This window comes from Pleurodeles waltl, chromosome 1_2 (genome assembly GCF_031143425.1).
Source record: "Pleurodeles waltl isolate 20211129_DDA chromosome 1_2, aPleWal1.hap1.20221129, whole genome shotgun sequence".
Classification (NCBI taxonomy): domain Eukaryota; kingdom Metazoa; phylum Chordata; class Amphibia; order Caudata; family Salamandridae; genus Pleurodeles; species Pleurodeles waltl.
The window spans coordinates 818,466,295-818,538,383 of record NC_090437.1 but is presented as its reverse complement, the minus strand read 5'-3'; positions in this window follow the sequence as shown (position 1 = coordinate 818,538,383).

The window sequence follows — 72,089 nt, the reverse complement described above, 5'->3', positions numbered from 1 at the left end:
CCCTGGGATGTTCTTGTAGCCTTGGGGCAAATGGAAAAAGCATTTCAGTCAGCCAAATGAGAATGCACTCAGGTCCAGACTTTTTGTTTTGCTAAGTTTTGGCAGAAGAACCCTTTGGAAATATCCAATGTTGTTTTGTATTTGTTGTGCACTATGTTGCTAATTAGTGCTGTGCTCTGTGAATTTTGTATAGCATATGTACGTGTATAACTGATTAAGTGTCTGTAATCTAAGCCTATTCGATAAGAATTGTCCGGTTTTTGTAACCGTGAATAACGGGTTCATTGCAGAGACGCATTGCTCGATTACTCCCTGGTACTCGAGCTGAGTGAGGATCTCCCTCACTGGAGCTTTTGCTTCGTGTTTAACAGGATATTGTGGCTGAGGTTAGGGTGTAGACCTGATAGGTATTACATGACAAGGAGAATCCTTGTCCCAACCCATATGTTTACGGTATAACGCAGGTGCCTGCACTAAAGCCCAATTGACAGCGTAGGCTTGTTTTACCGCTTCTGGAAAAAAATCAGAGAAAAAAGGCAAAATGAAATCTTCCCCATGTGGGAGCTCACGGACGTGCTCAGGTGGCCAGTCCCTTTCGGCCAGAAGGATATCACAACTAAGTCCATCCCAAAATATCACACCAAAGCTGCGCTCTACGTCACCCTCAATTCAGATATTTAAATCAGAAACCCGCCGTTCCGCAGTCTTAACTACAATGAAATCGCTAGCTGCTGTTGCATCCACATGATCTTTCAGACTCTGGTGGGATATAGTGACCTCTGCTGCGCTGTCTAACAGTGTCACTGCCCACGTCTTGTTCTTCAGCAATGTTCTCAAGTGTACTGGCATTTTTAATTGACAGTGCTGCCACCTTTTTCTCTTTAAACTGTGGCTTTTGTTGTGAGGACTTGTCTTCTCAAGACTGTGGTGAGTCTTTCTTCTGTTTCACATACGTTGATCAGGATGGACCCCTCTCTTGCTACATCTCTCCAGTGCATCCTGAAAGGAACAAGAGGGACATGAATCAGTACATCTGTCAGGAGCTTTTATATTTTCTCTATTTCTGAGAGTATATCTCCTTTCGGAGTTCTCTGATGTTGAGAATCAGCTCCCTGGTTTTGTCTATCCTTAAATTGTTTTTGCTTATCCCAGCACTTCTTAGAGCCCTCCTGTACTTGTTCAGTACCTTCCTTAGAGGTGGTACTCTGTATTTCACACTTCTTCGGCTTGGCTCCCAAACTATTGCGTTCTATACTGGTATAGGTGTCAGAAATAATTTCTGTAACTCTTTCTCCCGGTCCAAATGTGGAATCTCTAGGAGGCTCTGGCATATAACCAGTGCTTCTGCTTCCCCTTTGATATAACTGAGTATTATTGAGGAGACTGCGTCAAACTTCCGCATTAATTTCATCCCCAAATCTAGGGCTGGTGCAGCCCCATGCTTATTCGGTATTTTTTTTAACACTTCCAGTAAATTGGCAAGTGTCGGTGTTCCATGTGTGGTAGTATAAATTGCAGTGAAGACTGTACCCCATGTGGCGCAGTCACCCACCAAGAGAACCATCCCAAAGGGCAAGCACATTGTGAGAATTCTATGTTTTTTCCTGTGGTCCCGTATGGGGAAACACAGCTTCCAGCTGATTTGTTTTCTCGGCTATCCAGAACGTCATTTTCTCTCTTTCTGGGGGTACCTTACCCATGATAGGATGTATTGTTTGTGGATTCATCCCAGTAGCTAATTGATACCCAGCAGGTGCTGGACTCACTGGTGTAGTGTTTAAGGTTTGCATTATTAACCGAACAAGTCATCTGTAAAGTGTTATTATGGAGACGTTTTGCTGGTCTGCTGCCTACATGTTTTGCATACCTGGGTGAGGTGTGTATGAGGCAAACATAGGCCATGTTGGTCCATCATTACCTAAAGGACCTAATCTCGTGGGTTTTATTACATATGGTACAGCACCATTAAACCAGTTCTGATGTTCTTGATAAGTAATCGGTGTTTCAAGATACTGGTATGCTTGGTACCGTTGAGATACGTTTGCAAATCTGTATGTGTGGAATGTAAATGATCTTTGGTCTTCCTCAGGAAAGGTGACTCAAGAGTAGAATGCTTCTGTTTGGTAAGCTTCACTAGCTTCCACTATGAATGAGACATTTCCGTCCTCATCTGTTAAGTCATGTGCTACTAGGTGTAGTGTCAATGCTTCTCTAGCATTCTCAGCAATGTCTATGGCCTTAGCCATATTGTGAAATGGGTAAAGAGATGGAATACCAAATGGGGAGCAAAGTCCTTTTATGAGTTTGAGCTTGAACAACATACAGTCTACTTTGGTGCTCTCTGTTCAGCTGAGGCGGATCTTCCCCAAGACCACAGTGGTCTCCTTGTAATGGTAATTAGGGTAACTGTTGTATGTGAAACAGTGATAGTCAGGGTATGCGTAAATTAGTGCCTAAATACCTTCGTTGGTGGTGCCATGTCGCATTTAGACTCTTGCTCTAGGCAAGACCGCTGGTTCAAGGACGACAGTACTTATGTTTGTAGGTGACTATGCCAGTCCTACAACAAGTCGCAACTGTCGTCCCAACCCTCCTGGCTCACAAGCAGCACCTCACCAAAAACCCAAACAGTAAAAGGTTATTGGTGGCAGCCTTTACGCAAGGACTCGAGAGTGTGACATCTCAGGGAGTGTTGTGGTTAAACAGAGATGACCCCTTTCTCATAGCAAAACTGCAATCTGCGATAAGTTGCATGAGCTGCAATGATTCTGATAACGAACAGTGCAAGAAAGAGAATGGTAAAGACAAGAGTCATTAATTCAAAGGCCCGCCATTTTGCAATATCATGAAATGACATGAGATGTGAAATATGTCCTAATACCCTAATGTTGTGTACCTAATCTCTAACCTAAAAGAGAGCTATGTGTGATAAACCTAATCTTCCAATGCCATGTCCATGAGAAGAGCCCCACTAACCCTCGTTACCTTAGATTAAGGTCTCTAGCTCTAACTCCGTAGGGACACGAAGACTAGGTCAGCGTCAAGGCGACGTGCAGCATCGATATCAGCGATGGCATCTGGTAAGAATCCCTCTGACTATCTGTTTACGTAAGGAGTATTTATACGGATATGCTTGGACCCCTGATGCAGGTCTATTCCAAAACAATAGATAACAAGACATGCTTGGGACGGTAATTTATATAAACAATTCCCTCAAAAGCATGAAGAGGGAAAGTACCTAATGTGAACACCTTTTGTTTATCTTTGTTGCTTGATATTGACGCCTTAGTGCGTTGGCACTGATAACGCAAAGCCTACCTAAAAACAAGGCAACCATCCTAAAGGATTTAATTAAATAAATGTGCTAAAACAGACCAAGCTAAATAGGGTAAAAATCACTAGGTGACGGAGGCATGAGTTTGCAAGCCAAAGGATAAGCTAACTCCTGTATCCCATTAAAACAAACTAGGATTCACTACACCACCCTATGCAACTAAGCAAACAACGGTAATATGCACACCATTCTAGTTTCTCAAGGGATACTCTTCACATATGACATTCTATGGCCAGAGTATGACAGTGATATGCAAACCATTTTATGTACATTGACCTGCTTGTGGATTTACTTGATATTTCTCTTACGTCCCAAGTTTGCTAATTTATTACCCACTAAGGTTTGAATTTTTAAATAGGGGAACATTGAATATCATTCTAGGATGGAATGTGGCCCCTTCATGAGGGTGGAGGAGAGACCAGAATGTGGCTCTACTGGCTGTAATTTAATGGTTGCGTTCTTAGAGGGCATGGCTGCCATTTCCTGAATTCCAGCATTTTAGGTTTTTTTTACCTCGTGGCATTCCCTACCTTGCAAATAGTGCACCAATATCCTGAACTGCAAGGAAGATGCCTTGTTCACCACGCTCTCTCTAGGTCATCCCTCATCATTTCACACTTTGCTCTTGAATACTTAGAGTAGATTTTAGGATTTTCATCATGTTTTTCATTACGTGCATTCTGGTGCTCAAAAAGATTGCAAATGTTCTTGAACTGCTGACTGTGATCCACTCCAGGAGACATGCACTTTTGTTGTGAAGACAGTATATCAGCAATGTTGTTGGTCATCAATCAATCAGAGTTTATAGAGCGCAGCTACTCACCCGTTAGGGTCTCAAGGTGCTGGGGGGGAGGTGTAGCGTTTACCGGAGGTAGATTAGAAAAGCCATGTCTTCAGTTACTTCGTGAAGCTGGGGAGCTAGGTCATTTGTCTGATGTGGATTGGTAGGGTGTTCCAGGTGGTGGCGGTGAGGTAAGAGAAGGAGCATCCTCCTGTTCTGGTTTTCCTGATGCGGGGTACTTCTGCGAGGGAGAGCTGGGCTGAGCATAGGGTACTGTGGGGTACGTGGAAGTTGAGTCGATGGTTAACATAGGCAGGTCTGTTGTGGAAAGCTTTGTGTGCGTAGGTGAGTATTTTGAAAGTGATTATTTTTCGATGGGGAGCCAGTGCAGTGTGAGTAGGTATTTGTGAGATTCGTAGTGTTGTGGTAGGTCGAGAATCAACCTGTCGGCGGCTTTCTGGATGCTTTGCAAATTTCAGGTGAGTTTTTTGTGGATTCCGACGTAGAGTAGGTTACTGTAGTCCAGTCTGCTGGTGATGAGGCATGTGTCACGGTCTTTCTATGCTCGAGGGGGATCCATTTGAAGGTCTTGTGTAGGAGGCTGAGGGTGCGGAATCAGGTGGAGGTGACTGCATTGATCTGCTGGTTCATGCTGAGGTTGGATCCAGGATGATTCTGAGGTTGCGGACGTGGCTGGTGGGGGTGGGTGGGTTTCCCAGGGAGGGTTGCCAGCAAGAGTCGCTCAATGTGATGGGTTGGGGTCCCAGAATGAGTACCTTGGTCTTGTTTGTGTTGAGTTGAAGGCAGCTATCTCTCATCTAGTTAGCGACTACTTTCATGCACTCGTGGAAGTTGTGTCTGGCTTTGTCTGGTTCGTTGGAGAGGGGGAGGATGAGTTGGGTGTAATCGGCGTAGGAGATGATGCTTATTCCGTCGCTTCTGATGATGAAGGCTAGCCGGGCCATGTAGACACTGAACAGCGTGGGGCTGAGTGAGGATCCTTGGGGCACTTTGTAGGTTGTGGGTGTGGGTACTGTGAGGTATGGGGCGAGTCTTACTCAGTGCATTCTGCGGAGAGTAAGGATTGGATCCAGTTGAGGGCCTTATCTCTAATGCCAGCTTCGTGGAGTCTTCCTATCAGGGTGTGATGGGAGACTGTGTCGAACACTGCCGAGAGGTCAGGTCGGATGAGTGCCGCCATCTCTCCCTTGTCCAGTAGGGAGTGGATGTCATCTGTTGCGGACAGGAGGGCTGTTCAGGTTCTGTGGTTTTTCCCTGAATCCGGATTGGGAGCTGTCAAGGATGTTGTGGCTTTCTAGGAATGTGGTGAGTTGGCTGATGACTGCTTTTTCCATGACTTTCACAGGAAATGGAAGTAGGGAGATGGGCCTGAAGTTATTGAGGTTGGTGGGGTCAGCCGATGGTTTCTTGAAGAGGGGGTTGATCTTGGCGTGTTTCCAGTTGTCAGGGAAGGTGGCAGCAGCTAGTGAGCAGTCGATGGTGAGGCAGAGCTTGGGGGCAATGGTGTCTGCAGCTGTGTTGAAGATGTAATGGGGCATGGATCCGTGAGGGCCTCGGAGTGGATGGACTTCATGGTTTTCAATGTATCTTTGGTGGAGAGGGGTGACCAGGTGGAGATAGTGGGTTTGTTGGTGCCAGTAGTTGGACGGGGGTTTGGCGCCTGTTGTCCTTGTTGAAACTGTTGTAGATGGCCTTGATTTTGTGGTCGAAGTAGGTATTGAGTTTGTTGCATAGGTCCTGTGAGGGTGGGTTGTCCATTGTCTTGCTGTTAGGTTGGGCAAACTCCTTGATGATGTTGAAGCATTCCTTGCTGTTGTGTGATTGTGGGGAAATCCTGTTTTGGATGGCCTTCTTTTTGGTGTTTCTGATGAGTTGGTGGTGTGCGGTGGTGGCGGCTTTGAAGTTGCAGTGGGCTTTTGGGGATTTAGGTCCTCATTACAACCCTGGCGGTTGGTGATAAAGCGGCTGAAATACCGCCAACAGGCCGGCGGTAAAAACTTTGGAATCGTGACCATGGTGGAACCCGCCAACACAAACAGCCACTTTAACACACCGACCGCAACAGCGGTAGCAACAAACACCGCCGTGGTAACCGCCAACAGCCAGGCAGAAGACAATGTACCGCCCACTGCATTACAACATGCCTATCCGCCAGCTTTTCTGGGTCAGTACCAACACCATCAAAAGCACGGCGGAAACACTAGTTTGAAGGGAAACGACTCACCTCTCGACACTCAAGGAAGAACCACAACGCCATGGAGCCCGAACGGCAGGTGTTCCCCATGCTGGTCTACCTTCTCATACACCAGGAACACGAACCCTGGCGAAGACGACCACGGTGAGTACTGCACCTAGCACATAAGGGAGTGGGTGAGGAAAAAGAGAGTGACAAACACATGCAACACGAGCACCCTCACCCACACCTTCACCCCCAACACCATACACACAAACACATGCAACAACATTACATATACACCCTGTAACCCTCAGGAATAATGCAAGGACAAAAGGTATGGAGTAAAATGACTGTAATATTAGAAATTTTGACAAATATGTTCTTCAAGCAATGAACAGTATGTACAATATATACAATATATACACAAAAGGAGGGACAATGCCCACTCCATAATGTCCGTGGCCCACTGGGCCAAAACACATAGGCCAAGGCCACACTTGACTCCTGCCTCAACAGGAGAAAACACTGCAGGGGCATCAGGTCAAAAACACACAGGCACTTCAAGAGGACAGGGAGGGGGGGGGCACCTCAGCCGGAAGATGGTACAATACCACTTGCCTGAAGGGGGTCCATGCCCACTGCTTGGTCCTGGGGAGTGCAAGGCCACAGTCTCTCAAGTGGGTGGTTTTCCCACTCCTTGGTCCTGGGGAGAGCAAGGCCACAGTGTCTCAAGTGGGTGGTTTGTCCACTGCTTAGTCAGTCTCTCAAGTGGGTGGTTTGCCCACTGCTTGGTCCTGGGGAGTGCAAAGCCACAGTCTCTCAAGTGGGTGGTTTACCCACTGCTTGGTCCTGGGGATTGCAAGGCCACAGTCTCTCGAGTGGATGCCCTCTTCCACTGGTTCTGTAGGGGGCCTTGTGCCCAGTGTGCTTCATTGTGGCAAGGAGAGAGTGAGTGGATGCCTTCTTCCACTGGTTCTGGAGGCAGTATTGTGCCCAGTGTACTTCATCCTGGCAAGGATTCAGTGAGTGGATGGCTTCTTCCACTGGTTCTGGAGGGGGGCTTGTGCCCAGCGTGCTTCATCCTGGCAAGGATGTGGTGACTGGATGGCTTCTTCCACTGGATCTGGAGGGGGCATAGTGCCCAGTGTGCTTCATCCTGGCAAGGATGCTGTGAGTGGATAGCTTCTTCCACTGGTTCTGGAGGGGGGCCTTGTGCCCAGTGTGCTTCATCCTGGCAAGGATGCAGTGAGTGGATGGCTTCTTCCACTGGTTCTGGAGGGGGCCTTGTTTCCCAGTGTGGTTAATCCGGGATGGGGCAAGGTCACAGTCTCTCACCTGTCTGTCACACCAACAGGTGTTGCAGGGGCAAGGACACACTGCAGCCCCTATAGTCACCACTACACACTGTACGGCAGCGGTTACGGCTGCTCAGGGGATGCCATTTGCACTGCTGGTGGCCACAGTGCAGGTAGCGGTGCTGGCTGCGGTGCAGGTGGTGGTGCTGGCAGTGGTGGTGGTAGCCTCCAGGCCTTCACTTGCAGCCTCGGACAGCTGAAGTGCCATGGCTGGTGTTGAGTGCCCCTTCCTGCCGTTGGCAGATGGTGGTGCCTCCTTGCTTCTGCCAGCTGGTGTCTTTTTCTTGCCCTTGCTGGCTGGTTGTGCCTCCTTCCCCTTGCTGGCTGGTGTCCCCTTCTTGCCCTTGCTAGGTGGTGGACCCTTCTTGGCCTTCGCAGGTGGTGCTGGCTCATTGGCTGGGCTGATGGGTGCCTCCTTGGAGCGTCTCACACCTGCAGTAGCTGCAGAAACCACAGTGGCCGTGGACTGGGTGGGTGAGGTGCTGGGCTGGGTTCTGGCCACCCTGGCCTGAGGTGAAGGATGGGGGGGAGGGGCAATGAATAGGTCAATTTTGGTGAGGAAAATCTTCATAGGGGCACTGGGGCAGAAGAGGGTGAAGGTTTGGGAGTGGAGGAAGAAGGAGTGGTTGTAGGAGGTGTCAGTCTGCTGTGTTTGGGTGCAGGTGCATGGGCTGAATGCTGTTGTGAGGTGGATGGCTGTTCGGTGTCTGTGTGCTTGCGTTTGTGTACTTTGGGAGGAGGGGTCACAGACACAGTGGGAGAGGATACAGGGGACGTGTGCATGGATGTGGGGGTGGTGACTGCCAGTGAGGGGCGTGTAGTGATAGGCATGATGGTGATGGAGGTAGTGGATGAGGATGTAGTGCATGCAGGTGTGAGTGGAGACACTACTGGGCGGGAGATGGACGATGAGGAGGAGGGGGACACAGTGGAGGCAGTGAATGTTGGTGTGTCTGCATGTGGATGGTGCTTGTGTGAGTGCTTGTGACATGGAGTGTGGTGCTTGTGTTTGCCTGAGCCACTTCTGTGTGTTGATTTGGGTGATTGCTGGTCTGAAGGTGTACTTGGGATAGGCTGTGGTTGAGGGGATTGAGACTCAGTAGAGGAAGTTGGAGAGGGGAGGCTGGACACAGGGACAATAGCTGCCATCATTGAGTTGGCCAGAGCCTGGAATGCTCTCTGTTGGGCCACCATGCCAGAGTGAATGCCCTCCAGGTATGCATTTGTGTGTTGCAAATACCCTGCTACACCCTGGATGGCACTCAGTATGGTTGACTGCCCAACAGAGAGGGAACTCAGGATGTCAATAGACTCCTCACTGAGGGCAGCAGGGCTGACTGGGGCAGGGCCTGACATGCCTGGGGTGAAGGAGATGCCCACCCTCCTGGATGAGCGGGCACAGGAAACACACTGAGGGGCTGCTGGAAGGGCAGTGCTGGTATGGGGGTGGAGGCTGTACCTGTAGTTGGGGTGGGTACAGAGGTGTGCGCCACTGCCAGGGAGCTTCTATCGGAGGAGGAGTCGCTGTCGGTAGTGTCCTCTCCTGTCTCCGTCGTGGTGCTCCCCATGCCCTCCGTCCCACTGGTGCCCTCACCGTTGGTGGAATTGGCCTCCAGGCTCTTGTGGGATGCAGCTACCTCTGTCGATGGTGCTTCTGCTCCTCCGTGAGATGATGCTAATGCACACAAGGACAGGGTGACAAAACAAAAAGTGGGGGAGAGACAGGATACACTTGGTCAATGCCAGTAACAACACTACCGTTGGCGTACACATCACACAGGGAACAGCCCTATGCACTAGGGCATGCATTACCAGTTACACTGCTAGGCACCAGCCCATAGGGTACAATGCCCAACGCCATTAGCTACGCACCTGAAACCCACAGGACCCTGACCAATAGTAGATGCCCACTAACACTATTGGGGTTGGAGTGCATCTGATCTTGCCCATCATTGAACATACCCTGCCATGTTCGCCCTGGCGTAGGGGCACCCACAGCCAACATCTCCCACCCAACTAAAACCTTAACACGCGCAAAGTCATGATTCTGAATCTGTACTCACCCCCTTGTGGCTGCTGTGATGCCTTCAAGTGCCCATCCAACTTCGGATAGGCCACCGACAGGATGCGGAACATCATGGGGGTCAGGGTACGAAGGGCACCCCTTCTTCGTTGGGAGGCCATCCCCAGCTGGGCCTCCGCCGTCTTCCTTGCCCAGCGGCACAGGTCCTCCAACCGTTTGCAGCATTGGGTGCTCTGCCTGTCAAGAGACTTCCAGGGTCTGCACCTCCTTGGTGATGGCATGCCAAATACCCTTTTTCTAATGGGTGCTGACCTGCAGAAAAAATACAGCAGAAAAGGTATTATTCATACCCTCCAGACTGTTATACTCATGGCCCACCATATTGCCCCCATACACTTACGTACATACATTGCCCACATATATGCAGCACTCTGCCCAGGACACCTCAGAATCCCCCCTACACGGGGCTTACACACACATAGCAATCCATACATTTATGGCCCATGCATCATGCTCACAGTGTACTCACCTGTTTGTCTGGAGGACCATAGAGTAAAGTGTACTGGGGTAGGACCCCATCCACTAGTCTCTCCAACTCCTCGGAAGTGAAGGCAGGGGCCCTTTCCCCAGACACCCGAGCCATTATCGCTTCCAAACACAGGTCACAGCAGCACTTGCAGTGTAGGTCCTCTTCTGCTGAAGTTCAGGTAGCAAGTGAGTGCACAGATAGAAAATGATGGTCACGTCCGCGGCTGTGCGTACCGTCACCGCCAGCATCATCGCCATTGGCTCCTGGAACCCATAGGGCCCAATGATAACAAATGCGATGTTGCGCAGCGGTCATCGACCTCCGACCGCAACAGCGAACAACGCCAGCGGAATGACCTCATTTATACTTGTCTCTCCTCACAGGTCAGGCAGCCGCCATATCAGGGGGGCACAGGCCATGGAACCGAATTGCGTCACAGCATACATTGGCACATCAACTGACTTACGAGTTCACATACTGTTTCTGTAAAGGAAGAATTGCATAATAATTATGACATATGTGAGAATATGACCTTCTGCTCACCGTTTTCACCATAGAGTTCAACCGCTAAGGATCAATAGGAGATGTAGACATCCCCCTGTGTACAGACCCCTGGTTGACCTGGCGACAATGGAGGACAGGCACATTATTCTGACCCACAGACTTCATAGGGCAACAATCCAAGAACTGTGTGCCCAATTAGAGCCAGACCTGATTTCAGCTATCCACCACCCCACAGGTATCACCCCTCTAGTGCGGGTCCTGTCAGTGCTCCATTTCCTGGCAAGTGGCTCCTTCCAAGCAACAGTGGCCATGGCATCAGGGCTGTCACAGCCTATGTTCTCAAACGTGCTGACCAGAGTGTTGTCTGCCCTGCTGAAACACATGCGCAGCTTCATCGTAATCCCCCAGGTGGAGGACTTGGCCACAGTGAAGGCTGACTTCTATGCACTGGGACATATCCCCAACATCATTAGTGCCATTGATGGTACACATATTGCATTTGTCCCCCCCTGGAGAAATGAATAAGTGTTCAGAAATAGGAAAAGCTTTCACTCTCTGAATGTGCAGATGGTGTGTTTGGTGGACCAGTACATCTCCCATGTCAATGCCAAGTATCCTGGCTCTGTGCATGATGCCTTTAGCTTGAGGAATAGCAGCATCCCATATGTGATATCTCAACTCCAGAGGTACCGGGTATGGCTAATAGGTGAGCCCAGGGTCCCCACCCAGTTGATGTGGGTATATGGGTGTGGGTTTGGCCCTAAGGGTGAGTGTGTGGCTAACAGGTATCCCTCGTATATTTGCAGGTGACTCTGGTTACCCCGACCTCTCATGGCTACTGACCCCTGTGAGAAATGCCAGGACAAGGGCAGAGGAACATTACAATGAGGCACATGGGCGAACAAGGAGGATCATTGAGAGAACCTTTGGCCTCTTGAAGGCCAGATTCCGGTGCCTCCATCTGACAGATAGATCCCTGTACTGCTCACCCAAGAAGGCGTGCCAGATCATCGTTGCATGTTGCACAACCTGACCTTGAGATGCCAGGTGCCTTTTCTGCAGGAGGATGAGTCTGGGGTTGGTCGTGTGGTGGAGCCTGTGGACAGTGAGGAAGAGGAGGCAGAGGAAGAATATGTGGACAACAGAAGTACACTTATTTTAACAGTACTTCCAGTGACACATAGGTAAGACAATGTAACTTCACCTTCCATGCAGTTTTGTATTTGACATTGAACATGGCAGCCTGATTTCCCTATTTCTTTGGCCACTTACTGTACCCTATGGCATCTCTATTTTCAGATCTCTGTGCCCCACTCTGGCTCCTGGTGTGTTTACTGCTGCCCACTACAGGTTATACCTATGTTAATATTAAGTAGATTAGAAATGCAATCTTTACAGTTTGTGAAACTAATACATTTGTCCAAGAATTGACAGACTCCATATTTAATTTTGTTCCAAGGGTGTTTATTTCTGTGATAATAAGTGTAGGGGGTATTGAAATGGGCTGGATTGCTGATGGATGAAAGTCCAGGGTAGAGTCCAGTCTATTTGTATCACAGATGCATTGTCCAAGGGGGCATAGGAAGGGGAGCAATGGCAGTTCAAGGTGGACAGGGTGATAGAGTGGGACAGAAGGGTGACAATCAGGAGAATCTTATTTCCTGGCAGGGGTCTTGGCAATGTTCTGTGGCTTCTGCCTGGATCGCAGGGACTGTTTGTGTGGTGGTTCTCCTGTAGGGGGTGGGGTGCTGGTAGCCTGTTGTTCCTGTGGCAGGGCTTCCTGTCCACCAGCGCCGGCGGAGGTGGAGGCCTGTTCTTTGGTTTAGCTAGTGTCAGGGGCCTGTTGGTGTGCTACTGCCTCCCTCAGGGTGTTGGCCATGTCTGCCAGCACCCCTGCAATGGTGACCAGGGTGGTCTGGATGTCCCTCAGTTCCTCCCTGATCCCCAGGTACTGTCCCTCCTGCAGTCGCTGGTTCTCCTGCAACTTGGCCAGTATCTGGCCCATGATCTCCTGGGAATGGTCTCCCTTGTTCTTGGGTGCTCTCCCACGGCCTTGACCCTGTCATCAACTCTCTGCCATTGCTCCATCTTCCTTGCAATAGATGTCTGCTGCACCTGTGATCCAAATAGCTGTGGCTCTACCCAGATGATTTCAACCACCATGACCCTTAGCTCCTCCTCTGAGAACCTGGAGTGTCTTTGTGGTGCCAGGGGTGTAGTGTGGGTGGTATGTGTGAGGGTGTGTGGGGTGATGTGTTGGAGTGTGTCCTGTGAGGTGCGTGGATGGTGTATGGGTAATGGTGTTTTGTGGCTCAGAATCAGTGGGTGCTCCTGGCTTGTCTCTCTCTCACTTGCCAAAATCTTTGGGTTGTAAAGGGTTGTTGGTATTGTGGGGGTGTGTTTTATAGTGTTGGGGGTGTGGTGTGTGTATGTGTGTCAGGTGTGTGTATTTTGAATTGTCCCATGTTGTGTTGTTTTGTATGTGTGTGTGTATTTTGAGCACAGTGGTCTGTACCGCCATTGGTTTACCACCGTTAAATGTCCGCTGCGGTGATTCGTGGGTCATTATGCTGGGGGCGTAGTTCTGTTGGCGTAACCGTGTGGGTTGTGGTACTGCCGTTTTATCACTGACCTTTGGGCTGGCGGACTTGTGTGGGTGTCTGTATATTGGCGGATTTCTATGTGTGGGTCATAATACCCATAGCGGTATACCGCCGTGGTCATGGTATGTTGGCGGCAGTCAGCATGGCGGTAAGCGTCACTTAACGTCAATGTTGTAATGAAGGCCTTAGTGTTTCTCCAGATTTTCTCAAGGCGGTGACAGGTTCATCTTGATTCCCGGAGTTTAGGGGTGGACCAGCTGGCTCTCTTTGCATGGGTGTTGTTCTTCTTGAGGTGGGCCATGGTGTTGGTGCAGTGATCCACTTGTGGAAGGTGCGTGCTGCGGTGTCTGGGTCCCAGTTGCGTGCAATGGTGAGTGAGGCGATGGAGAGGGCGGCGGTGAGCTGATTGTAGGTTATCGTTGTCCAGTTTCTATGCGATTGCTGGGGTTGGGGGTCTGGTGATGGTAGGTGAGTTGAAGGTGAAGTGGATACATCGGTGATCTGTCCATGGGAGTTCTGTGGTTTGGCTGAAGGTAGCAGCGGTTCCTGTGGTGAAGACGGGATCAAGGGTGTGTCCTGATGAGTGTGTTGGCTCTGTCACAACGTGTCGATGTCCTATGTTGTGGAGGTTGACTAGGAGGGAAGCGGTGTTGGGGTCTCCCTGAGATATATAAATTAGTGCAGACTGAGGCCCTTACTCTGAGTTTGGCGGTCCCGTGACCGCCAGACTCACGGTGGTGGTCAGTCTGCCTCCAAAGCAGTGGTCATGCCTCCACATTATGACCGTGGCAGAGCCACTATGGTCTAACTACTGGCCCCACTGGCACCCCCGGCTGTCTGAATGTGTCAGGGCAGCAGTGCAAGCAGTGCTGCCCTGGGGATTATGAGTCCCCTTTCCACCGGCTTTTGCTTGGCGGTTCCACCCCCTTTCAAATGCTAGTGGAGGCAGGGCGCCCGGGGCCCCATGGAGACCCCTACACTGCCCATGCACTTGGAATGGGTAGTGCAGGGGCCCCATGGACAGCTCCGTTACACTTTTCACTGCCTGAATTACAGACCGTGAAAAGCGTGATGGGTGCTGTCACACCTAGTGCACCGCAACATTGCCACTGGCTCAATTACGAGCCGGCGTCAATGTTATGGTCTGGTACCCGCTGAGCCAGCGGGTGGAAATGCTGTGTCTGCCCGCTGGCCCAGCGGGAAACTTGTAATAGGGCCAGCTGGCGGAAAACCAGAGTGGTGGTTTTCTGGCCCAATATGTATGGCGGGTGGCCTCCGATGCCCACCAAACTCATAATGAGGGCCTGAGTTTTATCCCCATTTCTGCAAACTGGAGATGTTTTTGCCTTGTCTCCTGAAGACTCTGCCAGGAGAGCTCTTTTCTGCAGGCCTTCATGAGCTCCACATGACCTAGCACTGGTTCAAGAGCGTGTCTGGAGATTTCCCATATTAAATACAGATAATCTCTCTATATTACAGGATCTGCTTCACCCACCCACTTTCTAGCTTCCCCCTTTTGAACCCCCCCATGGTCTGCACCGGGTTACTTCATAACCTAAAGCAGCACCCAAAATAGACTTGTGCGTGATCCAGTTCCATCCTACCCCTGCAATATGTACGGCATGGCTGCACATCTTAATCTATGTACACTGCAAGGATTGCATGGATTATGATCCGTGCACCATGGCAACTATGGTGAAGACATTATGATATCTGACAGTTCAGATGACTTGCTGCACTTCTAGAGTGGATGACTTTGCTGAAGCGCAGACGTTCCAAGAAGAATTTACTCCCAGATTCCAGTTCAACAACTACCACTGCATGGGTGAGACACCATCACCAATCTTACCTTATGAGGTCGGCTGAATATCTGAACATGGCAAACAGTGTAGTAGTCAGAAGCATTCAATCACAAATCAATGACATTATACCATGAACAATTATAAATCCCATAAACAATTTAACAATAAATCAAACTCCAAACTGAGTAAGGATTCAAAGCCTTAATGCAATCCCAAAAACGACTGTAGTGCAAACGGTCCAGTAAGAATTTACTCCCTGATTCCTGTTCAACAAACACTGCTACACGGGGGAGACAACATCACCAATCTCACCTTCTGAGGTCGACTGAATCTTTGGACTTGGAGAAGAGCGTAGTAGTCCGAAACATTCAATCACAAATCAATGACATTAAACCATGAACAATTCTAGATGACATAAACAATTTAATACTAAATCAAGGTCCAAACTGAGTAAAGATTCAAAGCCTTATTAAAATCCTAAAATCAATGTCAGGTAAATGGGTTGCAAAACTAAGTTATAAACATACATGAAAACCATAGGCTGACCAAAAGGTCTGAAAAGATTCAACCTGCTAAATATCAATACTGTTGTAAAGTCAAAAAAGAATAATATAGACTAGCAACAATACAAAATGCACATGATTATTAAGATTCAAAGTAGATCATGGTGATATCAGTTAACCATCAAAATACAATTTGATAATCAATTTCAGATTTCAGGTTTCAGTGATGAGCCATTCCTAACACTAACCAGAATTGGAACTTGAATAACTGGGAATGGGCTAACATCTTGGGCAACTTAATAAAAAAAAAATATGCTGGTGTATTTATTAACTTACGAAAACAAGAAACCACATTAAGTTATACCTTTCCTCATGGGACAGCATTCAGAAACAGTCCATCAGGAAAGACAACCACTTTCTCCTGGCGTCAGTTGACATCAGCATCTGGACAGTGCAGAAACATGGGCAGCACAGAGGACTGAATTAGCAGTTCAGAATTAGTTGGCCTTAGTAGTAGTGAACCACATAACGGCACAGGGCAATTAAGACTATGATGAGAAATTTCACCAGGGGACTTAGAGAAGAGAATGGGAGTGTAAGAGCATACTGATGACAGGTGTGGACAGAGATCTGGACAGCTTTGAGACAAGCATAGGACTGACTGTCAATTTCCAAGTTCTTCACTAATTAAAGTATGCACCATCCCTTCAATTCCTCCTTTAGGTGGTTGCATGTCAACCGTCAGATTCTGCATTCTATCACTGCGGATGTCACTACCAGATTCTGCTACATTTAAGGATCTTCTCAGCAAAAGTGTGTTGTCATTGTGTAACTTCATGCACGACTAACAAAATATTACATTCTCTAATTATTTGTTACTTGCAGTTCCTTTCTCACGGCACACAATAGGCAAAACCAATTTATTTTGCATGAGAACTGCAGATTTCCTGTCTCGTTCAACAGCTAGAACAAATAGTGTTAAAGTAGTGCATCTAAAACATGTCTCTTGCTTAAAAAAGAATAGGACAGTGAACATCCACATTAACAGCCTTGGGAAAGAATTTAGGTCAGAGGGGACAGAATAAACAAGTGATTTTCCATTACTGCAAAATGAATCTCCCTCAGGCCTAGTCAAGTTACTGCAAAATGAATCTCCTTCAGGTCTATTCAAGTTAAGGAAGCCTTAATACACATTAATATATTTAATACATTAATAGACCTTTTGGGCACCTTACAATTCATGTATGCAAAGCAAATTATTAATTCTCAAGCATCATTTATGACATATTAAAGCTATGTTTTAAACGTGCATTTATTTTCCTGCGCAAACACCTAACTGATACTAAGAAGTTCATTTATTTCAAATATAAGTACAATTAATTCATATTTATTTTTAACACTTCATGTATTCATCTTCATTTTAATACAACATTCTTAATGTTAGTTCATTTTAATACTGTCATTTAATAAAATACAAAACTCTCATGTTAAAAGTGGTGCACACTACGAATAGTGGCCACATGGCTCATCAAAATTCAAATGTGAACATTTTACCATTCGTTATTTTCTGTAGCAGGCCTTTAAATGCAGGTTAATTCGTCATCATATGCTAGCTTCTATGCCACTAATTTATTAATAAATTAATTCCATCCAGACATTCTGAGAACAACCACCAGGTGCCTCTGCAAGATGTCTTAGTTTGATGTTAAGTGACTAGACTATCTCTGTGTGCAAGGGGCTGTTAATCTCAAATAACTGAATTGGGACTGCACACATTCAAAGCAGCAAATCACAAGTGCAGCTCTAGATTTAAATAGCCGTCTCTGTTTCTAGTCTTGTTTTGGATTGCTCAGTAGCCCCACCCAGTGTGTTATGGTTAGTTCAGTAGTGTATTGAGTGCAATTGCTATTCCTATTTTGTTCTTTTTGCAAGTTATTATAGACATGTGGAAGAAATGGTCACATAGAAGACTGAACACCTGCTCAAAAGCATCCTCTCCCTGCGGGATCCTCTTTACCTGGTACAGTGCTGAAGGGGAAATTAAACAATTGAATGGGGTATACACATGATCAAACCAACATACCACAGATGCAGTTCATAGCTTAAAAAGCACTTTCTCTGTTTTGCATTCTGATAGAATTAAGAACCATCTAGTTATGTGTTGTGTCAAGTTATCTGTCTCAACTTCACTATATTCAGTCTTTTGACTCAGTAGTTCATGCCATTGCATTTTGTTCATTGCTATGATAAGGCACTTCAGGATGAGGTCCAAAGGAAGAGAGACAGAAAAATAGAAAGGACATGAGAAAAAGCATTCCAGAAACATTCAGCATTAAAAACAAATGTATTAAATGGTTTTGTGCCATGGAAAATATCTTATAAATCCATTAACCTACTAGTGAATAATAGGGACTCCCTATTTTGTATCTTTAGTTAGCCATTGCTGCAAGGAACTGTGTGAATTTCTCAAGAAGATAGCATTCTTATGAACAGTTACATCCCAAATAACCACAATTTTGTTAAGAGGCGAGTGCAATGCAAAATTATAAATTATCGGAAAATAAATTAATTCATTTATATATTTAGGAACAAATGTGAGTCTTTGTAGATTACATTTCAGGACCTTTTTTTTAAAAGGGGAATTTGGGATCTTTTCGTTATGCATACCTCGGAGGTTTGCAAATATGAATGTGGAATTTGAGGGGACTGAGAGCTAACCTTCTCAGGGATATTTATTCAAATTACATTTTGTTTTTGCCCAGCAATATTTTTTTAAATACATTATTTCCCACAAAATTGTTCACAAAGTACTTAATGATATACAAATTAAGACTTAAAATTTTACATAAGGGAAACGTGCAGAATTATTTCTGTGCTTAAAGATGAAGTGGGCATAGGTGAACAGCATAAGGGAATGCATTATGTCCCTACCATTTCGCGATTTGCCCTTCATTTTATAAAGCTCACAATGCAAACCATGTTCTATGGTGATCAAAGCTTGAAAGCCTGTAGTAGGTAAAAGTGTGATTCATGTTAGATTAGTGATAAAAGAAAGAGCAACATATGTATGTATGTATGTTAAGAGTATTTGTAAAGGGCATTCCGGCCTGGGGGCATTGAAGCGCTAACTAGGGTGAGGCAACAATGTCTGTAGGGAGAAAAATAAGGCTATCAAGGGAACAGCCAAGTCTTAACCCGTTTCCTGAAGATAAGGTAATTGTGTTCTTTTCTGAGATCCAACGGGAGAGAATTCCAAATCCTAGCGGCAGCGATAGTGAAAGCTTTATCCCCCCATTTCACCTTCTTGGTGCGGGGAACTTGAATTTGAAAGGTGCTGGCAGAACGCAGCAGTAGATTAGATCGGTGCCACTGTAGTTTGGTAGTCAGATACTTGGGACCAATCCAGTGCGTGGCTTTTCGAGAGATGCAGAGAGCCTAAAAAGAAATCCGTTGGGCTATTGGAAGCCAATGTAGATTCCTAAGGCTCTCCTTAGCGAAGGCTGATCGTGGCAAATTCAATATTAATCTAGCAGCTGTGTTCTGCATCAGCTGCAGTTTTTTAAGTGATCCTTTGTCCAAACTAAGCAAGAGGGCGTTGCCATAATCCAATCTGGACAGGACCAGGGCCAGGGTAGCAGTAATTCTCCATTCTTTTAAAATATAGGGGAACATTTTCTTCAATTTCCTCAGAATCCACATGCAGGATGTAATGGTCTGGTTGACCTGAGGTTGAAAAGATAAGCGATTGTCAAAAAGAAATCCTAGATTCCTTGAAGTGGAACCAGGTAAAGGCAGAGTGCCACACTCTTTAGGCCACCAGTTAGGGGACCACTGTGCCCTACTTATCCCAAAGCAGAGAACCTTGGTCTTATCACAGTTCAATTTTAGCCAGTTGGCCTTCATCCAGCTGCTTACCGCCAACATGCAAGCATTAAAACGGGCTGCATAGTCATTGACATAGTCAATTTGTAGCCAATCCAAGCTTGAAGCCCCTTTGATGCAAGTGGGTAAGTTTGTCCTGTTGATGGCATAGGGATGTTGCAGCCAGTGACAACTGATGGACCTTGGATACCAGGCCCTGATTAGGGCCTCAGCCTCATTCTTCTCCCAGAGTACAGACCTATAGTATTAACAACCATAATTTGGTCAAGAAGGAACCCCCTGCCCTCACTTGCTATACACAAAATCTATATGCTTTATGCTGTATAACTATGTAGGAGACCTACAGGCTTTATGCTGTATGCACCCATATTCTAAATTCATCTGGGATCCCTGAATTCCATCTTAAAAGAGACTCGGGGATTGGCACCTTTCCGCTGCATGATGTCCCTGTTCCCGATTGCAACTCACCGATATACTGTGTAGACACTGGTTCCATAATGCTATAAGCACTAGAGCCTGGATGGGGGCTAAAACGGCTCCAAAACACTTGTTGCTGAACTCAGACTAAAACGAAATTAGAAACGCCGTTAATCAAAATGCTAATGTTGCTCAAATCATCTATATTAGGATATCCTTTATTAAAACATTCATGCTCTAAAAACCACTCTTCTTCCACTGCAAAGCTAGATAGCTGTAAATCTTCTAAATCTGAATCGAGAAAAATACTATATATTCTGAATAGGTGAATGCATGAATCAACATTAATTCGATGATTGGCTAGATGAATTTCCCACTGAAAAGTTGACCATGACTGCTCACATTGATCACGTGGAAACAAAAGCTACAGCAGCTCTCAAGATATTTGAATCCCCTGAATTTCTGCCATGTTAAGTCCAACGGCATCTCCCAAATTGTCTACGGCACTTCTATACTGGTAGACTTTTGTATCTGCTCTAAAACTCACCAAAACAGTTATCTCTTTAGCCACAAGATTTTCTTTGTGGCTCTAAGAAATACATCACCATTATTCTGATGCTCTGAAATCTTCAAAGCCTCCCTCTTGAATTCAGAATAAAGTTCAAATTGACTTCATTATTTTTAAACCTTTAAGCTTGCATTGAGTACAAGTGTTATTTGCACTCTGTCATAAAACTTGCCAATGCCAAAAAAAAGTAAGAGGAATATGTAATCTTGCACCGAAAACAAAGAAAGCAACATGTTAAGCCTTTTCGGCTGTTAACTTCATTTCTATTTTATCATATTTGTCTAAGGATGGTTAAACTTGGGCTTCAATAAAAGTCCTTGGCTTGAGCAATACCTGACCTACCTCAACCAATTTAAAACAGTATTTCGTTGGAGACAGATAACACAAGCAGCTCATTTTGGCTTAAAAACTCTGCGAAAGCATTTGAAGGATATTAACAATTACATCTTTCAGTGAGTGCATGCAACTACGATGAGAGACTGTCTTCGCCGAATCGGGTTCCAACTATTGACGCTGAAGTGCCTATGCAGATTGTGAACTTATGTAAACCGTTATCTGTAGCTGAAAAAGGTTGATGAACAAGAAATAGTTTATGTATCTATTCTGTTAAAGTAATCGAAGGTCAAGCTATTCCATCTTCATGTTTGCTAAAAGTAGAACGCGTTTTTTTGTTCAAGGTTAATTAAACTGCTCCTATCGGTCCAATGGAATATTAGCCATTACTAGATTTGTTAACAGCAGGCTGTTTTAAGGCTCTCCAAGTTGCTCGTCTGCATAATATTCTCACAAAGAGAAAAATATTTTCAATGCTTAGTGAACAACATCTTCAGTGATGTTTTTGACACTATGAGAAAGTGGATTATTATTTTAGGTGGACAAATGCCCACCTTAATGAATAATAACCCTTCTTGCCAGGGTGCACCTTGAAAGTCACTAAATTAAACTGAGCTCCACCCCCTGGTATCTATAGCACAGAGCATGCAGCAGGGTTATCATACAATGCTATGTAAAGTATTTTTCTAGTACTGAAACAGTAATGAGGTCAAAACAGTAAATAATAAAACCCCAAACCTGTTCAGAAAAAATAGAGTAGCATTTTGTAAGGAAATGCCTCCTTGGCATGGTTACCCCCTGACTTTTTGCCTTTGCTGATGCTAAGTTATGATTTGAAAGTGTGTTGGGACCCTGCTAACCAGGCCCCAGCACCAGTCTTCTTTCCTTAAACTGTACCTTTGTCTCCACAATTGGCACAACCCTGGCACTCAGGTAAGTCCCTTGTAACTGGTTCCCCTGGTACCAAGGGCCCTGATGCCAGGGAAGGTCTCTAGGGGCTGCAGCATGTCTTATGCCACCCTGGGGATCCCTCACTCAACACAAACACACTGCTTGCTAGCTTGTGTGTGCTGGTGGGGAGAAAATGACTAAGTCGACATGGCACTCCCCTCAAAGTGACATGCCAACCTCATGCCTGTGGCATAGGTAAGTCACCCCTCTAGCAGGCCTTACAGCCGTAAGGCAGGGTGCACTATAACCCAGGTGAGGGCATATGTGCATGAGCACTATGCCCCTACAGTGTCTAAGCAAAACCTTAGCCATTGTAAGTGCAGGGTAGCCATAAAAGTATATGGTTTGGGAGTCTGTCAAACACGAGCTACACAGCACCATAATGGCTACACTGAAAACTGCAAAGTTTGGTATCAAACTTCTCAGCACAATAAATGCACTTTATTGTAAAATACACCCAGAGGGCATCTTAGAGCTGCCCCCTGAAAACATACCCGACTTCCAGTGTGGGCTGACTAGTTTCTGCCAGCCTGCCACACACCAGACATGTTACTGGCCACATGGGGAGAGTGCCTTTGACACTCTGTGGCCAGGAACAAAGCCTGTCCTGGGTGGAAGTGCTTCTCGCTTTCCCATGCAGGAACTGTAACACTTGGCGGTGAGCCTCAAAGGCTCACCCCCTTTGTTACAGCACCACAGGGCATCCCAGCTAGTGGAGATGCCCGCCCCTAGCGGCCACTGCCCCCATTTTTGGTGGCAAGGCTGGAGGAGATAATGAGAAAAACAAGGAGGAGTCACCCCCAATCAGGACAGCCCCTAAAGTGTCCTGAGCTAAGGTGACTCTTACTTTTAGAAATCCTCCATGTTGTTGAAAGGAGGATTCCCCCAATAGGATTAGGGATGTGCCCCCTCTCCACACCAGGAGGAGGCACAAAGAGGGTGTAGCCACCCTTAGGGCCAGTAGCCATTAGCTACTGCCCTCCCAGACCTAAACACACCCCTAAATTCAGTATTAACTACTGAATTTAGGGGCTTCCAGAACCGAGGAAGATAGATTCCTGCAACCTAAAGAAGAAGAAGGACTACTGACTTGAAGCCCTGCAGTGAAGACGGAGACGACAACTGATTTGGCCCCAGCACCACCGGCCTGTCTCCCTACTTCGAAGAAAACTGCAACAGCGACCCATCCAACAGGGTCCAGTGACCTCTGAAGACTCAGAGGACTACCCTGCATCTAAAGGACCAAGAAACTCCTGAGAACAGTGGCCCTGTTCTAGAAACTGCAACTCTTTGCAACAAAGAAGCAACTTTTAAAGACCACACGTTTTCCGCCGGAAGCGTGAGACTTCCTACTCTGCACCCGACGCCCCCGGCTCGACCAGCGGAAAACTAACACTACAGGGAGGACTCCCCGGTGACTACGAGCCCATGAGTAGCCAGAGTTGACCCCCCTGAGCCCCCACAGCGATGCCTGCAGAGGAAATCCAGAGGCTCCCCCTGACTGCGACTGCCTGCTTCAAGGAACCCGACGCCTGGAACCAGCACTGCACCCGCAACCCCCAGGACCTGAAGGAACCGAACTCCAGTGCAGGAGCGACCCCCAGGTGACCCTCTGCCTAGCCCAGGTGGTGGCTACCCCGAAGAGCCCGCCGTGCCTACCTGCATCGTTGAAGAGACCCCCTGTCTCCCCATTGATTCCTATCAGAAACCCGACGCCTGTTTGCACTCTGCACCCGGCCGCCCCTGTGCCGCTGAGAATGTACTTTCTGCACCTGCTTGTGTCGCCCCCGATGCCCTACAAAACCCCCCTGGTCTGCCCTCCGAGGACACGGGTACTTACCTGCTGGCAGACTGGAACCGGGACACCCCTGTTTCCATTGAAGCCTATGTGTTTTGGGCACCTCTTTGACCTCTGCACCTGACCGGCCCTGAGCTACTGGTGTGGTAACTTTGGGGGGTTGCCTTGAACTCCCAACGGTGGGCTACCTTGGACCCAACTTTGAACCGTGTAAGTGTTTTACTTACCTGTGAACTTAACATTTACTTACCTCCCCCAGGAACTGTTGATTTTTGCACTGTGTCCACTTTTAAAATAGCTTATTGCCATTATTGTCAAAACTGTACATGATATTGTGATTAGTCAAAGTTCCTAGAGTACCTGAGTGAAATACCTTTCATTTGAAGTATTACTTGTAAATCGTGAACCTGTGGTTCTTAAAATAAACTAAGAAAATATATTTTTCTATTTAAAAACCTATTGGCCTGGAGTAAGTCTTTGAGTGTGTGTTCCTCATTTATTGCCTGTGTGTGTACAACAAATGCTTAACACTACCCTCTGATAAGCCTACTGCTCAACCACACTACCACAAAATAGAACATTAGAATGATCTCTTTTTGACACTATCTTACCTCTAAGGGGAACCCTTGGACTCTGTGCACACTATTTCTTACTTTGAAATAGTATATACAGAGCCAACTTCCTACACATTTAATGAACAAAATTACCTAAAATGCTAAAAATCAGCTAAGGGCAACTGGTGTAATGACATTTTAAATTTTTAGGTGAAAATAGTGTCAAAAAGAGCAAAGCGTCAATGGTAATCAATGATCACAGTAGACCAGACTTGTGCATGATTTGGAGCTCAAGTTAGATATGCCAAGTGGATTTATCCCAGGAGTAGTCCAGAAATGTAAAAGTTTGAAAACGTTTCCATTACTACTCTAGAAAAAAGACTTTGACACTTTCATAAAGAAAAATGTTGTCATTCCTTCTTAGTCTCAACTAGGATTTTTAATTTCCCTGAATGGGATGCTGCTGAAACTGAACCAAGTTGGTCCCACTGGCACTCCTGAAGTTGAAATCCAATCTGACACTGTCAACTTGTCAGTCTGATACGTTTCCCGGTGGGTACTGCTGAAGCTCTGTAGGAAAGGTTTTCAAAGGTTTTCAAACTTTCTCATGTTGCCCATTCAACCACAAGAGCAAAGTTCTAAAGTCTCCAGGGAAAGGCACTTAGAGACTCTCAGGGTGTCAGGTCAAGGGCAACAGCAAAGCCCAGTCCAGTCCAAGTCTGGTTGGCACTGCTCAGCTGGGCACATCAGGAAAAAGACCTTTTGCAATTTGTTGTATCCTTGTAGCCACAAACGAGCGCAGCCAGATGACCATAGGAGTCCACCTCTTTGTCCTGGATTTAAGAGGGAGCAGGCCAAGTCTATCAGGCCCAATCCTCTTCTGATGTTCTGCAGGTCCAGAAACTATTCTGAGAATGGTTGCTTGGGGTGGCACATTTATGATTAATACCAGCTCATGGGTGTGAGTGACTTTCTAACCAATCAAGCAAATGTTCCTAGGCCCTTGCCTACCTACATTTCAATGTTTCCTGTTAGCATTTCTGCAAACAGGCACAAAATGCAATGTGTTGTGGCAGTTCCAAGATGGTGAAAATTGCCAGCCACTCTAAACTTTGACTTTGAGAGATAGTGTGTGTAAGGTAGTGTACGATCAAATTACTAGTGTCCTCCCGCATCTGATTCTAAAGTCCAGTTTGAAGCAGGGTTTGGACCACAACAAAAAATGACTGAAATCTGGTAAGACAAATTAAGGTCCTTCGGCAAACTGAGAGGCGATACATAAGAACTGTTATCTTGTCCTGTTTGATTCCTTTCAAGGATGTAAAAGTTTTACTTTTGCCTCAGACAGGCCTTTCAGACAGGAGTTGAGACTGCAGTAGCAACAAACACATCGGCTGTAACCACCAACAGACAGGTGGAAGACAATGTACAGCCACACTATTACAAGGCACCAATCCGCCAAGTTTTCTGGGGCGGCACACAAAGCACAGCGGAAACAGTATACAGAAGGGAAACCACTCACCTTTCAACACTCAAGGAAGGACTAGGATGCATGGCCTGAATGTATCTATTAATTCACCACGAAGTGGAAAGAAGGTGGCGACGACGATGGTGAGTACTGCACCTAGCACGCAGGGGAGGGGAGGAGGAAAAAGAGGGTGAAACACACACGCGGCACGCAAAACCCCCACCCCCCACCCACAACAAAACACACAAACACACATATCCAATAACATCACAGATACACCTCGTCACCCCCTGGAAGAACGCAAGGACCAAACAAAATGAGTTTAATTAGTGTAATATTGGAACAATCAGATAGATCAAGAGAACAGCAAATAATCAGTAGACACAAATATTTACAGCAAGTACACAAGTCCGTACACTGTCCCATGACATGTCCGTTGACAAGTGGTCCCATAAAGCATGGGCGAAGCCCACACATGACACCTTCCCCAAAATGGAGAGAACACTGCAGGGGCATCAGGTAAAAAAAAAACACAGGCACCTTAGGGGGAAGGGGAGGGGGGCACCTCAGCCGGATGATGGTACGACGCCACTGCTCTTCGAAGGGGCTCCATGCCCACTGCTTGGTCCTGGGGAGTGCAAAGCCACAGTCTCTCAAGTCTCTCAAGTGGATGGTTTGCCCACTGCTTGGTCCTGGGGAGTGCAAAGCCACAGTCTTTCAAATTTCTCAAGTGGGTTCACTGCCCACTGCTTGGTCCTGGGGAGTGCAAAGCTACAGTTTCTCAAGTCTCTCAAGTGGTTTGTTTGCCCACATGCTCTGGAGGGGGCTTTATGCCCAGAGTGCTTCATCCTGCCAAGTACTAGGTGAGTGGATGTGTTTCTCCACTGGTTCTGGAGGGGGCCTTGTGCCCAGAGTGCTTTATCCTGCCAAGGACTGGGTGAGTGGATGCATTTCTCCACTGGTTCTGGAGGGGGCTTTGTGCCCAGTCTGCTTCATCTTGCCAAGGACTGGGTGAGTGGATGCATTTCTCCACTGGTTCTGGAGGGGGCTTTGTGCCCAGTGATGCTGCACCTGGGGTGTGGCAGTTGACATCCTCTCACCTGGGTGTCTTAGCCACGCGATGTACCTGGAACAGGTAATGATACTCCATGGAGGCAGAGCCACACGCCATCCTGCAGCGACTTAGGCTGCCAATTGCTGGTTTGTGTCAGTGCTGGAGGTGGTGTCTCAAGTGCAGTGTCCAGGGTCCAGGACGTCACCTGCAGGCTCTGAAAGCTGCACACTGGGGATGGGGCTGACGTTCAACAGAGTGGCATTGGCTGTGCTGATGGTGGTGCACGTGGCGGTGTCTGCGGTGGAGATGCTGCCAGTGCTGGCCGTGGTACAAGTGACTGTTGTGGTGGATGGAGACACCATCCCGTCTCCGGCAGCCTTGGATGGCTGATCCCTGGGAGGATGCTGCAGACTGACTTTTGCCAGCGGCGGTGCAGGTGGCGGTGCAGGTGGCGGTCGGAGTGGTGGTGGTGACTGTGGTGCATGTGGCTGCCAGCCCTGATGAAATCGTCGTCACCAGCACCTCACCACTAGACATCGTGCCCTGAGATGACATGCCCTTTGGCTTGTGGCCCATCCCCATCTTGACAGTCGCTGCAGGGACTTTGGCACTGTCCACTCGGTGTTTGGGTGAGGCCTTGCTGGGTGGGTAGTGTGACTGTCCCCTGCTGGAAGCCGGCCCCTTTTTGACCTTTGCAGGTGGTGGAATTGGGTGCTCCTTCTTTTCTGTCGGTGGCACACTGGCAGCTCTGACGGGTGCCCCCTTAGATCGTACTGGACTAACAGGGACCACAGCGGATGCAGATTTGGTAGCTGAGGTGCTGGGCTGGGACCTAGGTATCCTGGCACTAGGGGAAGGACAGGGTAGAGGTGTGGGGAAGAGGTTAAACTTAGCTTGGAAAAGTTTTTTCAACACACTGGGACGAGAAGATGGAGGGGGTGTGGGAGTGGAGGAAGAGGTAGTGGTTGTAGGAGGTGTACGTCTGCTGAGTTTGTGTGAAGGTGCATGGGCTGGAGGCTGTTGTGAGGTGGATGGCTGTTGAGTGGGTGTGTGTCTGCGTTTGTGTACTTTGGGAGAAGGGCTCACAGACACACTGGGAGAGGACACAGGGGACATGTGAATGGTAGTGGGTGGTGGTGATTGCATGTGAGCGGTGTGTAGTGATGGGCATGCTGGTGATGGAGGCTGTGGCTGAAGATGTAGTGCATGCAGGTGTGAGTGGAGACGAGACTGGGAGGGAGCTGGAGGACGTGGAGGAGGGGGACACAGTGGAGGAAGTGGATGTTGGTATGTGTGCATGGGTATGGTGCTTGTGTGAGTGCCTGTGGGATGTGTGGTGCTTGTTTTACTGAGCCATTTTTGTGTGTTCATGTGTGTGCATGCTGGTCTGAGAGGCTGAGGTAGAGGGGAATGGGTCTGGGTAGTGGAAGTTGGAGGGGGGAGGCTGGACACAGTGACAATGGCTGCCATCAGTGCTGAGGCCAGAGCCTGAAATGCTCTCTGTTGGGCCGCCATATCAGAATTAATGCCCTCCAGGTATGCATTTGTTTGCTGCAAATGCCTCTCGACACCTTGGATGGCATTCAGAATGGTTGACTGCCCAACAGTGAGGGATCTCAGGAGGTCAATAGTCTCCTCACTGAGAGCAGAAGGGCTGACTGTGGCAGGGCCTGAGGTTCCTGGGGCAAAGGAGATGCCCACCCTCCTGGTTGAGCTGGCACGGGAAACACGCTGATGGGCTGCTGGGAGGGCAGTGCTGGTTGTGAGAGGGGCGGCCGTACCTGTTGTGGTGAGCACAGAGGTGTCCGCCACTGCCAGGGATCCTCCATTGGAGGAGGAGTCGCTGTCGCTGGTATCCCCTCCTGTCCCCGCAGTGGAGCTCCCCTCACCCTCCGTCCCACTGGTGCCTTCACCCCCCGTGGATTCACCCTCCAGGGCCATATGGGATGCAGCTCCCTCCGTCACTGGTGCCTATGCTCCTCCGCCAGATGATGCTAATGCACACAAGGACAGGGTGACAAAACAAGAAGGGGTGGAAAGACAGAGAACACACATGGTCAATGCCACCTACACCACTACCGTTGGCGGACATGACACACAGGGAGCAGCCCTATGCACTAGGCCATGCACGAGCAGTTAGTAGGAAAATCACCAGGCCATGGGGTACAATGCCTAACACCATTTGCTGCACACCTGGAACCCACAGGAGCCTGCCCAGTTGTAGATGCCCACTAAAAATAATGGGGTTGTAGTGCCTCAGAGCCTGCCCAACAAGGGACCTACCCTGCCATGTTCGCCCTGGCCTAGGGGAACCCACAGCCCACATCCCCCACCCAGACACTTCGTAAAGCATGCAGAGTCAGCTTTATGACACTGTACTCTGTGATGGCCTCAAGCGCCCATCCAACTCTGGATATGCCACCGCTAGGATCCGGAACATCAGGAGGGTCATGGTGCGACAAGCACCCCTTCCACGTTGGGAGGCCATCCCTAGCTGGGCTTCCACCATCTTCTTGCTCCAGTGGCACAGGTCCTCCCATCTCTTGCAGCAGTGGGTGCTCCGTCTATGATAGACCCCCAGGGTCCGCACTTCCTTGGCGATGGCACGCCAAATACCTTTCTTCTGGTGGGCGCTGACCTAGAGGAAAGGTACAGGAGGAAAGGACATTACTCACCCATCCGGACTGTCATACTCATAGCCCACCAGTTCCCACCCATGCCCTGACGCACATACACTCACCATCCTCACATGCAGCCCTCAGCCCCCCGAACATGTATCTTCCATCCACACCACTCCAAACAGGCATTGCCCATGCATCATGCTCACAGTGTACTCACCTGTTTGTCTGGAGGACCGTAGAGTAGCGTGTACTGGGGGAGGACCCCATCTACCATTTTGTCCAACTCCTCTTGCAGTGTAGGTCCTCTCCTGTTGAAGGTCAAGTATCAAGTGAGTGAACAGATAGAAAATGGCGGTCACGTCGGCAGCGGTGCGTACCGTCACCGCCGGCGTACATCACCATTGGCACCTGCAACCCATAGGGCCCAATGATAACCAATGCTGAATTGTGCTGCAGTCTTCGACAGCCTACTGTGACACTGCACAACGCCAGCGCAGTTACCTCATTTCCGCTTGTCCCTCCTTACAAGTCAGGCTGCCGCAATTTCAGGGGGGCACATGGCATGGCACCTAACTGCATCACACCACAACTTGCCACAAATACGGACTAAACTACGCCACACACAGATTTACTCACATTACTGCAAACACAGTTGTGCAACCTATGTGGTACATGACCCTCTGCTCACCGTTCTCCTCCAGAGGCCACGTCTGCTGAGACAGATGATGAGATGGCATCATCCTCCGGTGTACAGACCCCTGGTGGACCTGTTGACTATGCAAGACAGACACATCATTATCAACTACAGTCTTGATCGTGCCACAATCCAGGACCTGTGTGCCCATTTGGAGCCAGTCCTGATGTCAGCTATCCGCCATCCCACAGGAATCCCCCCCTCTAGTGCAGGTCCTGTCAGTGCTCCATTTCCTGGCAATTGGCTCCTTTCAAACTACAGAGGCCTTGGGATCAGGGATGTCTCAGCCAATGTTTTCTAACACGTTGACCAGTGTTGTCTACCCTGCTGAAACACATGCACAGCTACATCGTGTTTCTCCAGGTGGAGGATTTGCCCACAGTGAAGGCTGATTTTTATGCCCTGGGACATATCCCCAACATCATTGGTGCCAATGATGGTACACATGTGGCATTTGTCCCCCCTGCAGAAATGAACAAGTGTACAGAAATAGAAAAAGCTACCATTCACTGAATGTGCAGATGGTGTGTTTGGTGGACCAGTAGATCTCCCATGTGAATGGCAAGTATCCTGGCTCTGTGCATGACGCCTACATTTTGAGGAATAGCAGTATCCATTATGTGATGGGCCAACTCCAGAGGCACTGTGTGTGGCTAATAGGTGATCCCACGTTCCCCATACAGTATGAGTATGTATCTGGGTATGGGGTAGTTCCTAAGGGTTAGTGTATGTCTAACAGTTATCCCTCGACATTTGCAGGTGACTCTGGTTACCCCAACCTCTCCTGGCTACGGACCCCAGTGAGGAATGCCAGGACAAGGGCAGAGGACCCCTACAATGAGGCACATGGGCGAACTAGGCGTATTATTGAGAGAACATTCGACCTCCTGAAGGCCAGATTCCGGTGCCTCTATCTAACAGGTGGCTCCCTATACTACTCACCGAAGAAGGTGTGCCAGATAATCGTGGCATGCTGCATGTTGCACAACCTGACATTGTGATGCCAGGTGCCTTTTCTGCAGGAGGATGAGCCTGGTGATGGTCTTGTGGCAGTGGTTGACCCTGTGGACAGTGAGGAAGAGGAGGCAGAGGAAGAAGATATTGACAACCAAAAAATCATAATCATGCAGTGCTTTAAGTGACACACAGGTAAGAGTCTGTAACTGCTCCTCATATTTCTGAATACTAGAGCATTGTATAAGTCTGCCTCTTAACCTCTGTCTATGGACACTGACAGTTCACTTTGTATTTACATTTTTCAGATCTGGGTACCTCATTCTGCCTTCTGATATATACATACTGCTTCCCAACAAGTGTCATACATTGGTATGAGCATGTGAACATTTACATTGCTATTTGTTGCTGTTGCTGTAATAATACATTTGTGAAAGATCAGACTGACTCCAGATTGGTTTGTGATTAAAGGATGTTTATTTAGGGGCTAATGAGTATAGGGGTATGTGGAAGGGGCTGGGGTGATGGTGGAGGGAGGTCCATAGTAGAGTCCAGTATCTTGGTATCACAGGTGCATTGTCCAGTGGGGCATAGGAAGGGGAGTAACGGCAGTTCAAGGTGGACAGGGTAACTGAGTGGGACAGAAGGGTGACAATCAGGAGGGTCCTATTTCCTGGCGGGGGTCTTCCCAATGTTCTCTGTCTTCTGCCTGGATCACAGGGACTGTTTGCGGGATGGTTCTCCTTTTGCAGGGGGTGTGGTGCTGGTGGCCTGTTGTTCCTGTGGCGGGGCTTCCTGTCCACTAGCGCCGGCAGAGGTGGTGGGCTATTCCTCGATTTGGCTAGTGTCAGGGGCCCTTTGTTGTACCACTGTCTCCCTCATGGTCTTGCCTATGTCAGCCAGCACCCCTGCTATGATCACCAGGATGGTGTAGATGTTGGTGAGGTCCTCCCTGATCCACATGTATTGTCCCTTCTGTAGCCGCTGGGTCTCCTGAAACTTGGCCAGTACCGTGCCCATGGTCTCCTGGGAATGGTGGTATGCTCCCTTGATGTTTGATAGTGCCTCGTGGAGGGCCGGTTCCCTGGGCATGTTCTCCCCCTGTCACACAGCAGTTCTCCCAGCTTCCCTGTTGTCCTGTACTTCTGTCCCCGAACCGTGTTCCCACTGCCACTGACCCCAGGTCCCTGATTGTCCTGGGTTAGTGGGTGTACCTGGGGTCCCTGCAGTGGTGGACACACTGCTGATTGACATGTCCTGGGGACAGTGGCATGGGCCCGCTGGGTGGGTGCTGTGGTGGTGTTTCCTGAGGGGGGAGGTTCTCTGGTGGCTTGGGACTGTGGCAGGGGAACCGACTGTCCAGAGGTCCCTGATGGGCCAGGCTGGTCATCTTGATCCAGGCGTGCAGAGATGCTGTTGTCACTGTGGGCCTCTTCTGTGGGGGGACTAGAAATGGCTGGCACCTCTTGTCCGGTGACGTTGGGTAGGGGTCCTGTTGGGGTGTAAATGCATTGTTATTTTATATGTGTGTGCCATCTTGTGCAATGTGTGTGTTTCCCTCTATTACTGTGCTTGCACTATCACCTTGGCCCTTGTGTGAGTGGTGATCGTGTGCCCTGGGTGAGTCTCTCTATTTGACATGCTTTGGTGATGAGTGTCCATGCATTGTTGTTGCATGCAGGGCTTGGTTTTGTGAGTGTTGGGTCGTGATGGTGCGGTGTGTGGGAGATGGTGGAGTCATGCGAGTGTTGGTGAGGGTGAGAGTGGAGTATGTGATGGCATGCAGGTAGGGTGGGGGGTATATAGTAGAAATGACTTACCAGAGTCCAGTCTTCCTGCTACTCCTACGAGGCCCTCAGGATGCATGATCGCCAAGACTTGCTCCTCCAATGTTGTTAGTTGTGGGGGAGGAGGCGGGGGTCCACCGCCAGTCCTCTGTATGGCTACCTGGTGTTTGGATACCACAGAACACGCCTTACCCCATAGGTCGTTCCCCCTCTTCCTGATGTTATCCCTTGTTCTTGGATGCTGTTCCACTGCGTTGACCCTGACGACAATTCTCTGCCATAGCACCATCTTCCTTGCAATGGAGATCTGATGCACCTGTCATCCGATTAGCTGTGGCTCTACCCGGATGATTTCCTCCACCATGACCCTGAGCTCCTCCTCAGAAAACCTGGGGTGTCTTTGAGGTGCCATGATGTGGTGTGAGTGATGTGTGAAGTGATGGTTGATGTGATGTGTGGGGTGATGTGTTGGGGTGTGTAGTGTGATGTGTGTGGATGGTGTATGAGTGATGGTGTTGTGTGCATCTGGATGCTGGTGTGGTCTTTGCTTTACTCTCTCTGCTTCTTCTAAATTTTTCAGTGTAAGGGGTTGTGGGTAATGTGGGTGTGAGTTTTATATTGGATTGGGTGTGTGGATTGGGTGTGTGGGCTATTATGACACACATCTCGGAATCCACCGAAATTCAGACACCCACACAACACCGCCACACCAAAGGTCAGTGATAAACTGGCAAAAACAAATCCTCCACCTCCACGCCAACAGAAACACGCCCATGCTATTACGACCCACGAATCCACGCGGCGGTCTTTCAACCGCGGTATTCCATTGGCGGTACACACCGCCGAACTCAAAATACACACACATCTCCAAAACACCGCCACATTGGACATTTCGGAATACGCACACCTGATACACATACACACACCACTCCCACACACCCAATACAATATAAAACACACACCCACATCACACACAAACCACTACGACCACAATGGAGAGAAGGCCAGAGAGAGACAGCACAGAATAGAGAACCCCATCACACAGAGGCACACTACACCATCACCCACACAACACCCACGCACAAAACACCACATACCACTACACTCACCACACTCATCAACACATACACCACCCCACACATAACACACACCACCCCATGGCACGCCAAAGACACCCCCGCTTCTCCGAGGAGGAGCTCAGGGTCATGGTCGAGGAAATCATCCGGGTAGAGCCACTGCTATTTGGATCACAGGTACAGCACACATCAATAGCCAGGAAGATGGAGCTATGGCAAAGAATAGTCGACAGGGTCAACGCTGTGGTACAGCACCCAAGAAATAGGGAGGACATCAGGAAGAGGTGGAACGACCTACGGGGGAAGGTGCGTTACATGGTATCCAGGCACCACATCGCGGTACAGCGGACTGGCGGCGGACCCCCACCTCCTTCCCCACAACTAACAACATGGGAGGAGCAAGTATGTCCATCTTGCATCCTGAGGGCCTCACAGGAGTCAGTGGAGGAACGGACACTGGTAAGTCAAATTTCAACTATCATATCCCCCACCCTACCTGCATGCTATCACACCCCCCCACCCTCACACCCTCCCCTATCACTCCAAATCCTCACCTATCTACCCATGACACCAACCACCCATCCCAACCCCAAAACCTGCATGACCTAACTAAGCATGGATACCCATCACTAAAGCATGCCCACTGCACAGACCCACAACACCCCACAACTATCACCACACAAGCCCCCACACAGGAATGCCTGCACTGGGGTACACGCACACCCAAACATTGCACATCATGAAACACACACATGCAATAATCATGTACTCATACCCCGCAGGTACCCGAAGGAACGTCACCACACCAGAGGGTCCAGACAACACCACTCCACCCCTAGAAGAGGCCCACAGTGACGATAGCAGCTCTGCCCCACTGGATCTTGATGACCAGCCCGGACCATTGTGGGCCTCAGGACAGTAGGTTCCCCTTGCCCAGCCACAGCCCATCACCGAACTGCCACCCTCTGGTAACACCAGCACAGCACCCACCCAGCAGGCTCAAACCTCCCTACCCAGGACAGGTCAATCAGCCGTGTGTCCACCACTACAGGGCACCCAGGCGAACCCACCACCCCAACAACAACAGGGACCTGGGGGCAGTGTTAGTGGGCACACGGTCCAGGGGACGGAGGCACAGGAACACAGGCAAACTGGGAAGGCTGCTGTGCGACAGAGGAAGGACAGGCCAAGGGAACCTACTCTCAACGAGGCCCTCTCCTCCATCATGGGAGCATACCACCACTCCCAGGAGACGATGGCAACTGTACTGGCCAAGTTGCAGGAGACCCTGCGTCTGCAGGAGGAACAGTATTTGGGGTTCAGGGAGGAGCTCAGGACCATCGGCTCAACCCTGGGCACCATTGTAGGGGTGCTGACGGACATTCAAAAGACCTTGAGGGACACGTGGCACTCCAAGGGGCCCCTGACACTAACCAGGACGATGAAATGCCCACCACCTCCGCCGGCGCTAGTGGACAGGAGGCACCGCCACAGGACCAACACACCAGCACCCCGTCCCCTGCAGACGGACCACCACCACGCAAGCGGGCCCTGAGATCCAGGAACAGGACAGAGCAAGATGGCAAGACCCCCGCCAGGAAATAAGACCACCCTGATCGTCCTCCCACTGTCCCACTTTGTTACCCTGTCCAAATAGGAACTGCCCCAGCTCCACTTCCAATGGCCAGATGTGCAATGTACCTGTGAGACTAATAGACTGGACTCTGCCATGGACATTCCTCCACCATCACCCATCCCCATTTCATAACCCCCCTACAGTGTTATGCACTTAAATAAACACCCTTGAAACACTAATAAAACTGGAGTCAGTCAATGATTGTGAACTTTGTAATGTCAATTACAGTGTTAAAAAAGGTTACCCATTGGAAGGCCAACATACCAATGTCACACATCACAAGCCTTTCAAGGGTGCAAGCTGTTGACACGTAGGTTACCACAATAGTGAAACTGAAATGGAAGGGGACAACTCAGTTAACAAATAGTGAGTGAAATATAGGTACAGGATAAAGGTAGACGTGTGAAAGTTAATAATATGTGAAACATGAAAATGTACTCACCTGTGTCTCACTGAAAATATTGCTGTATGTCTGACTCCCTGTTGTTGTTTTCATCTTCATCAGCTTCCTCCTCATCACTGTCCACAGGCTCCCCAGGCTCCCCCGCTGCAACAACACCGTCATCTGGATCATCCTCCTGCAGAAAAGGCACCTGCCGTCGCAATGCCAAGTTATGGAGCATGGAGCAGGCGATGATGATGTCGCATACCTTCTTCGGTGAGTAGAATAGGGATCCACCAGTCATATGGAGGAATCTGAACCTGGCCTTCAGGAGGCCGAAGGTCCGCTCGATCACCCTCCTAGTCCGTCCATGGGCCTCATTGTACTGTTCCTCTGCCCTGGTCCTGGGGTTCCTCACTGGGGTCAATAGCCATGACAGGTTGGGGTAACCAGAGTCTCCCAATAGCCATACACGGTGCCTCTGGAGTTCACCCATCATATCAGGGATGCTGCTATTCCGCAGGATGTACTGAGCCAGGGAACATAGCATTTACCTGCGAGATGTACTGGTCTGCCAAACAGACCATCTGGACATTCATCGAAAGATAACTCTTCCTGTTCATGTACACATGTTCATTCCTGCGGGGGGGGACCAGAGCTACATTGGTCCCATCAATGGCACCTATGACGTTGGGGATATGTCCAAGGGCATAGAAATCACCTTTCACTGTGGGCAAATCCTCCACCTCAGGGAAAATGATGTATCTCCTTACGTGTTTCAGCAGTGCAGACAACACTCTGGACAAGACGTTGGAAAACATAGGCCGGTCTACCAGCGGTCGGTACACCAGCGGATTCCGCCATCTTCCAATATGTCCATACTGACGGTGCCCAAGAAGGACAACAGCGAAGAAACTGTCAGCATTCCTCCAGGTATGTACCCACAGTCACACACAAGACTACAACAGACAATTAACCCATCCGAAAAGGTTTTGAGTGTAGGCCTCGGTGTGTGTGACGCAGTAGTAATTGAAGCCATGTGGGCCCCTGAAATGACGGCTGCCTGACCTCTAAACTGGGACAATAGGATTGTGGGGTAACTGCTCTGGCGTTGGACACCGTTGCGGTAGGCGGTCGTAGAGCGCGGCGCAATGCTGCATTGGTTAACATTGGACCATATGGGTCCCAGGAGCCAATGAACAGGTGCGCTGGCGGTGATGATGCGCCCCGCCGCGGACGTCACCGCCGCGGACGTCACCACCATTTTCTATCTCTTCATTCACTAGATACATGACCTTCGACAGGAGAGGACCTACACTGCTAGTGCTGCTGTGACCTCGGTCAGGAAGCGACGATGGCTGCTGCGTCTGGGGAAAGGGCCCCTGCCTTCACTGCACAGGAGTTGGAGAAACTTGTGGATGGAGTCCTCCCCCAGTACACGCTACTCTACGGTCCTCCAGACCAACAGGATAGTACAGAGGGAGCACGTTGTATGGGCTAGGCCTGGGTGGAGAGGGCTGGGTGGATGAGGGAAGGGGGCAGAGTACATAGAACAGTTATACATGGGGATGAATAGGCCACAGAGATAGAGTTGGGAGGGGGCCAATCACAACGACGGTGCAGTAGGTAATGACTGTCCTCTTTCCTTGTGCATGTCATGTAGGTCAGCGCCCACCAGAAGAGGGACATTTGGCTTGCCATCGCCAAGGAAGTCCGGACCCTGGGGGCCCACCAGAGAAGGGGCACCCACTGCCGTAAGAGATGGGAGGACATTCGCCGCTGCAGGAAGAAGATGGCGGAGGCTCAGCTGGGGATGGCCTCCCAACGTGGGAGGGGTGCCCGTCGCACCATGACCCCACTGATGTTCCGGATCCTGGCGGTACCCTACCTGGAGTTGGATGGGCGCTTAAGGACATCACAGCAGACACAAGGGGGTGAGTACTACCTCATCATATGGACTTTGCGTGCAGTGGAGGTGTCTGGGTGGGGGTGGTGGGTTGTGGGTGTCCCTAGGCCAGGGCGAGTTAGGTAGGCAAGGCCCCTCCGTTATGTAGGCCATGTGGCACTCTACCCCAGCTCTAAACAGAGGGAAGTTGATGTATAGTTGCCCCTTTGCCATCCATGTGGGCAGATTACTACCTTTGCCATGTGGACCATATCCCAGAAATAGCATGTGCAGAGGACTAGAGCACGGCGTAATGCATGGGGCTGCTGCTTCTGTCTTGTCCGCCAACGGTAGCGGTATGCCATGCACTAAAATTCTCTTTCTTCTGTCTCCCCCCTTTTCCTGCTCTCCCTGTTCTTTTGTACATCAGCATCAACAGGCGGAGGTACAGTGGCTCCGGAGCACGAGGGAGCTGCATCCCACATGGCCATGGAGGGCCACACCACAGACTCTGAATTCACCAGTGGGACGGAGGGCGAGGGGAGCTTCACGTCGGCCACCAGATTAAAAACCAGCGTCACGGACTCGTCTGCCGATGGGAGCTCCCCTATGGTGGCGGCACCATCTGTGCGCCCCACTTCTACAGGTACAGCCACCACCTCCCCTACCAGCACCGCCCTCCCAGCAGCCCGTCAGCGTGTGTCCCGTGCCCGCTCACCCAGGAGGGTGGGCATCACCTTCGCCTCAGGCACCTCAGGTCCTGCCCCAGTCACCCCTGCTGCCCTCAGTGAGGAGGCCATTGACCTCCTCAGGTCACTCACTGTTGGGCAGTCTACCATTGTGAATGCCATCCAGGGTGTAGAACAAGAGTTGAAACACGGTAATGCATTCCTGGAAGGCATTCATTCTGGTCAGGCTGTTCTTCAGCGAACCCTGCAATCTGTGGTTTCAGCACTGATGGCAGCCATTGTCCCTGTGTCCAGCCTCCCCCTTCCAACCTCCTCCACCCAGACCCAATCCCCTGCACCCCAGCCCATCCCAAGCACACCTATAGACCAGCATGCACACAAGTCAACACCCAAAAGTAGCTCAAGCAAACATAGGCACCACACACACCACAGGCACTCACACAAGCATGACCCATACAGAAACAGCAACATCCACTGTCTCCACTGTGTCCCCCTCCTCCTCTTCTCCCTCCACCCTCCCAGTCTTGTCTACACACACACCTGCATGCACCACATCTACAGGCACTAGGACTCGCACCAGAACACCCAGCACCACAAGCCGCTCATCTGCACTCACCACCTCCACTGCCATTTACACGTCCCCTGTGTCCTCTCCCAGTGTGTCTGTGACGCCCCCTCCCAAAGTATACAAACGCCAGCAATCACTCACCCAACATCCATCCACCTCACGACGTCCTCCAGTACCTGCACCTGCACCCAAAACACCTAAAGTGACACCTCCTACAACCACCTCCTCTACCTCCACTCCCAGAGCCCCTCCATCTACCCATCCCAGTGTCCGTCAGAAACTGTCCCTCTGTCAAATTGACCTGTTTGCCCCCAACCCCCCTCCATTTCATCAGTCCTGTCGTAGCACCTCAGCCAAAAAGCCTCCAGTACCAGTGGTGCGTGTTCCAGGTTTTTGGAGTGCACCGTCCACCAGGGCAGGCAGTAGGACCCGGAGCCAAGGCACTGTCAGCCCACCCCCTGTAAAGGCACCGAAATTGGACAGTGGACGACAGGACCGTGTCAAGACTGCTGGTGGGACAACAAGTGAAATGGGATCGAAGGCGATTGGTGAGTCAGCTGTAAATCCAAAGAAGGTGGGGAAGGTTCAGAGGAAGTCTGCCCAGCCTGTTGTGAGTGTCACGGCGGAGAAGTGCGCCATCATTCCTGGCGGTCGAGACACAACCGCCAGCACCGTCGTTACTGGTCCAGAGACCACCGCCAGAGTCATTGCCCAGGAGGGCCCAAGTATCGTTACTGGTCAGGAGACCACCGCCAGAGTCATTGCCCAGGAGGGCCCGAGTATCGTCACTGGTCAGGAGACCACCGCCAGAGTCATTGCCCAGGAGGGCCCAAGTATCGTCACTGGTCAGGAGACCACCGCCGGAGTCAGTACCCAGGAGGGCCCGAGTATCGTCACTGGTCAGGAGACCACCGCCGGAGTCAGTGCCCAGGAGGGACCAGGATCCCACAGTCCCGCTGGGCGATGATGGAACGTCATGCCACACCCCAATGTCCAGTGTGGAGTTCTTCATGCCACACCCCAATGTCCAGTGTGGAGTTCGTCATGCCACACACCAATGTCCAGTGTGGAGTTCGTCATGCCACACACCAATGTCAAGTGTGGAGTTCATCATGCCACACACCAATGTCAGTATCTGAACCGCCATCTCAGGCTACCGCTGAACAGTCCATAGCCAGCCATGGCAAAGCACCGCTGAAGAAGGCCAAGACCGCCTTGGCAAAGCACCGCAGAACAAGGCCAAGACCGCCATGGTGAAGACCGCTGAACAAGGCCAAGACCGCCATGGTGAAGACCGCTGAAGAGTCCATAGCCAGCCATGGCAAAGCACCGCTGAACAAGGCCAAGACCGCCATGGCAAAGCACCGCTGAACAAGGCCAAGACCGCCATGGCAAAGCACCGCTGAACAGTCTATAGCCAGCCATGGCAAAGCACCGTGGAACAAGGCCAAGACCGCCATGGCAAAGCACCGCTGAACAAGGCCAAGACCGCCATGGCAAAGCACCGCTGAACAAGGCCAAGACCGTGTCGGTATGAATAGGCCGCCACATCAGGCATCCTTCTCCCATGTGCAGCTGGGACAGTGACAGGACAGGAACTTTCACGGGGAGACTCATCCAGTCTGGCCACCAGTCCCACCCAGTACCAGTTGAGAACTGCATCTACTTGCGTCAATGTGGCTTTGCACTCCCCAGGATGGTCCAGTGGGCAACCCACCCACTGTAAAGACTTGAGAGACTGTGGCTTTGCACTCCCCAGGATGGTCCAGTGGGCAACCCACTCACTGTTGTGACTTGAGAGACTGTGGCTTTGCACTCCCCAGGATGGTCCAGTGGGCAAGCCACCCACTGTAGAGACTTGAGAGACTGTGGCTTTGCACTCCCGGGGATACATCAATGGGCATGGAGCCCCGTCGTGTATCTGGCTTTGCAGTCATGTGGCTGAGGTGCCCCCCTTCCATTCCCCCTGAGGTGCCTGTAGTGTTTCAATCTGATTCCCCGGCAGTGTTCTCTCGGATTTTGGTCAGGTATCTATTGTGGGCCTCGCTCATGCATTTTTGGACTGTTGGTGCACGGACATTGTTGTGTACATATCTGCACTACTTCTTATATTGTATATATAAATATGACAGATTTCGAGATATGATTCAGTATATTTTTATATGACATGTATATTGGCACATTACAATATTTGAACGGATCTCGCTTTGTCTTTGCATTCTTCCGGGGGGATAGTGGGTTGTTAATGTGATATTTTTGACTGCATTGGTGTGTATGTTGTACTATGCGAGGGTGGGGGTGGGGGTGTTTGGTGGGTGTCCCCCTAACTTTTGCCTCCCCCCTCCCCGTGTCGTAGATGCAGTACTCACTGGTATGTTCTGCGCCTACATCTCTGTTGTTCGTACAGGAGCAGAAAGACAAGGGCAGGGAGTATTTGGAGTTCTGGCTCCATGGAGTCGTCGTTCCTCGTGGAGTGTGTTGAGGTGAGCGTTTTCCCATAGCAAAGGCTGTTTCCGCCGTGTTTTTATCCACGGTGAATCCACCCCGGAAAAGGTGGCGGATTGGTGTGTTGTAATAGTGTGGGCGGTACTTTGTCTCCCGCCTGTCTGTTGGCGGTGACCGCCACGCTGTTTGTCTGTACCGCTGTGGCGGGCGAAGTGTTAAAGTGGCTGTCTTTGTTGGCGGTTTCCGCCAGGGTCGTAATTCCCTTTTTTTTTTCGCCGGCCTGTTTGCGGTATTACCCCACCTTTTACACCGTCCGCCAGGGTTGTAATGACCCCCTTAATCTTAATTTATGCTGGCATGGCGTAAAAGATACCACTGGTACAGTCAACATTCGTAATAGTGCACTATTGTAGAGGTGTTGTCCCCTCTTGTAATCGTTTACAACTGCCAAGAAGTTCTTAGAACTGCTAGAAGAGAGGTAAAATACATCACCTCCATCCCTTGCTCACCTCCATTCAATGTCTTGGTTAAACATATAGATTTCACTTAAAAAACCCAAAGGTCACAGGTCATAACCACATTATAGTTAGGTCATAACCACACAACTCCATGCAACACACCTCAGGGGTTGGCTGCAGGGCCTGTCTCTCTGGATGTGAGAATAGGTGTGAGAGGGTATCTCTGAGTGTGAGAGTGGGTATGACAGTGTCTGGGTGTGAGAGTGGGTTTGAGAGGGTCTATGTGGGTATGTGCCTGTCTGGGTGTGAGAGGAAATCTCTGGGTGTGACAGTATGCATGAGAGTGTCTTTGTGGGTGGGTGTGTGAGTATCTGTGTGGGTCTGTAAGTGGGTGTGTTAGAGTGTGAATGGGTGTGAGTGGGTATGTGAGTATCTGAGTAGGTCTATGAGTGGGTTCATGAGTGGCTAAATGGGTCTGTAAGTGGGTGTGTGAGTCTCTTGGTGGGTCTGTGAGTGAGTGCCTGAGTTTCTGAGTGGGTCCGTGAGTTACTGCATGAGTCTCTACGTGGGTCTGTGAGTGGGTGCATGAATGTCCGAGAGGGTCTGTGAGGGGTTCATGAATGTCCGAGTGGATCTGTGAGTGGATGCATGAGTGTCTAAGTGGGTCTGTGAGTGGCTGTATGAGTGTCTAAGTGGATCTGTGAGTGGTGCAAGAGTTTTTGATTGTGTCTGTGAGTGGGTGCATGAACGTCTGAGTTTATCTATGAGTGGGTACATTAGTTTCTGAGTGAGTGCCTGTCAGTGTGCATGTCAGTGCCTGTATGAGTGTGAAGGAGGGTGTGAGAGATTCTGGATGGGAGAGTGGGTGTGTTACAGTATGTATTAATATATATATACACACATATATGTATATAAATAAATATATATATATATATATATATATATATATATATATATATATATATATATTTTTTATGATTTCCTAGATCCGCAGATCAAACTGCTGATTTACACCTAGACCATGCTGAGCTCTACAGACCGATCCGTGGATCTCAGAAACTATCCAAAAAAAAATCTATGTATTTCAAGCCTATTATTTACTCTTTTATCACTTTTATAACACTACCATGGGGTAAGGGAACCTCTATCCTGATTCCATCATGTTTATTGCCCCGCACATTTCAGCCCGGGGACCAATTCCAGTGAAAACAAAATGGCAGCCCCAACTTCCTTGTCAAGTTGGCCGAAGCCAGTCAGATTCTTCCTGTGGCATGTTGATGCACGGATCGGCCTATGGTAGATCTACGGAGGATCCGCATCCCTAGATATCTAAACTTTTTGCTCTTTAATATCTCTAAAATCACTGAAAAGATGTACACCAAAAGGCGTGCTTTCTGGTCCAAGAGGTAGCTTTCTGCCAAATTTGGTTTAATTTTGTTCTGCATTTTGGGCTGTAGTCGTGTTCAAAATTGCAATGGGAAAATGCATTGTTAAAATGTGTCTGGCACCCCCCTTTTTTCTCGGCCCCAACATTTTGTGAACATTCATCAAGTGGTGCCTAAGTTATTGTCTAAACAAAAAAAAAACACTCTTAATGTGGAAACAAGGTCCTAACTATAACTACCTACTGGTGACCGCCAGTAGGTAACATATTTAGGCCACAAGTTATAGTTTCTTAACTTAAGTATAACTATAACTGCTGAATTTCTGTGTATGGCTAAAACGTCAAACTAACTATAAGGTCACTGTTACCTCTATATATATATCCTAGCGGTCACCAGTAGGTAGTTATAGTTAGGGCCTTTTTTCCGTAATATAAGCATGTTTTTACTTGCCTCTAACTTTGGCGATGTATGATGAATCTTCACAAAATCTTCCAAAACAAATTTAACTCTTGTTCTGCATTGATAGTTTTGGTGTAGTCCATCAAAGATGACCGATATAAAGGAGAGGGCGTCAAAAAATGTGTGTTCCACATGTTAATTCCCAATAGGAGTTTTTAACATGGCTACATTCCGAACCGCTGGACAGAATTACACCAAATTTGGCAGAAAGTTAGCTTTTAGTCCAGACATTACACTTTTTGTTATTTGGTGTAAATCTGTTCAGTAGTTTAAAAGAATTTAAAGGAAAACCAAATGTGTATATCTAGGGCTGTGGTTCCTCCCCGATGACTGTGAATAATAACAAGCTTGTGCAGAGATCTGCAGAGCTCTGATTGGCTGCCAACACTTCAACCAGGAAGTGTTGGCAGCCATCTTGGACTCGGCTTCAGCTGAGTCCTTAAAAGAAGTGAAAAATAAGGCACACTAACCCTTTAGCTCTGGCGCTGGGGACCAAGAGGGACCCTGCCATGGCAAAAAATCACTTTTTAAAAAAGATTTTGCACAACTTTGCAACATCTCAAATCCATGGCAATTTTTTTTTTTAAAAAGCACAAGCCCCAGTGTAGGCTAGGTCTTGGTGTTTTTTTCTAAAAAAAGGAGGGGGTACATGTAGTCCCCTGCCTAAGGGTCTTTGAGCCTCAGGAACCACCACCTTCCTGGGGTTTATTAAATAAGTGTGCGGGGGCTGCACCTCGCGGACCCACATATCCCTGTGGTAAAACAGTTGCTTTAAGGGGAGAGGCCCATACGGCCTCCCCCACAGCCCCGGGTATTTTCACCTACCTGGGGCTGAATATAAAATTTAGGCAGGGGGGCCAACTCTGCTTCCCGAGCCCCAGTGACCACCACCTCCCCAGGGCTGAATTTAAATGATTAAGAGGGTCCATTGTGAAATGTGTGCCCTCTGACCGTCCCGGGGACTGCCACATCCCCTGGGATAAAAGAAAATTATGTATGGGGTGCATTGGAGCCCCCCCAGTCCTGGATACCTCCACCTCCCTGGGGAAAGTTATTGCAAATAGGGGGGGCGCCACCTTCCTGGGGCTGAATGAGAATGATGGCTGGGGTCCATTGCAGACCCTCTGCCCAGGGAACCCCACCTCCCGGGGAAATTAATTACTAAGAAGTGGGGGGAGGTCCCACATCCCTGGGACAAAGATAAAGTTGGAGAGGGCCCCCTCACAGCCATGGGGACCTCCACCTCCCTTTGGCTGAAGGAAAATGATATAAGGGGTCTATTGTAGACCCCCAGCCCCAGGGACCTCTACCTCCCTGGGGAGAGTTATTGTGAACAAGGCAGTGTTCATGTCCCCCTACAGGCCTGGGGACCACCACCTCCCAGGCAAAAAGTTAAAGGTTGCTGGGGGCCATGTGGCCCCCCTTGAGGAGCCAATGATGGCTCTGGGGACTGCCACCCCATGAGGCCGGATCCTACTGTGTCCCGGGGCGCCCATATCTTGAACATAGCTGTTTGATCTGACTTGGTAGGAGCTTTGGCAGTTCCCACCAAGTCAGGGCAAACACAACTTTGCTCCCAGCAAGCGAGAGCTGTCAAACAGCTGTTGCTTGCTGCGAGCGGAGGTTTCCCTGTTTGCATACATGCAGGCAGGGAAACAGAGGAAACGATTGCTTTCACAGACAGGGAGTTGGATATTTAGCAGCTCCCTCTCTGTGACAGCAATGAAAGCTCCTGCAGGAGGCAGGGAGCTGACAGAGACCGCGGGTGCCTTGAGTCACCCCCGTGGCCCCATTGCACACTGGGTACCCTGGAGTGCACCGAGGAGAGATGGCCGGTCCCTGGGAGATGAGCACCCACTCACAGACCCACTCAGTCTCATGCGCTCACTCGCAGACCCACAACAACATTTATGCATACACTCACAGAGACACTCTCACACCCACTGCCACACCCAGAGACACCCTCTTACATATATTCTGGCACCTAGACTGATACTCTCACACCCACTCTCACGTCCACATAGACCCTCTCACACTTATTCTCCAACCCAGAGAGATGGGCCTTATGGCCAACTCCCGCCGCCAAGGTCCATGCGCAGCTTGGGGTTATGTGCTTGGGGGGGTTCTCGCTCCTTTGCCATGGACTGGTAATTAGCCCAGATATCACAGCTCTCATGACAACTTTTATAACATCAATCAAAATATCAATGAAACATTAGAAGTCAAATTAATGCAGAAAAAACTGCATGGCAGAGCACAAGTTATAGATATTGTAGGGCGTGGGTTATGGACAGTGGAAATAACTCTAACTGTAGCTGCTGAAATTCTCTAGTTTGGGACGAGTAAACTCAGAACCTAACTATAACGTCCCTGTAACCTTTAGTTTTGTTAGTGAATTTCTATGTTTTTTAAAATCCTATTTCCTAACTATAACATCCCTTTAACCTTTTTTTGAGTGAAGTTTTCTGATTTTTTTAATGTAAATTAATTTTATAAACTATACGTTAATCCAACCACTGCCACGCGGACCTTTGGCCATGCTCAGCAGAGCACATATAACCAACCAACCCTGTGCTGTGCACGTCCGAAGTGCGCTGTAGGGGTTGGCCACAATGGCCAGGCCCTGCAGCTAGCCTCTATAAACACCCAACCCTGCATCGCAGGCAGCCTTCGGACATACACAGCAAAGGTTGACAGTAAGTCCTGGCTTGTGGCCAAGCCTTGCTGCCAACTCCCTGTAACCACCCAGAGAGTTTTATATACTATAATAAATGAAGTTGAAAATAAATTAAATTACCCAAATGACCTGAGACACAATAAGACTGGAACCCTTAATGTTTGTTGTGAGGGTCAGAGATCTTACCCACTAGTCCATAGAATTCTCCTTAGTGTATAGCATCTAGACATAACTTTGAAAATTCAAGCCAAAAATCTTGTTGGTGAAAAAGACTTAACTGCTTCAGGGTGGGCGTCAGCCACTGGCCGACGCCCACACTAGCTTTCTGGTGCTGGTCACGACCTGTGGCCGACACCAGGGATGGGTTAAAAAATCTTCGGGTTTTTTTAATAAAAAAAAAACCTGGGAGACATGGAAGATCTTCTGTGTCTCCCCCCACACCCCCACCTACCCCTTTGTGATGTCAGTGTGCCGCAAGACACGCTGACTTCACTGTTTGTTATGTGGCTGCTTCCTGCTCCGGTGGAGAAAACAGACCCAAACGGCCTCCTTGACGATTGGGAAGGCCTCGCTTGAAAGGGGAGATGGAAAACGGGCCACCACCCTCCCCACTGGGGCATTTATTTTTAAAATAAAAGTAGGTTTCCCCCTGTAAGTTGTATGGTTTCCCTGGGGGCCACTATCTATATGTATATATATATATATATATATGTATATATATATATATAGAGAGAGAGAGAGAGAGCAATCACTTTTGTCAACTCATTTGTGATCGGCCCCCAGATCAAATCTGTATTTTATGTAAATAGCTGAGTAGATTAGTAAAGTTAGCCATTACCTGCACTATAATACAAATGAAATATATGTGCGGGGGTTATGGAGAGGTGAAGGGTACTTTTGCTGGGTGATGGTGAGGGACTCGAAGGAGGAGGCCATGGGAGTAAGAGCACCAATATTGATTGTTGGACTGGGCTTTAGAGGCGCTAAAGACTATGACAATTGGTATGTGACAAGGTGAAGTAACAGTGTGTCTTTTTTTGAGTGTCTTGAAAGAATATGCTGATTGAGGGAAGAAGCGAAGATAATGTGACCTCTACTGTTGTACGTATCACACACACACCCACCAGCAATTTTGTGACTGTCCACGTAGGTTATTGTTTTAGAGCAACAGTTTAGCCAGTAGCAGAGATGGCATCTCGTTGGATGACTGTTGATCAAGCCCTCACTCGGGTTATAGAGGATAGCTCTGACGTAGGATCACAGACTGAGGCAGCAGATACTGAGACAGCATCTGAGGAATAGGACAATGGCACAGACTATGGGAGTGATTTTTCAGTCGGAGGAGTTCCATTCGATAACTCTTCTTCCATTGATTATGAGGGAGGTGATGAGGACAGTCCTGCTGTCCCTTCGCATGTACAGTCTGTGCAGTGGGACAGTAGAGGGTTAGCCCAACCCAGAGAGCAGGTGCATGCGACGGAAAGCACAGAGAGCATGCTCTCTTGGGAGCTCCCCAATTTAGTTCAGCCCCAAATTCCACCACCCAAATTGTTTTGTGGAAACATCAAAATTATCTATCACAAAACAACCTGGTTTTGTAAGGCAGGTACCTGCGTTTTTGGGCGTTCTCAGACTTCAGAACTTTCCATCGCCGTAATGTGAGGAAAAAGTGTTTTTTTGCCAATTTTTGAGGTTTGCAAAGGATTCTGGGTAACCGAACCTGGTGAGATCCCCACAAGTCACCCCATTCTGAATTTCCTTACATGTCTAATTTTAAAAAATTTATAGGTTTTCTAGGTTTCCCTAGGTGCTGGCTGAGCTAGAGGCCAAAGACCACAGCTAGGCACTTTGCAAAAAACAGGTTAGTTTTCTTTGGAAAAATGTGCTGTGTTCATATTGGGCCTGATTACAACTTTGGAGAAGGCTGTTAATCCATCCCAAATATGACCGATATCCTTCCCACCGTATTACGAGTTCCATAGGATATAACGGACTCGTAAGACGGCGGGTGGTATATCCGTCACTTTTGGGACGGATTAACACCCTCCTCCAAAGTTGTAATCAGGCCCATTGTGTTTTGGGGCATTTCCTGTTGCGGGCACTAGGGTTACCCATACAAGTGAGGTACCATTTTTATCGGGGACTTGTGGAAATGCTAGGTGGAAGGAAGTTCTCAGCTCCTCTCAGATTCCAGAACTGTGCAGCACTGAAATCTGAGGGAAAAGTGTATATTTTGCCAAATATTGAGGTTTGCAAAAGATTCTGGGTAACAGAACCTGGTGTGAGCCCCACAAGTAACCCCATCCTGGATTCCCCCAGGTGTCTAGTTTTAAAACATGCACAGTTTTGGTAGGTTTCCCTAGGTGCTGGCTGAGCTAGAGGCCAAAATCCACAGCTAGGCACTTTTCTAAAAGCACGCCAGATTTCAATGAAAACATGTGATGTTTCCATGTTGTGTTTCCTGTCATGTGCATTAGGCCAACCAATGCAAGTGAGGTACCATTTTTATCGGAAGACTTAGGAACACAGAAAAACAGAACAAGTGTTATTACCCCTTGTCTTTTTCTGCATTTTTTCATTCCAAATGTAAGGCAGTGTGTAAAAAGACGTCTATTTGAGAAATGCCCTGTAATTCACATGCTAGTACGGGCACCGCGGAATTCAGAGGTATGCAAATAACCACTGCTTATCAACACCTTATTTTGTGCCCATTTTGGAAATACAAAGGTTTCCTTGAAACCTATTTTTCACTCTTTATATTTCACCAAATGAATTGCCGTACACCAGTATACAATGAAAACCCATTGCACGGTGCAGCTCCTTTATTGGCTGGTACCTAGGGTTCTGGATGAACATACAAGCACTATATATCCCTGCAATAAAAAGAGTCCATCAGATGTAACGGTATATTACTAATGAAAATATGACATCGTAGGAAAAAGTTATAGAGTAAAAAGTGAAGAAAAATGGCTGTTTTTTCACCTCAATTTCAATATTTTCTTCATTGCAGCTGGTATTTTCTGTAGGAAAACCTTGTAGGATCTACACAAATGACCCCTTGCTGAATTCAGAATTTTGTCTACATCTCAGAAATGTTTAGCTATCCAGGATCCAGCATTGGTTTCACACCCATTTCGGTCACTAATTGGAACGAGGCTAAAAGTACAAACAATAGTAAAAATGTGGTATGTCCCAGTAAAATGCTAAAATTGTGTTGAAAAATGTGGTTTTCTGATTCCAGTCTGCCTGTTCATGAAAGCTGGGAAGATGGAGATTTTAGCATCACAAACCATTTGTTGATGCCACTTTCAGGGAAAAAAGCAAATGTTTTTTTCTGCAGCCCTTTTTTCCTATTTTTCTGAAAAAATCAAAACAAAACTTTAGCTGTATTTTGGCTAATTTGATGGTCTCCTTCAGGGGAACCCACAAACTCTGGATACCTTTAAAATCCTTAGGATGTTGGAAAAAAAGGACAGCAATTTGGCGTGGATAGCTTATGTGGACAAAAAGTTATGAAAGCCTAAGTGCGAACTTCCCCAAATAGCCACAAAAGGGCTCAGCATTGGGGTGGAAGGTCCAGCCACTAAGGGGTTAAATATTACATCACTAACAATGTTTAAGATTCAGAACACTAGTAAATAAACAAACACACTCCAAAGGATACCAGGACTTTCACCTTCAACCTACTGAGTGACAGTCCAATAGCTTTACCAGTAGGACAGAAGTGACCTTTTTTAACTTTTCTATAAGGTTTGAACCAAACAACTTGCTGGTGTGACACTTTGAAAATATTGTATGAAGACATAATTACAATAATCTTTATATCTCTGTCTCTCTGTTCCATCCAATAATAGGATGGAATAGAGATAGAGTGACAGGACCGTGGGAGTACCTTCAAGGCCTTGCAGTGGTAGCCAGCTCCCCATGTCCTGGGGGAGCCGGTATTACTCCTGCAAGCAGGGATCTGCTTAAATTAGCAGCTACCTGCTTGTGGGAGCAATGTTCTCATCTGTCTGAAAATGGACAAAAACTTTCTGTTTGTCTGTCAGCTCCCACCAAGCAAATAAAAATTTCTATATCCTAGGGATGGGAGCCCTCGGACATAGCAGGAGCCTGCCCTGGAGGGTGGCGTCCCCATAGCTCTTTGAGAGAGGCTGCACTGTCCCCTTTAATATTGTATCTGTCCCAGGGAGGTGGTAGTCCCCAGAACCGGGGTCCGCAACAGACCCCCTTCATTCTTTTATTTTAGTCCTGGGGAGGTGGTGTTCCCTAGGGCTGCTGTACCTACATTTCTTTTTTTTTTTAAAGTGGTATTTTGCCTTGGCGGGGTCACTCTGGGACCGCAGCACCAGAGCTAAGGGGCCAGGGTGTCCCTTCCCTGCCTATTATATATTTTTTTAAAATCTTTTTTCTGCAACTCACTTGAAGCTGAGCCCCAAGATGTCTGCCAACACGTCCTGGTTGAAGTGTTGGCAGGCAATCAGACCACTGCAGATCTATGCACAAGCTTGTTATTATTCGCAATACCTTCGCACCTCTAGATATCCATATTTCTTTTTCTTTTAATATCTCAAAAACTACTGAACGGATTTGCACCAAATAACAAAAAAGCGCTGTTTCTGCACCAAAAGCTACCTTCCTGGCAACTTTAGTTCAATTCCGTCCAGCAGTTAGAGTGTCATTGGCCCTCATTCCAAAATTGGCCGGCGGCCGCCAGAATACCGTTCCGCGGTCGAAAGACCGCGGCGGTGATTCTGACTTTCCCGCTGGGCTGGCGGGTGGCCGCCTTCAGGCCGCCCGCCAGCCCAGCGGGAAAGAGGCTTCCACGATGAAGCCGGCTCGGAATCGAGCCGGCGGAGTGGAAGCTGTGCGACCGGTGCAGTTGCACCCGTCGCGTATTTCACTGTCTGCGAAGCAGACAGTGAAATACATTTAGGGGCCCCCAGGGGCCCCGCGACCCCCCCTACCGCCATCCGGTTCCCGGCGGGAGAACCGCCGGGAACTGGATGGCGGTAGGGGGGGTCGGAATCCCCTCGGCGGCGCAGCTAGCTGCGCCGCCTTGGAGGATTCCTATGGGCGGCGGTACACTGGCGGGAGACCGCCAGTGTTGCCGGACCGACCGCGGCTTTACCGCCGCGGTCAGAATGCCCATTGGAGCACCGCCGGCCTGTCGGCGGTGCTCCCGCGGTCCTCCACCCTGGCAGTTTGAAACCGCCAGGGTCGGAATGAGGGCCATTGTGTCTAAAATCCCTATAGCAATTATAATAAGAAAGACACTTTTTTTGGCCCTGCTTTTTTCTTAGCCCCTGCTTGATGAATCACCCTGAAACGTCCCATGTACAACAAGATTTATGGGAACACTTTTTTGGGAGATTTAGTGAAGATTCGTCAAACAGAGCCAAACTTATAGACAAGTCAATGAACACTTTTTCAATGGAAACATGGTCCTAACTATAACATTCTACTCTACTGGCAACTGCCAGTAGGTTTTATATATATCCAAGTGCCCTATGCCGCTAAGGCCCTTGCCACAGCATCATTACATTCAAGCAATCAAATATGAACCACCCTCCTATCTGAAACCAATGTTTCATGCAAGACTGCCCCCAAGGGAAATCAACATGTGTAAATGACCTTGTTGCTGAAATGCTTCTCCATTGGCTCGGATCAAGAGACAGCACAAATCCCTTTTAAGAAAACAATATAAACCCATTATTCCGGCAGGCAACCTGGGGACTAGTCTATATTTCAAACATTACAAAATTATATATCAAAACAATCAATTATATGATAAAAGGATACAATAGATCTTTTGCAAGATTCATCTAAAATAGATCCATTCACAAATTATTGGACCGTTACTGCCCCATTGGCTTGATAAAAGAGACAACACAAAACCCTTGTATGGGATCTGTAATGGAAGCACTCCAAGCATGAGCAGTCTGAATGGTGGGAAGTGGTTACGCTACAAATGTATACTGACTTTGGTAGGATCCTTAGGGGGCTAAGAATATTTGTCTTTATGACATCAATCAACCCGGGCCCAGAAATGATTGAGGAATGGGCCACAAACAATGAGCTATGCTGTGTCAATATGTTGAAAATTCTAATAAAATATGCATGGAAGGAATTTGAAAACCTCCTTGCCGAGATTGATAACATTGTGATGCAACTTAAAGAGAAACGTACAACTGAATAATGTAATAAGGAGATTAATAAAATTGTCAATAAACTTGACAAAGCAGAAGAAGAGCTCAAAATTAGGAAGCAACACAAGTTTGTGAGAGTTCAGATAGATTATGAAAGTGAACAGATTTTGACTTTCGGAAAGAAAAATGATTACATCAGAGACAATCAACCTAGCACAAGTGAACAGATAGTGGAAAGTCTCACTCCTGAAAGAGGACTAGCAGAATCAATAAAGAAGGAAATTAGTCAGGATACATGCACTGCTATAAGAGATAGAGAAAGCAACAATAGTGAAAGTGATTGTTAGACTTTTCATCCTTGGCGTGGTCTCCCTTAACTTTTTGCCTCTGTTCCCCAGGTTGTTGATGTGTGCTGGACTCTGATTTTGCTGTTTTTGTTACTCTGGGCACTTTACCACTGCTAACCAGTGCTAAAGTGCAAGTGATCCTTTACAAAAAGTGTATGTGATTAGTTTATCCATGATTGGCATATTTGATTTACTAGTAAGTCCCTAATAAAGTGCAATAGAGGTGCCAGGGCCTGTAAATCAAATGCTACTAATGGGCCTGCAGCACTGGTTGTGCCACCAACGTATGTAGTTTATCTGTCCCAAAAGTGACGGTAAAGTGACGGATATACCACCAGCCATATTACGAGTTCCATAGGATATAATGGACTCACTGCTGCTCGAAGAGCCAGGTCTTGAGATGCGTCCGGAAGGCGAGGTGGTCCTGGGTGGTCCTGAGGTGGGCGGGGAGGGAATTCCACGTCATGGCTGCCAGGTAGGAGAAGGATTTCCCCCCTGCGTTGGTTCGGCGGATGCGAGGGACGGCGGCGAGAGTGAGGCTGGTGGAGCGAAGTTGACGGGTGAGCGTGTAGAAGGTGAGGCGATGGTTGAGGTATTCGGGGCCCTTGTTGTGGAGGGCTTTGTGTGCGTGGGTGAGGAGCCTGAAGGTGATCCTTTTGTTGACAGGTAGCCAGTGCAGGTGTCTCAGGTGGGTGGAGATGTGGCTGTGGTGGGGTACGTCGAGGATGAGGCGTGCAGAGGCGTTTTGTATGCGCTGAAGACGTTTCTGAAGTTTTGCGGTGGTTCCTGCGTATAGGGTGTTTCCATAGTCCAGGCCGCTTGTGACGAGGGCGTGGGTCACAGTTTTTCTGGTGTTGGCGGTGATCCAGCGGAAGATCTTTCGGAGCATGCGAAGTGTGAGGAAGCAAGAAGACGAGACGGCGTTGACTTGCTTGGTCATGGTGAGAAGGGGGTCCAGGATGAATCCGAGGTTGCGTGCGTGATCTGATTAAAGTGTAGATTCCCTTTGGGAGCGGATGAACATGTGGAGTTTGGGGTCTCTGAGATCACAATTTAAAAATACATCTTTTAGTAAAGTTGATTTTAAGATTGTGAGTTTGAAAAGGCCACTTTTAGAAAGTGAGCATTTTCTAGCTCATACCATTTCTGTGACTCTGCCTGTTTGTGGATTCCCTGTCTGGGTCAGTTTGACAGTTGGGCTGGTTGCACCTCAGACTAGACAGTGACACAAAGGGAGCTGGGGTGTAGGCTGCATATCCTGATGGGCCATCTGTGCTAGGACGGAGGGGAAGAGTGGTCACTCGCGCCTGAAAGGGCTGTGCCTGCCCTCACACAATGCAGTCTCCAACCCCCTGGTGAGTGTCTGGGGCCTGGGCAAGGCAGGATTTCACATTCCAAAGAGACTTTACTTTGAAGTAGGCCTACTTCAAAGGAGAAACTGGATATAAGAAGGGCACCCAAAACCACAGACTTTAGATCACTTCTGGACATCAAGAGGAACATCTGCTTGGAGAAGAGCTGAAGATCTGAGGAGAAGTGCTGCCCTGCCCGTGACTGTGCTTTGAGGAGCTATCCTGCAGTTGCTGCTTCTGCCAGAGTAAGAGGGCAAAGACTGGACTTTGTCTGCCTCCCATCTTGTGAAGAAATCTCCAAGGGCTTGATTTAGAGCTTGTCTCCTGTTGTTTGAAGTCTCAGGACAGCAAAGAATTCTCTCTGCCAGCACCAGCAGTCTCTGGAGAGACTCCTGCTCTGACAACTGGTGCCCTATCCAGTCCCTGGGCCCTTGAAAGGAAAGCTGGTGGAAATCCGGGAAAATCGACTTCGGATCGACGCTGCTGCTGAATCCAGTGACGCCACCTGCACCCGATGCCGTGACCTTCGCTGGAACGCAACGATCGTCGCAGGCCCGACGCTGCTGCAGCCCCCCTGAAATCCGTGACTCCGTGGAAGTCGCCGCACCACATTGTGACCGACGCCACTCGAAGTGCACGGATTCAACGCTTCGCACCGACGCCACGATCCCTGACTTAACACATCGACTTGTTTTCACTCTTCACCAAAGGTACTGTATTTGGGGGTCTACGCGACTCCGTGTCCGGTGCCGCTGGTGTCGGCTTGGTGGGAACAACTCCGTCATGAGGCCGTGTTAACACCTCATCGAAGTATTTTTTGTTTCTAAGCGATATTTTTTAGTTTAATTTTTAAAAATTCATAACTTGACTTGTGTATGTCGGATTTTTGTTGTTTTGGTCTTGTTGTGTTTAGCTAAATAATTCCTATTTTACTAAACTGGTATTGTGTCATTTTGTAGTGTTTTCATTAAGTCACTGTGTGTGTTGGTACAAATACTTTACACCTAGCACTCTGAAGTTAAGCCTACTGCTCTGCCGAGCTACCAAGGGGGTAAGCAGGGGTTAGCTGAGGGTGATTCTCTTTTACCCTGACTAGAGTGAGGGTCCTTGCTTGAACAGGGGGTAACCTGACTGTCATCCAAAGACCCCATTTCTAACAGTGATGCTTCAAAACAGTCTGATGCTCGAGGAGCAAAAGCAGAAATGTTAAAGGACTTCTTTGTTGGCTGTTACTTCTTGCTCCATCTTGTTGTTGTTTGACTGTGTTGCCTACAGGCAACCATTCTGTTCATCCAGTCAGTGTCCCTTGCCATAGGCGTGCATGTGTTCCATGCCTCCTCCTTGCTCCTTCTTGTTGTTTGACCACGTGGCTTCATGTAGCCAGTGTGTATTTGACGTAGGCTTACAAACAAACATAGTTAATTATTGATCATTTATTTCATTTTATTGTATTTTTTATGTACATTTTTATATTTGATTTGTATTTTTACTTTTTTATTTTTTTATTTTATTTTTTTAATTTCTTTGTATTTTTTAAATATACATAGTTTTTATTTTTGTATAATGTTTTATTTTTATTTTTATTTTTTATTAATTCTGCATTTTTTCTTGATCCATACATTTACATGCATCCAATCCATTCCTCCACCCATCCATCCACCGAAGATGCACAGCTGCACTACAGTATTCAGTTTCTTTAGTATTAATTCCATTTCCTCCAGGATACCCTGATATGGAGCATGGCAGACAAATCAATAGCATAATTCAGTTTGTTAATGATTATTCCATTTCCCCTGGACCACCCTGCCACCATAGGTTATTTAAAGTTAAAGGATTGTTCTCTTTACCCATACACCTCTCTCTGACTTCCCCAGGTGTTCCTTTAAAACAGATGGAGATAAAGCAAAAAACTAGATCTGCCTGTTGTGCTGTCTGAATTGAAATGTATTTTTTATGGTGTGGTGGTTTGGTTTGCCTTTACAATGTTTAATTAGCAAAGTATATAAGTAACCAACCACAATAAGATTGTTTCTCTGTACTATTTCAACCTGCACCAATGTTATGTTTCACTAACTACCTGTTTTTCTTGCTTGACTGTTTTTATGTGCACAAGCGCAGAGACCCCACATCACCCACAGTATTGCCAGAGAGAAAGCTTTACAGTTACTTTGGTCTACGGGCACCAAACTCTTTTACTTGTGCATCTTAGTGCCACTGCCAACCTAGAGTTTAAGAGAGCACCAAAGAATGTTGCTCCCAAGAAAGTAGCCAGTGAGAAGAAGCAACTTTCCACCAGTGGTGGGCCAACTGCAACCTTTTTCAGGATATGTGTGCCTGCCACACCAGCCTCCGGGTCGGACCTGGGAGCAGCACTCTGGCAACAACAGCATCAACCCAACCCAAGCCCAAGACCATGCCTGTCAGTAAGGCAGCCACTGCAATTATGGTGACCCCAACAAGCAGTGATGTTGAACTGGATTTGTCCCTTTCCCAAACTAGTACCCAATAATTTAAAGAAACAGAGCAAAGTTGACAGCAGCTGCAGCCAGATCTTCCCAAATTTGGAGCAGAACAAGAGGTCAAGCTTCCTGCTGGGCAAGAACCTCTTCTTTTAGAATCAATGGCTCCCACATCTCCAGGAAGAAAAAGGAAGGGTACTACTCCACCATCTTCTCCAAGCATCACATCTGATGACAATGATAGGGACCTGGAGTGGACCCTCCCTGGCAGAGTCCGGGAGACACCAGGAGAGGCAAGGGAAATGACAAGATCCAAAAGCCTTAGAATCATGGAACGGGTTGATGGTGAGGATGATGATGATGAGCCAGTCATCATGGAAGCTGACACAGAGGAGTCCAACATTACTGTACAACCTGCTCTGAGGGATGTGGAACAGGCAGCACTGCCAGCTCCCATATTTGTAAGGTCCCAGCAGAGACTTGAACCACCTCATACCCCAGTAGAAGTATGTACTGCAGAGAGGAAATCAACACACCCACCTGCTTCTAGTTCTTTTTCAGGCAGGGGCAGTGGCCCAGTAAGAAAGTACTCATCCCCAGTTTGGGACTTCTTTACAATCAGCAAACAGGAGGAGAACGTTTCCATATGCTCCATTTGCCACGCAAGTCAAAGAAAGCCAGGTTCATATTATGGTATTGGAGGCCAGACGACTCATATGAAAAAATATCATGCAGTCCTGTGGGAGGAGCACTTTAAAAGCAAGCTCAACATGGTTGTGGTGGTGAAGGTGAGGAGAGCTAGGAAACATCAGCTAAAACTGGTCAAACCACAGTGTAAAGTGTGGAAGAAGAGGGTGATATCCTCATGCTAAGCAGTCCTGTCCCCATTAGGGTGCCAGAATCACCCACCTAAGCGCTCTTACAATGGTACAGGAATACTCGGAGTTAGGTAGAGACAGCACAGCATACGGTGACTGCACCGCAACAGGCATTGAGTCTACCACCACCTGCATCTCAAACATCACCTGTGTCAGTGGCTCCGCAAAAAAGAAGACAATCAAGGCTACAATTATGGGCATGTTTTGATAGGAAGGGCCCTACAACCGCAGCCATTTAATGACACGGTTGTACAATGGGAAGCTGGCCAAAATGTTAGCACTAGACCTTTTTCTTTTGTAGAAAGAGTGGGATTCTTAAAGTTTGTAGTAGCCATCTGCCTGAAATGGAAGGCTCCAAGCCAGACCCATCACTGCACACTGCATCTCTTTTCTGAGGGTAATGAAAAAGCTATCTAAAGATCTTGGCCCTGAAGAAATTTTTAAGAGCCTTCGGCAGCAAGCAACAGTAAACCACTTCACCATGGAGAAATCACACACAGCTATAAACACCTTGGAGGAATTTAATAGCAAGGTGTGTGAATGGCTGCGACCCAGAGGTTTTCAAACAGTATTTGTTGCCACGGACAAAGGCAGAAACATAGTAAAGGCCATGGCAGATGGTGGCTATTTCAGGGTCCTGTGTTTGGTGCATTGCATCAACCTGGCTGTGCAAGACCTTCTTAAAAAAAAGACATAGGCCCTCATTATGAACATGGCAGTAAACACCGCACCACTGGCGGTGGCAGTAACTACCGCCAACAGGCTGGAGGTCCGGACTGCAGAATAATAAAGCACATGAGAAACATTCAGCATGAAATCCACACACCGCAAGCATAGGAGTGCCGACAGCGAGAGAAGAGGCCGCCCACAGGCCGATGGAAAGGCCCCACCCGCCCAACAAATAATGAAGCAAAAGACCATTGTCAGTTCCTGGGCGGGAACCACCACCAAGCAAAGTGTGGCTGAAACAAACCAAATAAAAGGAAACACTCATCGTAGGCACGCACAACATGCAGAAGCAGACATGGAGAGAGAGTTGGAAATCATTCCAGTGCTGCTCCTTGCCATATACCTCTACGACCGTGACCGCCGACGAAGACAACGGTAAGTACCTCAACCTACTAAACAAGGGAAGAAAGGGCACAGTTACACACCCACCCACCCTACCCACCCTGCAATGCACTCCTAACCCACACACCATCACAAGCCATACACACCAGAATAAGAGATACTTACCCGACACAAGGCCAATGCAAGCTGCCCAAAGTACACACATGTGCACACCACACCCCCACAATGAAACGATGATCCATGTCTCCAGATTGTGCCAACAGCAAGACTAGGCACTCAAACTTTAATTAATAATGAAAAATGTAATGTCCAAATAAGGCCATTGGCCAGTCCATGTGAACCAGGCTGAAGGGCCCAGATGGCCTGAACTTGACTCCGACATGTGCATATAGTACTCCACAATAAAGGTACATCAATGGGGCAGCCAGGCACCTCACGGAACAGGGGCAGGGGGTGGTGGGGCTGGGGACTTACGCCTGGGCGAGGGGGCTTGGGCTTACGTTGGGAGGTGGAGGGGGTTTGGGTTTGATCTTGGAAGGTGGGGGAGTGGGCTTGGACCGGGGGGTGGCAGATGGACCTGGGGCAGCACAGGGCTTCTTCCTCTCTGGGGAAGGGGCATGGGAATGAGAAAGGTGGACTGGAGCAGACTTAGACGTGGAAGGAGTGGACAGGGCAAGGAGGTGGGTACGTTTAGGGACGAGACGGGGTGGGCCAGTGGGTTCGAACACATCAACACGGGACAGGAAAAGTTTTTTTAGGAGAAGTTGGGGTGGAGATGGAGGAAGTGCTTGTAACTGGTGTAGGTGTGCTGGACGTGGATGCAGGTGCCTGTACAGTATGATGAGGTGTGGTGGATGGGTGTTGGGTGGGTGTCTGGGAACGTTTGAGTGTTTTGGGAGGATGGGGGTGGACACAGTGGGACAAGACAGGCTGTCAGTGTAAATGGATGTTGTCTGGGTGTCTGCAGGTCTGGTGAGTGTGCTACATGTGTCAGTCAATGTCGTTGTGGTGAGTGCAGGTGTGGTGTTTGGGTGGATGACTGGATGTCTGATGTTGTGGTGAGTGCAAGAATGGGGCCAGCAACAGTGACCGAGGGTGCAGGTCTTGTGGGTGTGCATGTTGAGGTGACAGACAGCAGGACGGAGAGGTGGACACACTGGGGGAAGTGGATGTTGTCATGTGTGCCTTTGTATGTTGGCTGTGTGTATGCCTGTGGTGCTTGTGTTTCTCTGTGTGCTTCTTGTGTGTTGAGGTGTGTGCATGGCTGTCTGAATGTGTGCTTGGGATGGGTGAAGGGAGTGTGGTGCTGGAAGGGGTAGAGGTGCTTGGAGGGGGGGTAGAAAGACCAGGGACATCGGCTGCTGTCAAAGAGGAGGCCAGAGCCTGCAAAGACATCTGTAGGACAGACATAGCACCGTTAAAGCCTTCCAGGTAGGCATTGCATTGCTGCATCTGGGATGCTAGCCCCAAGATGGCATTCACAATGGTTATCTGCCCTACAGAGATGGTCCTCAGGAGGTCAATAGCCTCCTCTGTGAGGGCAACAGGGCTGACTGGGGCAGGGAATGAGGTGCCAGAGACAAATGAGAAGCCCACCCTTCTGGGTGAGCGGACACAGGTGACTGGGTGGGGAGCAACTGGGAGGGCGGTGATGGTATGGGGGTAGGGGAAGATGACACAGAATGGGGTGGGCCCACTAGGGTCCACCACCACCAGGGACATCCCATCGGAGGAGGTATCAGAGTCACTACCACCAGTGGTAGTTGCCTGCCCCATGGTACTCCCCTTGCCCTCCAACCCACCGGTCCCCTTGGCGTTGGTAGACTCTGCCCCCTTGGAACCATGGGCCGCTGCATCCCCACTCGCAGGTGCCACTGCTCCCTCACCAGATGATGCTGATGTACACAGACAACACAAGAGTACAGGGGTGGGGGACAAAACATGGGAGAATTCTGTAAATACATGAATGGATGTACAAACTTGGTGCACACACACTCCCACCCAGCTTACACACCTACACGCAGCACCTACAATGATAGTCATGACTATACCCCTGACTAGTGGCCACTACCCCAGCATACAACTAATTTACCACATGACACAAGGACCTGATGAACTGTTAGACCTGACCCTAATCAGCTCTGTGCCCATGGGGGGCAGGACTGCAGGTAGACACCTTTCAGAGTTCCTGGCACTAGACAGCATACATACTACAGCACCCTCAGACATCCATCAAAGAGGCATGAAACAGTATTGGTACTCACCCCCTTGTGGCTGCTGTGCAGCCTTCAAATGCCCATCCAGATCTGGATATGCCACCGCCAGAATGCTGCACATTAGCATCAGGGTCCGACGGGTACCCCTTCCTTATTGGGAGGCCTTCCCCAGGAGGTCCTCACAGGTCTTCCTGGCCCAGCACCGTAGGTCTTCCCACCACTTCCTGCAGTGGGTGCTCTGCCGGTTGTAGACCCCCAGGGTCTGCATTTCCCTGGCGATGGCCGGCCAGAGTGCCCTCTTCTGATGAGTGCTGAACTGTATGGGACACACAGAAAAGAAAAACAGAGTTCAGGATATGGCCATGTGATACAGCTGACTATACGTCCCCTATTGGACGGACACTTCACAAGATCATTTCACTACCTCACTCACAGTACTTGCCACACATTCTACGCCTGTGCAATTACAATCAACCACACATGCATACAGGCATCTGCCACCATCACACACATCCATGCACGGCAACCGCCTACTCATCTGCTCCTCTTGGCATACAAGGGGAGGACCCCGTCCACCAGGTTTTCCAGCTCATCCATGGTGAAGGCCGGGGCCCTTTTCCATGTGACTCGTCATTTGAGAAACCAGAGTTAGGACAGAGCAGCACACTCAGTGGAGTACTTCCATTCACGGGATCCAGGAGTCAATTGAAATTGGGGTGACAACATGGCGTATGCTCCACGGCGGTGTGCACAGTCACCGCCGGCGGTGATCATGATAGGCCCAGGTTCCCCAATGAATGGGTGCACGGCGGTGAACACTGCCTTATGCCAGGACAACAACCGCCTGCGGAATGAGGTTACTCCCACTCCTACATATCTGGATGGCAGGAGGCTGCCATTTTGCTAGCATGACGTAAATATTTCCTGGTCACGGGCCCCATTCAGGCCCTATGAATCCCAGCCCTTAGTCACCTGCCCACATGAGTGTCTGAACCTCACATCAGTCCAGAGGTATCACTCCATATATGTCCCTAAAGTTGTACATCACACATTGCTTGTGTGTGTAACTTATATATTGTACAGCAGTTATTCTTACACAACATAAGTTTCATGTGGATGTGTGTCCCTCATATGTCTTCTCACCTCCCCATAGATACAGACCCATATGGTGAGGGAAGGCCCCATCTGTGTACAGACCTCTTGTTGATTTGGAGACCATGGTGGAACGTCACATCCTTGTCACCTACAGACTCAATCATACAATAATCCATGACCTATGTGCATTACTGGATCCTGCACTGAGACCGGCTAATTGGAATCAACATGCCATCCCTTCTGAAGTGTAGTGCTCTCTGTACTCCATTTCTTGGCTACAGGCTAATTTCAGGTGACAGTGGGCATGGGTGCAGGGTTCTCACAGCCAATGTTTAGCCTCATCCTGTCCAAATTCCTGAATGCATTTGTACATCACCTGCAGACATATGTAAAGTCTCCCCAAAGGGCTGAACTCCCTGCCATCAAGTCAGACTTCTATGCCTTTGCTAACATTCCCCATGTGATAGGTGTTATCGATGACACCAACATAGCTCTCATCCCCCAAGAGTGAATGAACAGGTGTGCAGGAACAGGAAGAACTTCCACTCAATGAACATACAATTGGTGTGCACTGCTGACCAGTACATTTCACATGTGAATGCCATGTTTCCAGGATCAGTTCATGATTCCTTTGTCCTGATGAACAGCAGTGTGCCACACATGATGGAACAACTACAAGGGGACAGAGGATGGCTCATAAGTGAGTGTGTGTGACACTGGATCAGTACATAGCTGACAGCCAGGCTGTCTGCAAGTAATGGCAGTTCATTACAGTCCTGTTTCACCCACTTTTGCAGGTGATTCTGGCTACCACTACATGCAATGGCTACTGACACCTGTGTGAAATCCCAGGACAGATGCAGAGAGGAAGTATAATGAGGCCCATGGACATACTAGGAGGGTGATTGAATACACTATAGGTCTCCTGAAGGCTAGATTTAGTTGTCTCCATCTCTCTGGGGGATCCCTGTGCTATGGCCCTGAGGCGTGTAGAATAGTGGTGGCCTGCTGCATACTGCACAACGTGGCTCTGAGGAGAGCTATACCCCTACTAGAGGTGGAGGTTGCTGTACATCCAGACCTGCTTCCTCTGAGGAGGGTTGAGAGTGATGGTGAGGGTGAAGAGGGGGAAGATGTGCACACCAGGAACCAGCTGATCCAACTATACTTCCAGTGACTATGAGGTACTGTTCACTGATGATGTTGTCTGCACTGCATAATGTTTGTCAGACTCATTTGTTTGGGGATGTGGGATCTGAAGTCATTGACACCGTTAGCTGGAGAATTAAGTGGCATGTGCCATAGGGACATACTTGGTGTACATTTTGGTTTACTCCAGACAATGTTGTGCATGGGGTACCGTTTCTAAAATAAAGGTCTGATTATGGAATTGACTGGCAAATGCATTCACATTTACAATTGATTCAACATAATGACAGGGGACACACAAATTGGTGTACATGTGTTTTATTTGGTGTCACAAATGCCTTGGTACACTGTACAGTGATAGGGAGTGGGCTAATGGTGGATGTTCATACTAGGTACATGGGCTCAGTGATTGGTGGCAGTGGGTATAGGTCCATATGTCCCTTGCAAGTTTTTAAGTTGCTATTGGCTGGTGAGAATGGTAGCAAGTGGCAAACTTGGGAGACAGTTCATGTCAGAGTCACGTCTAAGTGGGGGCCTTGGTCTTGGCAGGTGTTCCTGTGCCATATTTGGGTCTGAGGGACTGTTTGAGAGTCTGGTGCTGGGCTGCATGAGTAGGGGTGCTGGTCACCTGTATGTTCTCTGCCAATGCTACCAGTCCAGTTGCTGATGTAGAGGGCTGGTCTGTGTCCTGGGTAGTGGTAGAGGCCTTCAGGTTTGTGGGGGTCTCAGGCTGGGTTAGGTAGTGGTGCTGCAGCACCCCTGCAATAGTTGCCATGGTGGCATTAAGTTGTTTCCACTGCGTCATGGTCTCTTGATGTTGGGCTCTCTGCAGCCTTTAACTCTTTCCCAGGGTGGCCCATCCTGTCTTGTGTATGGCGGTATGCTCTTAGGACCTCAGAGATCACCTTCTGGGCTGCAGCATCCATCCTTTGGCCTCCCCCCTGGGCCACTACTGCCCTCCCACTGGGCCTAGCCCCCTGTGCCTGTGTCCCCTGCACAGGTCTGGCAGACCCACTTGCACTGCGGCCATCGTCATCCTGCCTGTTAGTAGGTGGAGACTCTGGCCTCTGTACTTGTGGTCCGCTAGTCTGTGGCCTGGAGACACTGGTGTGGGGTCGTTTTGACAGAGCTGTTGTTGGTGTCTGGGTGGTAGGGGTATCAGTGGTGTCCTGGATAGGGCTGCTGGAAGGTAACAGTCCAGGACTGTGTGACGGGCCAGGGTATTCCTTACTGTCCACACTTCCCTCTCCAGTGTCCTGAGTGGGGTCTCTGTCTCCATATGGGGTGCTTGCACTCCTTGGCCTTTCCGTCACGGTGGCATGGGTGGTGGTGCCTGTGGGGAGGAATGGACATGTATGTTGCATGTACTAATTTGAATAAGGATGCACAGATCTTCCCTATTTTGTGCTGTTTATTCCCCTGTTGGGCCATGCAGGGACCTATTGTGGGGTTGCCATTACACTTTCCATGGGATGTAGAGGTGCATTGTGGGTGGTGTAGTGCCACTGTGATTAATTGCAGGGGTAGGTGGCTGTGCACAGGGGAAGGGATGTGGGCCTGTTGGTGGGTTTGTGAGCACGCAGGGCGACTGGATGTGGATGTTGTGGCCTGGGTGGGGATGAGGTCCTGGTAGTAGTTGGAGGAGTGGGGCGGTACATGCATTACAAGTGTGGTGGATATGAAGTAATTGTAGGTGACTTACCCGAGTCCAGTCCTCCAGTGAGTCCAGTGAGGCCCACAGGGTGCAGGATGGCCAGTATCTTTTCCTCCCAGTCGGTGTATTCAGGGGGTGTAGGTGGGTGAGCATCACATAACAAAATAAAATGGTGGAGGGAGTGTTGAAACTTTTCAAAACTCACCCCCAATCAGAGATCTGGGTTTAAACACCATTGTTATTATGCTCACACCGTCACCCCAGTTTGGACCCAGCCATATGAAAATCAGTCTTGACCATGTTCCCCATAGGAACAGTCCAGCCTGAACTGCTAAGCCAGGTCCTCCCTGGATAGGAAACAAGCATCCTGGGACCGGTTTCAGGGTATCACCCTTCATCAGCCAGGCTAGCTTGAATCCAGTGGTGCAGCGAGCAAGGGACCCACGTCTGGGCATACCCCTGCCACTTAGGGCGCACAAAGCATCATCACAATACAAAATAAAATGATGGACAGAGTGTTGAAACTTTTCAAACACTCACCCCCAGTCACAGATCTGGGTTTAATCCATTGTTATTTCTTGCGGATGTCGTCCCTCATGTGTGGATGGTTTCCCACTGCGTTGACCTTGTTTACTATAGTCTGCAATAACTTCATCTTCCTGGCGATGGGTGTGTGCTGGACCAGAGTCCTGAAGATTTGTGGCTCAACCTTGAGTATTTCGTCCACCATTTTTCTTAGCTCCCTATCTGTGAAGCAGGGGTGCTTAGGGGGTGCCATGGTTTGTGTTGTGGGTGGTGTGTTGGATGAATATTGGGAGGGTGCTGTTGTGTGGTTGGATGTGTGTCTTGTGTGATGTTACGTCCAGTGTATGCATGTTGTGTTGTCAATCTCAGTTGTCCTATTGGCGATGCAAAGGATTGTGGGGTGTGTATGTGAGTGTTTTATAGTGTTGTGGAAGTGTGTCAGGTGTGTGGGTTTAAAACTTGTCAATGTGTGTATTTTTTGCTGTTGGGTCCACTTCCTGGCCGTGGTGGTCTGGACCGTCAATTGTTGTTCGACATCCACTATCTGCTGCAGTGATTTGTGCATCATTATTTGGAGGGTGGGGGACTTGTGTGCTTGGCGGTGGCTGGGTGGGGTGTGCAGCCTTTCCGCCATCAAGGGCCCTGGCGGTGGCTGGAGGTAGCAGAATATTTGGAGGTTTCAGATTTGGCATCATTATATGGCGGGTTTCTGTTCACCGCCAATGGCGGTCTTCTGTTCACCATCGCCAGGGCGGTCGATGGTGTATCCCGCCATGCTCATAATGACCACCATAGTCAGCAACATACTGACCACCTGCAGACGCATTTGCAATCATTTCAGCCATTCTTCTGAAGTCCGAAAACAGTTGTGTATTATTCAGCGTGATAACAGAGTACCAGTTAAAGTCCTGATACAGGAGGTGCCAACATGTTGGAACTCAACCTATTATATGTTTGCAATGTCTATTTGACTATGTCAGTCAAAGAGAAGCTGATGCAATCGGGAAAGTTATGACCTTGGAGGCGGACAACTGGGGCCTAGTCAAATGCATTACACAGATGCTGCTCCTTTTTGAGGTTTTCACATTAGGAAGGATGACAGTACAACGGGCCAAGCTATTCCATTATTGCATCTGTTACAGGAGCAGCTAATAAAGGTATCTGAAATGTTTGCATTCAGTGGTGCAAACAAAAACCCAGAAGCGCATGCCTTGGTTAATAGCCTCAACTATCCAAAGAGTACACTGTGCCCGTCTACTTGATCCACACTACAAACAAATTCTTCCCGCTATCATTCCTTATTCTGAACTGGATGTTTCACAATACAAGAGGTGGATTGTTGAGCAAACAGGAGAACTGGAAGAAGAATGGCTGGAACTTAGAGTCCCACTCTGCTGTTCTGGGGTGTTGCCTTCACCTGCCAGAGAGGGCCATCTTGTCTCATATCCGCCAACCCCCCAACAACAAGAAGATAAGTGATGACTGACCAGAATAATAAGACCCAACCTCTGCATTGGCTTGGTTTCAAGTGGCAGGTCTTAATTTGAGTACAAAGGTGAAGGAAAAAGCAGTGGAGCTGGTGGCAGAGCCATTGGCCATTCAGAGGATGTTCCAGGAGTATCTAGATGACCTGAAAGAGGTGTATGTGGATCACAACCAATTGGTGTATTGGTACTGGAAGATGTGCCAATACCCAGAGCTCAGCAGGCTAGCAATAAGGGCTGTGGCTTCTGTAGCCAGGGTGTCTGTTGAACGTGTGTTCAGTGCAACTGGTGTAGTTGTTACAGTGAGAAGGACCAATCTCTCACCTCAAAACTTGGAGAGATTGACCATGATCAAAATGAACCAGCATTTTATAGCACCTGATTACACTGTTCTTAAAAATCCACAGGAGGAGGAAGAGGATGATTGGTCAGAATCAAGTATGTTAGCTGACCAATTTTGGAAAAATCATCAGATTTTTGAGGATGCACTCTACTTCCTGGATTGAGTATGCCAGTGACACAATGAAACGTTGTAATTATTACTTGCTTCATTTTCTGTTTCTATTTTTGCAAAATAATGCTAGTAGAAGATTATGTTTTAGTCAGATTTATGTTGCCCCACCATTGATTTTATAGTCACATATAATCCTGTATTGGAGTTGAGCCTGTGTACAGTGAAGAAGCCCCCACATACCATTCCAGAAATTGGAGATGATGCCTGCCTCCCTCACATGCATTGCCTATCCTACTTTTTATATCACCAGCAGATCTTTTATTAAAAGCCGGTGTCCATGCCTAATTTCAATATGTGAATACCATCAAAGAGGAGATAGTTTGTTCAACCACCGTTCTTGGAATGGAAGAGGTAACTACTAAGTAACTATTGTACCAATGAATGGTCAAATATTGATTGATTGTGAATTTGTGAGTGATGACTGATGTATGAGGTGGTTGAAAGTGAGAGAGGGAGTTCAACAAATGTGTATACTTGTTTCCAATGATTTGCTATGTCTGGGGACTGATGGGTGATAATTTTTCCTGAAAGAGATTGGCCTTTCAAAAGTAGTGAACTTTACTTGCAGAGTCTACTCCTTTTTTCTAGTTCCTCATTACAAACAAGCCACTTTGTTACCAAACACAAATGCAAAATAAAAATATTACAGTTCTTTTTCACTATTTGTTCTTCAACAGCAGTGCACTTTACTGGTCTATCTTGCTCAGTTTGAGACTAGGACAGAGTTGCTCTGAATCTGGAGGCAGAAGATGGAAGGACTCAGGGCAGGACTACCTCAATTGCTAGAAAGGAGACTTCAAAGAGAACGCATGATGATGGCAAAAACTCTGAGGCTTAGTACACACTCAGCGCTGTAAATTGGAGATAGGTGCGTTGATTTGGTAATGCTGCTGAATATGTGTTTGCTGCATTGCTAGCTCAAATGTGAAACGTCTCTTTCAGTCTTGCTCTGCCTCTGCGTCTTCTAGGTACACTTTTAACTCCTCATTAAGCTTACCCTGCTATCCTTTATACTTTTCATTTACTCTGTAAAACAGGTACTGTTTTGTTCATTACACAGACCTTCTCCTATTCCTCTCATGCATGAACAAAACATGGAAAGCGCAAGACTCCAGCTTACCTACAAGACAGTAGTGAAAAAAATGTCAGTCAATGATTCATGAATGCATCCAAAAGGTTGATGCGAATGAGTCAATAGCAGTAGCCGACACGTGTTTCGCCCTCTATGGTGAATCCACCTGGGGCTTTCACAAGGCTGTAATCAATTGAGAATGAACAAATTAGAGGTCACTGGTAGACCTATTAGATTAGTTATATTAAAGATGAGTGGGTTATGGACATGCAAGGTGACATGCACGACTGTAGCCAGCCTGTGCTATTATTCCTAGGTCTACTGTGAGATGGGTGACGATTAGAATTAGGACAGAAGTGACTGTGAATACCCCAGAAAAGCCTGATATTGAGAAGTAAGATATTATATAGTATCAGTTAAAAGAAAGATGTTATATAGTATCAGTAAAAGAAATAAAAAAATAAAAAAAGGACATGGTGACTATCAAATAGTCACAGTCCATGTGCGACTAGTAATGACTATTTCGGTGACTCGTGAATAAGATAACACGGGAAGAAGATATATAAGTTATGGTTGCTGGCACATCTAATTAGCGGTGCAAGGTGAGTCTTGTTAAAAAGCCTTATCATAGTTAAGGCAAATTCTTGAAAGGATGCAGAGTAGTAATTAGGAAAAACATACCAGTATAATAATCATGTTTGTACGTCGCGGTAATAAATTGTCTAGGTGTTAAAAGAAAATTCAAACAAGTAGATATCATACAAGAATCAAAAAAGGGAATGTTCACATGACATAATTTCAAGTACAGAATGAAAGCGAATATCTTTGTTGCAGTGGAGCACATACTGGTATAACAATAATAGGGGGGCTATTAATGAAGCTGTTCTTTACGGGATAACTGGACAGAGGTATAAAGTCTCATTGGTCGTTATTGTACAATTTCTCCAATTTAATAATTTGAAAAATAGACAAAAGGTTAGAGGTCCAAAGAAAACATCTACATTGCTCGACATTACACTGACCCTATGAAAGGGTACCAAAACGTACCCGAATACCGAGAAAGAGTCTGATTTGTGAAGAGCCGGCAACGGTTTGGCGATTGCGCGTCTTAGTCGGACGCCATCTTGGAAAGGTTACATATCACGTATATGCGTTTAAATGTAACCTGTTCTAAACCAGCTTAGTCCTTCCTTTCTTTTTAGCACCATCATGTTTGGGATGTCAGAAAATCGCAGGCGCCTTGTTAGAACGGGCCTAAAGACCCAAAAATGATAAAGTAAAGTAACAACAGAATAAAAATGAGTGAAAGGATATTTGTAAAGGTCAATAGTGATGGAAATAAGAAAAAGTTAAAAGACTCAAAAAGAGGGGGATAGTACCCCGGGGCAGAGATAAATAAAAGGCGAATAAGAGGGAAAGTATTATGTAAAAGATCTACAGCCTGAGTAAAAGGTAGCAAAGAAAAAATTAATTAAGGAAAAATTACCAAAAATAAATTAATACGGTACCTCTTTGGAGAGATCATTTTGATCTGATTGACTCGTGATGAGAAAATAGACATAAGAGATAATGATAGAGTTGAAACAACGTTATAGCAATTTTCCAACATATTAAATAGTTCTGATTCAAAATAGAGGAACTGCAGTAATGAATATAAGTATTATATAACATTGGTGGCAATGTAATTGATATAGTTAATATAGTAGATATTGGGGGTCATTACAACCCTGGCGGACGGTGTTAAAGATGTGGTAATACCGCAAACAGTCAGACGGACCAAAAAAGGGAATTATGACCCTGGCGGAAACCGCCAACAAAGACAGCCACTTTAACACACCGCCCGCCACGGCGGTACAGACAAGCAGCGCGGCGGTTACCGCCAACAGACAGGCGGGAGACAATGTACCGCCCACAGTATCACAACAGGACGATCCGCCACCTTTTCCGGGGCGGATTCACCGTGGATAAAAACACGGCGGAAACAGCTTTTGCAATGGGAAAACGCTCACCTTCTACACATCCCACGAGGAACGATGACTCCATGGAGCCGGAACTCCAAATACTACCTGCCCTTGTCTTTCTGCTCCTTCACGACCAACAGCGACGTAGGCGCAGAACATACCGGTGCGTACTGCACCTACGACACGGGGGAGGCAAAAGTTAGGGGGACACCCACCAAACACCCCCACCCCCACCCTTGCATAGTACAACATACACAACAATGCAGTCACAAAAAGAACAGTAACAACCCACTATCCCCCCGGAAGAATGCAAAGACAAAGCAAATTTAGGTCAAACATTATAATGTGCCAATATACATGTCATACAAAAATATACAAATATATGTATTCCAAAATCACTCTTATTTACATTAATAATCCTATAAGTATTGCAGATATGTACACAACAATGTCCGTGCACAAACAGTTCAAAAATGCATGGGCCAGACCCACAATAGATACCTGACAAAAATCCGAGAGAACACTACCGGGGCATCAGATAGAAACACTACAGGCACCTCAGGGGGAACGGAAGGGGGGGCACCTCAGCCACATGAATGCAAAGCCAGATCCACAACGGGGCTCCATGCCCATTTATGTATCCTGGGTAGTGCAAAGCCACAGTCTCTCAAGTCTCTACAGTGGGTGGCTTGCCCACTGTGCCATCCTGGGGAGTGCAAAGCCACAGTCTCTCAAGTCTCTACAGTGGGTGGCTTGCCCAATGTGCCATCCTGGGGAGTGCAAAGCCACAGTCTCTCATGTCTCTACAGTGGGTGGCTTGCCCACTGTGCCATCCTGGGGAGTGCAAAGCCACAGTCTCTCAAGTCTCTACAGTGGGTGGCTTGCCCACTGTGCCATCCTGGGGAGTGCAAAGCCACAGTCTCTCAAGTCTCTACAGTGGGTGGTTTGCCCACTGTACAATCCTGGGGAGTGCAAAGCCACAGTCTCTCAAGTCTCTACAGTGGGTGGTTTGCGCACTGTACAATCCTGGGGAGTGCAAAGCCACAGTCTCTCACGTCTCTACAGTGGGTGGGTTGCCCACCGTACAATCCTGGGGAGTGCAAAGCCACAGTCTCTCAAGTCAATGGAGGTCCATACTGGTACTGGGGGGTGACTGGTGCCCAGACTGGATGAGTCTCCCCGTGAAAGGTAGTGTCCTGTCACTGTCCCACCTGCACATGGGATAAGGATGACTGATGTGGTGGGCCATTCATTCCTACACGGTGCATTGCCCTGTTCAGCGGTGTTTTGCCATGGCGGTCTTTGCCCTGTTCAGCGGTGCTTTGACATGGCGGTTCTGGACTGTTCAGCAGTGCTTTGACATGGCGGTCTTTGCCCTGTTCAGCGGTGCTTTGCCATGGCGGTTCTGGACTGTTCAGCTGTGTTTTGCCATGGCGGTCTTTGCCCTGTTCAGCGGTGCTTTGACATGGCGGTTCTGGACTGTTCAGCGGTGCTTTGACATGGCGGTCTTTGCCCTATTCAGCGGTGCTTTGCCATGGCGGTCTTTGCCCTGTTCAGCGGTGCTTTGCCATGGCGGTTCTGGACTGTTCAGCGGTGCTTTGACATGGCGGTCTTTGCCCTGTTCAGCGGTGCTTTGCCATGGCGGTTCTGGACTGTTCAGCGGTGCTTTGACATGGTGGTCTTTGCCCTGTTCCACGGTGCTTTGCCATGGGGGTTCTGGACTGTTCAGCGGTGTTTTGCCATGGCGGTCTTTGCCCTGTTCAGCGGTGCTTTGACATGGCGGTTCTGGAC